The sequence below is a fragment of the Parambassis ranga genome, chromosome 18 (genome assembly GCF_900634625.1).
Source record: "Parambassis ranga chromosome 18, fParRan2.1, whole genome shotgun sequence".
Taxonomy (NCBI): domain Eukaryota; kingdom Metazoa; phylum Chordata; class Actinopteri; family Ambassidae; genus Parambassis; species Parambassis ranga.
Genome location: NC_041038.1, coordinates 12,111,694 through 12,183,782, shown reverse-complemented (window position 1 = coordinate 12,183,782; position 72,089 = coordinate 12,111,694). Strand labels below are relative to the sequence as shown.

The following is a 72,089-nucleotide window of genomic DNA, read 5'->3' as shown; positions in this document are numbered from 1 at the left end:
GTAGACAGGCGCGAGCCTCGGCAGTGATGACGTCATATCGAAAGTTAAAAAAAAAACTACAAAAACCATCAAATAATCAGAGGAAGTGAGTGCTGAGCGGGATGCTGCACATTGATCAGCGCGGATAATCAATACACCTTTAACATGTAATCAATACATCTGGTTTAAAATGGCGCAGGTGCACGAGCTGCCGTTACCCCCCCCCCTCTATGCTCCATCCAGATGTACAGATCAATGATGGATCAGTATCGATAAACAGTGATCAAAGATGAGTCTGATGATCTCACCGGATCCATCAACGAACGTGAGCGCAGCCAGCAGGAGGAGACACGCGCGCAGCAGGAGCTCCATGACTGTGGGAGTCATCTGAGGCTCGAGCATCTTTATACAGGCGGCCACTCCTCTCTCACACACACACACCGGGCGCGCGCACACAGTTTCCTGAGAATCTGGACCTGACGCAACACTTCCGGCGCGCTGCGTCACAGACGGAGGAGCAGCGTGTTCCGTAAAACCTGAGCAGACTCCACTTCCTGCAGCTTCACAGGCTTTAACCCCTACCTGTCACACACGCGCCCCTCCACCTGAGGACAGGAACAGGTGCAGCTCCTCCACAATAAAAGCCTCAGCTCCTCCACAATAAAAGCCTCAGCTCACACATGAAAGCAGCAGCATGGAGTGTGACATCATCATCAGACATTCTCTGTGCCTTCATGACCTGATATGATCCTTGGTAGTGATCAATTATTATCCTGTCATGCAGACTGAGGTGGTAACAAGCACTGCAGTCCTTCAGCTCTTTTATTTTGAAAAGCTCACCTGGAAACCAGATTTCACAACAAGCTGGCGTGCATCCAGACGTTTCCTGGCGCTGACAGAGTGAAGGAGTGCTGAGGCTCAGCCTGTGGCTGTGACCTCTGTGCACCGTCTCACTTCCCGTTGTTCAGGTCTCAGATGAGAACTGATATCAGGTCTGAGACGCCACAGACTCCTCAGAGCAGAAAGATCTGGATCATCAGTCACAAACAGGTCCTCATGTGGATGCAGGAGACGTCCAGACAGCAGTGCTTAAACACATGAAGGTGACTCTGCTGCTCTGTCCCCTTTGTCTCTGGAGGACACCGACAGTCGTTGAACACGATCAGTGCTGCAGTTTAAACTCTCAGACTCTGCAGGTCTCATTCATCAAACTGGTTCTTTCATTTTTCTTCCTCTCAGTCCAACAAACAACATGTTGGCTCTGTTCCCTGGAGGCTGTGGGTTCATCTTACTTAATTACTTCCTCAGAATCAGTGAAAGTGTCGTAACACTGAGGTTTGAGCCAAGTCAGGGGCAGGTGGAGCAGGGTCTGGAGACAAGTCGCTTCACTTCACATCGTCCCTGTTGGTATAATAACACAGGTCATGGAGGTGGTTCAGGTTCTGGTGGAAAGTGAAAACAGAAAAGAACTCAAACAGTCGCATCATTGTACTTTTCCCTTGTTTAATATAAATGTGTGGACATATTGTTTAAAGGCTGAAACACATTTGAAAACAACAGACAACAGCAACAATCAGAGTTCAGCATCAAGCTGTGTCTGAAAGGCTCAGCTCCTCAGAAAAGAACATTTCAAAATAAAACAGCATCAAAACAATTACAGCCCCAAAACACCTCAAGTCATCCAGGACCAGGGAGTCGAACCAACAACCTCATGATGAGGCGTGTTATGAACCCTGAGACACATGAGGACACAGCTGGATAATAAACACTTTGAAGCAGAGTCTTTGGTTCAGTGAAACATTTGGTCTCTTAAAGCTGCACAAACACAAAGTGAACAGACTCATTAAAGGCCGCCTGCTCTCTGTGTTTGTTTCAGTCACTGATCTGTCTGAACAGGCCCTGCTTTTATTCTGAAGGACTCCATGAAGACGTTCACGTCCAGAAATAAAACCAACATGAGAACACTATTAAACATAAATACTTAAAAAAAAAACAACATCAGTGGTTAAAAAAAGAGAATTACAGACAATAAGAAACAGCAGCTGCAGTAGCTGAGTTCATCCTGTAGGGGGCGCTCACAGAATGTCACATTTTTTGAGCTGTAGATAAACTAAACACACAGACATGAGTTTGGAGTTAAGGCTGTAGTTACTGATCTGATAAATACCATGAATTATGTCAGGATTAAATGTTTATTGACTGTGTGGCTGCATGTTGTGTTCACTGAAGATGCAGGTGTGGAATCAACATTTACACTTCTTCTCCTGGACGCTGACACTTTGCTGCATAAATGAAGAAAAGCTTCTAAAAACAGACATTTGAACATGTCGTCTCTTCTTCCTCCTTCATCTCTGAGGATTCAGGCTGTTTCTGGAAAAGATCAGAGAGGATCTGATGAGTGATGCTGACTCTCCCAAACCTGTTAAACACCCGTCTGACTGACTGTCAGGATTTCAGGTCTCACCAATAATGAGGTCATAATTCTAATGATCAAAGGTAAATCCATCACTGCACTGTGAACTGATCAGCTGTGACACACGGACATTAACTTCTACATCTATGGACTGAAGACACACTTCACACTCACCTTCTTTCTGTTGCTTTCCCTCTTCCAGCAGGAGACGGACTGCACACAAGGAAACAAGGCATCATTTATCCAACACGTTAATGCTTGTAAACAGGAAGTGTGAAGTATTTCTATACATTTAGAACAAAGACTTCAAACTAAACCTGTTACTTCAAGAACCTCAGGACTATCAGGAGACTCAGAGACAACGTTTCAAAGGAACATTTAGATCAGAGACGATCAATATGATCTGGAACCACCTTCATTACTGCTGATTTCATCTGATCCATGATCTGTCTATGATCGGTCTTAATCTGTTTTAAGGTTCTAAAGCTATGAACCACATGTTTACAACCAAAAAGACACACACAGACACACACAGACACACACAGACACACACCTCAGATATGACACTTACCCTGTCGCAGATCCTCCTCATGTTTCTTCTTTTGTTCATTAAGCTCTGCACAGAGAAAACACACAAAATCAATGTTTGTCACAGAGACACAAAGACGCTTCTGAAAGTTCTGAGTTGATCCAGTCTGACTGACTGGTTCTAAATCAGTGGTTCCCAAGCTGTTGTCTGTGTGGGCATCTTCTGTTCCAGAAATGTTCAGTGTATCTGCTGGTATCCAGCTACTGCTCTCTGTGCATGTATACAGTACCTCCTCATGTATACATGGTCCTCCCTCCATTGTTACTGTGTAACTATTAAACATGGTTGAAGTGCGGATGGATTCAAGGCAGCAACTTCCAAGCTGCACGAGTACGATTGCTGTTATTTTGCCTGACGACACAGGCACGAGTTCACAACAACTACTGTACAGTGAGTTCAGCTTAAACTGTATTTTTTCACAAGCTGGAGAGATTTTATTTTGAAAATCCACCGTATGCTCTGCTGTTCCACTGCCTGCCTTCTCGATCTGTACAGACCTGAAGCTGCTTGGAGCAGCAGTGAAACGTCTTCAGGAAAACTCTGCAAATGCAGTTGCCTTACTTCAGCCTTCTGAACGAGCAGTTTGATGCACCTCGGGCTCGACAGAGAACTAAAACAGAACCAGAGCACTAAAACAGAACCAGAGCGCTAAAACAGAACCAGAGCACTAAAACAGAACCAGAGCACTAAAACAGAACCAGCTCGGGCCATGACGCGTCTGTTGGGCCATCATATATTGACTAGAGTGGCAGTGATCAACAGAGGTTTCTGAGGTCATTCTTTACCCTGCAGAGGCTATGCCCAGTTTTTAAGTTTTTACACTCTGAACAAAAATGTTCACACAACCACACACAGACACACACAGACACACACAGACACACACAGACACACACCCCAGATATGACACTTACGTTGTTGCAGTTCCTCCTTATCTTTCTTCCCTGCAGAGAAAACACACAACATCAAACAGTGTTTGTCACAGAGACACAAAGATTGATCCAGTCTGACTGGTTCTAAATGTGTGTGTGACTGTAGCAGAGTGGAGAACACTCAGATGAAGGACTGGGTTTTACTTGAAGTTCTGGTCTTTGTCCTTCAATCATTGGACTGAAAGCACTGTGACACAAACATGTCCCTCTTTACAGCAGAGGACACTCACCCTGTTGCAGTGTCTCCTCATATTTCTTCTTCACTGCATCAAACATAAAAAACACACAACATCAATCAGTGTTTGTCACAGAGACACAAAGATGCTTCTGAAAGTTCTGAGTTGATCCAGTCTGACTGGTTCTAAATGTGTGTGTGTCTGTACACTCAGTGTGAGCCTGCAGTCGACCACACAAACATCCTGAACCTGTGAAACACTCTGACTCTGACTGTCAGGACTTCAGACCTGATCATTTACATTAGATCAGATCAATACATCAGTCCTGTGGTTCTGTTGGGCTCTATAATCCTTCTGTCCACAGTCTCTGACCTCAAACACATCACGATGGTTCCAGAATTCAGACCTGCTTCATGCAGGCTGACCTTCTCCATCATGACTTCCTGTCCTCAAATCAAACCTGCAGAATCATCATCAGCTGTGAAACCTCCTGGATCCCTGCAGTCTACATGGACTCTGTTACATGGACTCTGTTACATGGACTCTGTTACATGGACTCTGTTACATGGACTCTGTTACATGGACTCTGAACACAACACAAACTATGTTCACACAACATCATTTATACTCACTTGTCTTCTTGTACTTTATAATGATCACTGCAGCTACTGCTAGAAGCACAACCAGAACTCCAACAAGAACTATCCATGGAGTAGAGTCTCCTGTGTCAGAAACACATCACAGAACCACAGAGTGAGAGAGTGAACATCAATGTGTACAACACTTTGTTGACCTGCAGCTCAGACCCAGACCCAGTCCTCTTTGAAGCAGCCCACGGTCTGATCCAGTCCAGATTTCCACCATCAACACATGTCAGCAGAACATGTTCCCCTGTCAGCTGCTGTGTTCAGGGGCTCTTTAAACACATGTTGAGGCTCAGCTCTCAGGATGTTTGTGCAGTCTGATGTTTGAATCAGTTCCAGCAGCAGTCTGTGAACAGTCAGAGCTCCTTTGATTCTTCATGAATGTTGATGTGGATCACTGCTGCTGTGAAGGATGGAAGCAGCAGGCTGCTTATTACAGCTTCATATGGTATGAACTGCTCATTCAAATATGACACATGAACCAGAATGAGCCTCTACAACAGCTTCTACTCTGATCTGCATCATTCTCAGGAGTCTGTGTCGTTCTTCATTCTGCAGATGAAGCTAAAGCCTTTCTGTGTTTTCAGAGGTCAGAGACCTGAAAGCTTTCTGTTCACATCAGACCTGTAGAGGAGACTTAGAGGAGGAAGCAGCACGAGTTTGAACAGTTTGACTGAAGTTCAACATGTGTGTGAAGTTTTTCAGGGGGAGGAATCAGAGTTCTACATGGATACAGGACAGCTGTTTAACACGAGGATGGAAGGAGTCAAATCATTCAGTTTGTTTGTTCCAGCTGTTTTTACAGCATTCAGTATTTATTAGTGTGTGTTAAAGATGATTTTTAATCTGTCCTGTGATTGATAGTTTTTCTGTCCTTACATATATTATATATTTAAAATAAATCGTCATTAATTGTGAATAAATTCTTGAGTGTAGCTGCAGTGAATCCTCAGGTTTCATCTTAATGCAGCGTTCAAAGGATCAATAACGTCATCAAATACAATCAGATGAATCACTGAAGTCAGCTGTTCAGATATTTGGCTGCAGTGCAGCTGGATTTACTGACAGTGATTTTCCTGAAGGCAGATGAAGGATGAGAGGAGCTGTGAAGCTCTTCAACACATACATTCCTCTGTAAACAGTGTGAAGCAGGACTTCCTGCAGGGCGGCCATTTTAGATCCAACACATGCAGCCAGGATCAGCTGATGAACAGCTGAGTGTTTGTAGACTGTCCTGTGGTTCATGGACCTGAACCAGTGCTACAGACTCACTGACTGTCTGTCTGCACGTGTGATGTGAATGAAGTTATTAAACTCTGTCTCATGGCTCAAAGTGTCACTGATGAGTTTCCTCAAAGCTGAAAGGTTCAAAGTTCATCTCAGTTTTAACGTCGACGGTTGGAACAAGGTTTGTTTTCACAGCTCAGTGTCTGTTTATCTGACGATCATTAAAGTCTGACACATGTCAGAGGTGCTGATGTTTCAATGTTGGAACTAATCAGTGATCAATAATCCATCTATGATCCTCACTGCAGGCTCATGTTGAAGATACAAACCTGACAAACACCTGTAAAGTCCTCAGATATCAACTAACAGCTGACTCAGTGATCAATAATGATTTGATGTTCTGAATGAGCTGCTCTGGTTCTTCATGTGTGTCCTGTCCATGATCAGACAGAGCTGTGGTTCTGACAGAACAGCAGCAGAGTGGAGAACCCTCAGATGAAGGACTGGTTTTTCCTTGAGGTTCTGGTCTTTGTGCTTCAATCCCTGGACTGACAGCACAGAGTGCAAACAGCAGGGACCCAGGGCTCTGTCCCTGTTTGGATCACTGAGTGCTCTGAAGACTGAGCTCAGAGCTAACAGCTAACTGCTACGAGCACAGCAGGAGGGCTGTGGAGACAGAGGTGAAGGTGTGTGTTCACATTTCTCCTGCTAGTCTGATGTTGTGTCGTCACACTCTGGCCCCGTTCACACTGGAGAAAGTCAGTCCAGCCAGAGTAGGATTGAATCCAGAAGATGGATACGTTCAGACCTACTTTCAAATCTGGCTATGACACACACGTGTCCGCACTCAATACAGCTTAACCCAGCTTGTTTGTTGTCCTCTAAACCACTAGGTGGCGCCTCGTAATATACAGAGTCCATTCAGGCCGCGGTAGGACCACATGTGTGCATGGGTTGAGCGTTTTGTTTTTGTCCCTTGTGGCTCGTTCTTTTTTTTTTTTAGGGTCAAAAAGCAGTTTATTCCTTTGTAGCCCTGGGGAAAATAAACTCGGGGCAAAGCTGTCGTAGTTCGGCAGTGGTTCACATTCTGCTTTTGTACGCGACCCGGACACTGTCCCCGTGAACCCATCACGTCACTAGCTATGTTTGCGTTCAGACCTGAGCCACATTTGAGCCAATCCGGCTAGATCCACCTCCAAGAGGTGGATTGAGATCTATCCAGATATATCCAGATATGGCCGAATCCAGCTCTAACCATCATGATCAATACAAATGATTTAAGAATTACCTGAAGGAACATTCACACGTGTCTCAGTGGATCTCTGATGGTTGATCTCCTTCTGTGTTGCTACACACTGATAGTCACCAGACTTCGTCACCGTGGTTTCAAGGATGACATCATAGCTCCCTCCTCTCTCTGTGACCTGTGGCTCAGCAGCCAGGATGTTTCCAGAACTGTCCCGAAAGACGACTTCAGGTTTTGGAGACGCACTATAAACCTCACACTGCAGCAGCAGTCCATCTTTAGTTTCTTTAACTGCTATGACTGGCTTTGGAGCTGCACCTGTGAACATAAACAGAACAATATTAGAAACATATCAGAGGAATGTTTTTCTCTTCTGTATTTATAGGAGCTTTAAAGTGTGTTTAGACCCATGAAAAGGAAACAGTTACCGTCACATCAGCCATGTTGAAGTTGAAGCTGTTTAAAGTGCAGCAGGATTTCTGAGTGAATAATCTCACAGAGACTCACAGAGAACAGTTACAGCAACACAAACCTTTGTGCAGCACACACTGATGTTCACATTAACATGATGTGTTGTGTGAGCCGACAGTTTAAATCCTGAACATCAATCATTACAGATCAGCCTCTACATGTGTGAGCTCTCACTGTGATGTCAGGGCTTCATTGTGTCAGTCAGAAACATTCTGTATCACTGTCTGAATCAAACAGTGATCAATGACTGCAGCTCATTATTAACACTGTGTGATCTGAGCTCTGCTCAACATCTGTAGAGTTTCCTTTGTTTCCTGAGATCAGGGAGGTCAAACAGACCTGAGGCTGCTCACAGTGAAGAGCTGAGCTTCAGTCTGTTCAGGGAGGAGCTGACGGCCTCATTTCAAATGTTTCATTCAGCTGAGGAACCTTTTTTTCTGCTGGAGCTCCTTAAAGGGACCAAACATCAGACCTTCATGTCTCCTGCTGAGCTCTTTGTGTTTAGACAGAAGCTGCTGTCAGCTGATCCTGTTTCTGCCCTCTGTCTGATAACATGGAGCCAGACCTGACTCACTGGGTCCAGCAGTTTATTTGAGCTCTATGATCGGCTGTGTTCAGGTGTTTGGTTTGTTTATGGGCGGAGCTGAAATCCCAGGTGAGCTGCACAGTGTGTGTTCACAGTGATTTCTTGAGGAAGGCTGTCATTAATGAACTCTGTGGGTTTCTGTTGGATCGCTGCTGCAGCAACATGTGAGAGAAGATGAAACACAGACACAGCTGAGATCCAGTGTGTGGATCTATTCAGCCACCAGAGGGAGCCGAGTTAAACCCTCACACCTTCATCAGTCAGCTGTAATGTTGTGTTATTCTCTGGTGTCGCTGTCAGAGCCGACTGTTTGGACAGCAGAGTGAAACTCAGCCTTCAGCCTGACTCTGCCTTGTTTACATTGTTTCCTGTTAAATAAATGAATCAATATAAAAAGCCTTCAAACCTGAACAAACTCAGTGTTTTTATCAGTGAATCATGAGGGAAACTCTCTGTTAAAGGGCTCAGAGACTCTCAGCTGTGTCTCTTCCTACAAATCTTGAGCACAAAAAAAACAAAAAAAAATAAATTAATAAATTACCTTTTTGAACTGTCACATGTGTCTTAGTATAAATCTGATGGTGGATTTCCTGCTGTGTGGACACACAGAGGTAGTCATCTGTCTCAGTCACTGTAGCTTCCAGGATGGTGTCGTAGCTTCCCTTCTTGTCTGTTGAGCTTGAGACCTGTGGTTCTTCAGCAGGCAGGATGTTTCCAGAACTGTCTTTCCAGACGACTTCAGGTTTTGGAAACGCACCTCGAACTACACACTGCAGTAAAGTCCCATCATCTGTTTTATCGACTGTTACAATTGGAACTGGAGACGCACCTGTGAACACAAACAGTCATCAGAGTGTGTTCAGACTGAACAATGCTGAGCTGAATAACTAAAATGTTAAATTATGTGAAATGTATTCTCTGAGATATCAGTTTAATCAGTGATATGACACACAGGTGTTTCATTGTGTGTACACACATGTTGTAGTGTCAGAGCTTCAAACAAAGATGCACAGATTTACAAACAAATCAATTAAAATAATGTGCATTTTGTGTAAATATATTTTTGGTAATTAGGAACACTAAGTGGTGACCAAACAAACACTGGCTCAGATCACTGTTGGGTTTTAGCTGATAAACTGCAGATACATGATAAGTTCTTAATAAACTGGAGATAGGAGATGTGTGAGTGTTGTTAAATAAGGAAATATGAATTAAAACATTCAAATATTTACTCAGATCAAACCATGTTGCTGTATCTCGGTCATTAATTTCATCTTAAACGCAAATATACGTGATGACGTCAGCAGCATCAGCACTCACCTGGGATGTTTTCCTCTGATCTGTCTTTTAAGACTGTGTCTGAAAGGAAAACAGAGTTCATGTTAGAGCCGCCAGTGACATCATCAAGGTGTCAGTGTGACATCATCAAGGTGTCAGTGTGACCTCATCATGTGTCAGATTAAACTGTGGAAATAAAGTCGAGTGTTTGTTAAACATAATATTTATAATCCAAAATAAAGAAGCCGCAGTGTCAGACTGAACACAAACATCACAGAGCAGACTGCTTCATGGAGGTCCTGGATGGGGGGCGTCACATGACAGGAAACACACCTGAGCTTCATTCTACCTGTGCTGCTGCTCCTGAAGAGCTGCCTGGACTGAGGGGCGGGGTCTCTGATCAGATATGATCAATACTTCCATGTATATCACAGGATCAATAGTGAATGATTGAACAATAATGTCTTCAGAATGGAACAGAACATTTATTGTTATGTAGAAGAACACCTGAGATTATACCTGCAGGTCAGCAGGTGAAGGACCAGCATGCACCTGGGCAGGTCAGCTGCAGGTGCATGCTGGAGCTGCAGAAAACCTTCGTATGTAAACAGACAGCTTGTGCCTTCTTTATAATATTATTCCAGCATGTATGATTCAGATTCTGTTCAGATTAATTCTATGTTTTGTTCATTTTAATCTGTTTAGAATTAGAGGATTTTCTGAGCAGCAGCTGCTGATTATAAAAACATTCTTTAAAATAATAACTTGTAGTTTTTGCACCTCTCTCTTATTCAAACTAATCATGTGTTAATTAGTGAACATCAGAGGCGCTGTAAGTGGATTCTGTTCTCTGCAGTTCCTCTAATGTCCACTAGGGGCTCCAAACGTGAGTCAGTCCTCAGACCTCCATGTGTAATTAGACCTACAGGACCAATCAGAAGCTGTGTGGTGAAGCTGCTCTGCAGCCTGTCGGTGTTCCTCTGACCATGTGACTGGTTCTGAGTCCAGTCTGGGACACTTGAACCAGTCAGGTCTGTAAAGAAGCAGGCGTCACTCACCAACAATCAGCTCAACGTGAGCTCGTCTTTCAGGCTGTTCATGAGGAAAAATACAGGCGTATGTTCCACTGTCTGCTGGCTTTGATTTTCTGATCACTATGGAGGCGTTGCCGCCCTTCAGCTGCTCTGGAAAATGAAAGACGCGACCTCTGAACTGCTCGTGTTGACCTGAGAGGCCCTTGCCATAATATCTGCCATCATCATAGATGAACACCTCCACCCGGCCGTCTTTCTTCCAGTCAAAGAGCCTGCTGCTGATGTCTGCGGCACCAAGGGAGCAGGGTAAGATGGCGTCCTCGTCTTCTCTCACGATCAGCTTGGTCTCTGCAAGACAAAAGAGTCAGAGAGCATCACTCACATGTGTCACAGTCACAGCTTCATGATGACATGGACGGGCTCTCCAGATCAGCCAGGTCTGCATCAAGGTCTCTGCTGGTGGACCCACGTCTGGTTCAGACCAATCAGCATCCTGGAGGTCCAAGATGGCGACTCCTACATTAGGAATGGACCTGTGAGCTCTGTGACTGATGGGCTGAGGGTGTAACTGTGAGCTGACTGAACTGAAACATCACATGTGTTTGGTTTCATAGAAGTGACTCCTTCTGCCTACAAGCTTCATCCCAGCTGATAAAACACCACCTGTCAGTGTCAAAGCTCACAGATCAGCTCCTCACAGCCACATCTCTGCAGCAGCTGATGATGAACTCTGAACATGATGAGCTGTGTGACAGGAGGCTTCACTGCAGGCTCCTCACCTCAGCTCTCCTCAGTCACTGTGATCATTGTTACACACATTTACAGCCCGTCAGCTGTTTGACGGCAGGATGCTCTGTCTCAGCTCGCTCTGCTGCCCCCTAGTGTCCAAACAAACACTGATCTCAGACTGATGAGAGCAACCACACAAACAGGTGCTGCTGCAGGAGGAAGTGTGTGTGTGTGTGAGTGTGTGTGTGTGTGTGTGTGTGTGTTTATTGTTGCGCGGAACTGGAAACACTGATCAACAAAAGAGAAGAGTCAGCCTGAGCTTCAACTGAGGCTCAGCCTGTGGCTGTGACCTCTGTGCACCGTCTCACTTCCTGTTGTTCAGGTCTCAGATGAGAACTGATATCAGGTCTGAGACGCCACAGACTCCTCAGAGCAGAAAGATCTGGATCATCAGTCACAAACAGGTCCTCATGTGGATCCAGGAGACGTCCAAACAGCGGTGCTTAAACACATGAAGGTGACTCTGCTGCTCTGTCCCCTTTGTCTCTGGAGGACACCGACAGTCGTTGAACACGATCAGTGCTGCAGTTTAAACTCTCAGACTCTGCAGGTCTCATTCATCAAACTGGTTCTTTCATTTTTCTTCCTCTCAGTCCAACAAACAACATGTTGGCTCTGTTCCCTGGAGGCTGTGGGTTCATCTTACTTAATCACTTCCTCAATCAGTGAAAGTGTCGTAACACTGAAGTTTGAGCCAAGTCAGGGGCAGGTGGAGCAGGGTCTGGAGACACACCTACTTCCTGTTTTAAATGAAAAACTGTCAGAGGGCTCAAAGGTGAGCAGAACTCAAGCTGAGGTCAGGTCATCATGAGCATCAGTGGGACTCCTCGTCCTGTCGTGGATTTTCATCTACTCCACAAAAACAGATGATGATGTCAGAGCGACACTGACGGCCATAAGGCTGATGGATAAACATGTGAAGGCCTCTAAATGTCCACAGAGGGCGCCACTTCACTTCACATTGTCCTGCCTGTTGGTAGAACAGGTCATGGAGGTAGTTCAGGTTTTTGGACAGTTTTTGTAATGCAGAAGTGAAAACAGAGAATAACAGAGAACTCAAACAGCATCACTTTACTTTTACCTTGTTTAATAAGAACTTTTGGACATTAATGATTAAAGGCTGAAAAAACACATGTTAAAAGAACAGACAGCAACAATCAGAGTTCAGCATCAAGCTGTGCCCCCCCACTCCACACACAATAAATCCACTCTTCACTGATAAGAGTGCCGTCAGAACTAAAGATACTAAAGACTCCTAATTGTGGACTATCGTCATTAATATGTCCTTTTTCTCCTGTTTGAGAGAAAAATCAATGAAGTTGACAAAAAAAACTGAAAATGTTTCTTTCATGTAAAACTAGCTGATTTAATCCATGAATCATGTTAGAACGTGTTGAATGTTTAATTTGCATAATAAAGTCATATTATCACAGATTATACATGTTCATTTACAGCAGAGCAGCTTCAGCTGAAGGTTCATGTCCATTACTGACTCATTTACAGCAAAGATATATGTATACAATGAACTGCAGCTACAGCCTGGCTGATGAAACGTTCCCCTGGATGACACGCTGAACCTTCATCATGTGATTAACCTGCAGGAAAGGAAACAGAATGACACGAGTGAACCATTGATCTGAAAGCTGCTGTTTTCAAAGGTAAATCCTGTGTGTTAATGTGGGTCTGGATTCTGAACCTGTCGGGTTTAGAACGGTCCTTTTATTTATGTGTGAACATCTTTCACCTGTAGGTGGCAGTATACCAGCACAGTAACCTCTCAGCTTGTGCTCCTCTTGTGTCCCTCACTCAGGCTGACACTCTGTGCTCTGCCCCTGCAGCATCCTGACAGTGAAGCTGCAGCCTGAACCTCACAGCCTCTGATCCAGACCCCATCTGAACAGCAGCACTGCATTAAAACACAGGATGACATCACTGTATCCACACACACAGAGCTTCCACTGGAAACACACAGACCAGGACACACAGCGTCCTCTCTGAGCTCCTTCAACATGGACTGAATAATGATGCATCCAAAGTCTCTGTCTTAGTGCTGCTGGACCTTAGTGCTGCATTTGATACAGTTGATCACAACATACTGCTCGACAGGCTGGAGCAGTGGGTGGGATTTACTGGCGCTGTGTTAAACAGGTTCAAATCTTACTTAGATGATAGGGACTACTTTGTGTCAATTGGTAACTATGAGTCTGACCGAACTAAGATCACATGCGGGGTTCCTCAAGGGTCCATTCTTGGACCACTTCTGTTCAACATCTACATGCTGCCCCTAGCTCAGATCATAGAACAGCACAACATCTCCTACCACACCTATGCAGACGACACACAGCTTTATATATCAGTGTCATCACATGACTACAGTCCCTTACACTCACTAAGTAAGTGTACTCAACAAATCAATGAGTGGATGAGCCAGAACTTTCTCCAGCTCAATGCTGACAAAACAGAGATGATTGTTTTTGGCCCCAAAAATGAAAGAGCTAAGATCAGTGCTTACCTTGACTCCATGTCACTGAAGGTCACAAACCAAGCCAGAAATCTCGGTGTAATACTCGACTCAGACCTGAACTTTAACACCCATGTAAAAGCCATTACTAAGTCTGCCTATTACCACCTGAAAAACATTGCTAGGATCAATTCTGTCCAAACAAGACACAGAAAAACTTATTCATGCATTTATTTTCAGTAGGCTAGATTATTGTAATGCAAGCTGCAGCTGGTCCAAAATGCTGCTGCTAGAGTTCTGAGTAACACCAGGAAACTGGACCACATCACACCGGTCCTCAGATCACTGCACTGGCTTCCTGTGTCAAAGGATCCAGTTCAAAACTTTACTCCTGGTCCACAAAGCACTGAATGGTCTTGGACCAAAATACATCCTGGACTTATTGGTTCCCTATGAACTAGGGGTGGGGGATATGGCAAAAATTTTATATCACGATTCTTTAATGATAAAATCACAATCTCGATTTTATCACGATTTGTTTTTACATCGACACTAATTTGCATGTTTCTGTGTAAATGACTTCAGGTAGCTACTCTGTCACCTCTCAAAAACTATCAGTAGATTTTAAAGGCACACACACACACAGGCTTAGAAGACGCATCGCTGCTGCCGGCAGAAACAGCACCGAACATAAAGGTGGAGTTGGTTTTAGGGACCAGTTCCTCCATTCTCTTTTGGTTTTCAGCCGTAGCTTCCTAACAGGGAGGCTGTCATTGGTTGGTCGTGTTCACATTAAGCGCACTGAGAGTTGGATGAGTGAAAAAACTCATGCGTCTGCACGAACATAGAACTGCAATTAATAGAACGTGCTCTATGGACGATAAAACGATCTGTCCGTTCTGGTAGATCGCCGATACGTTCAAATCCTTCACGATCATTTATCGTCAAATCGCACACCCCTACTATGAACCATCCAGACCCCTGAGAACATCAGGGACAGGCCTGCTGTGTGGACCAAGCAGCAACCTTCGGGGCTCAAAGTTGAAGCCCATGCTGAAGTGTCAAAACTTGTAATTCACGCCGCAACCACTAGGGGCTGGCTCCAAAAGCGAGTCATTTCCCATAGACTCCCATGTTAAAATGTCCGACTTCACAGCAGAAAAGAACATGTTTACAGCCTGGTACAAAAAACCACTCTGGTCTCAGATGATAGGTTCTCTTCTAGTGTCAATTGTACGGGGGATGAATTTTTCTACAACTCACTCGTTTCAATTGTATTCGGACTTAAAATTACGCATATTTATGGGCGTTGTCCCTTGAGTGACAGACAGTTGACGTATCACAGTGTGAGTTTCCTGCTCCCACGATCGCCCGCCCCCCTAAACCCCGCTCGTGCTCCCCCTTTTTGTCCATATTTGGAGTTTGGCGGACGTGACGCTGCCAACATGGCGGCGGTCATCAACGTCCTGGAACCTCCCACCGAGCCTCAGAAGGGCTCTTCAGAAACAAACGGGTGACGTCACGGAAGCTCTGTCCATAGTTTTTACTGTCAATGGTGTGGACCCAGGGTCAGGACCAAACAGAGTGAAGCAGGATTCAGTTATTCTGCCCCTCACCTGTGGAACAGCCTTCCTGAACACCTGAAGTCTGCTCAGACAGTCACTTTATTTAAGTCAGGCCTGAAAACACTTGTTTACTGCTGCATTCTCCTAATTTCTCTAACTGCACTCTTCTCATTTAATTGTCCTGATTTTATTTTATGTTTTTATTCTTTTTATGATTGTAATTTCCTTCCTAATTTAATGTTTTAAAATGTTTTTATTCTGTGATTTCATCTTATGTAAATCACTCTGAATTGCCCTGTGTGTGAATGGTGCTGAATAAATAAACCTTGCCTTGCCTTGAAAACTGTCCTGTGGACCGACCAATCAGAGTCTGCCTCTGTGTCCTCACAGGCTAAAGAGGAGAGGGACCATCCTGCTGGGTATCAGCAGCACACTTCAACCTGTGATCCAGATCCAGACCCTGATCCTGTGACAGAAGTTTTAAAGCACCATGCTGCCGTCCAGATGACGTCTGTCCAGATGATTCCAGCAACACACACCACACTCTGCAGTAACACACTGTGTGTGTGTGTTCACCTGTCTTTGATGGACATCATGATGTCACGGTGACCTCTGACCTTGGATATAAAATGTCCTCCTGTCAGGTCTTTGTGTGATGTTTGGTCACGATCAGCTTGTTGTGATAAACCTGAGCTGTGAGGTCACTGAGCTCTGACCATAAAACATGGAGGAGAGCTGCAGAGCTTTGTGTAACTGTCCTGGTGATGAATTCACATCAGTGTTTGAGGCCTCGCACATGAATGGAGACACACACAGGAGTGCTGTGTACATTAAATACTGACACACTACATTATCTCAACTTACCTCAAGCATTGTGTTTGTAATGACAGGCGATACAAACACCAACACTGACTCCAACGATTCCAACAATGATTCCAACAACTCCAACAACCATCATCACTTTGGCAGATGAGCCATCTGAAACACAAAGAGTCTGAGTCACTGTCAGGATGTAGCAGAACATTTATTATAACCTCCATTAATACATTTCAGTGTCCATGTGTGAACTGTGAGTGAAGAACCCTGAAACAGGTCATCCTCCTTTCTTACTGTGACCTTTATTGTGTCGTCTGCCCTCCTGTATGTATGTGTGTGTCGTCTGTCTCACTGCTGCTGTGTGTCTGAGCTGACCATCACTTCTTATAATAAACACGTCTTTGAGTTTGTCATTTTGTATTACTGCTACAGAAGCAACCACACAGAAAGTCCTGAGATGTGAACCCTGAAATAATTAAATGCTTGTGTTTTCATTAGCTGTTCAAGTTTTAATGCTTTTTAATGATATTGTCCACATTCTGATTTTAATTCTCAGCTGAAGGGACAATGGAGACAATCAGCTTGTAGAGCCTGTTTCCTGTTAATGAACACTGTTCCTCTAAATAAACCTGGACAGCCTCAGTCACATTTTAATGAAAGAAATCCAACAGAAACACTGATAGAAAGTCTCTTTGTAGAAACCTTGACCAGGTTATAAAGAAGTTGTTGTGAGCAATTCTATGAAAGAACCATTTTTTAAAACCCTAATTAAACTCTGAAACTGTGTCACTATACAGAGAGCACTGAGGGTTCATCCTCAGGAGAGGTTTTAATGAAAGCTGCCTGAAGGTGACGTGTTTGACAGGAAGAAGATCGTACCAACATGAACCTGCTTCCAACAAAGTCTGTGGATGTTTGAGTCATTACTATTACTACTGAGCACAAACTGAGAGACATCTGGTCCCAGTTTAGTGCAGAGGAAGCAGAACTCTCCCAAACAACTGAACAGCAGCACACATGAGACAAGAGGATCTGGGTTTTGTGGAAAGGTTCAAAGTTCATCTCAGTTTTAACGTCGACGGTTGGAACAAGGTTTGTTTTCACAGCTCAGTGTCTGTTTATCTGACGATCATTAAAGTCTGACACATGTCAGAGGTGCTGATGTTTCAATGTTGGAACTAATCAGTGATCAATAATCCATCTATGATCCTCACTGCAGGCTCATGTTGAAGATACAAACCTGACAAACACCTGTAAAGTCCTCAGATATCAACTAACAGCTGACTCAGTGATCAATAATGATTTGATGTTCTGAATGAGCTGCTCTGGTTCTTCATGTGTGTCCTGTCCATGATCAGACAGAGCTGTGGTTCTGACAGAACATCAGCAGAGTGGAGAACCCTCAGATGAAGGACTGGTTTTTCCTTGAGGTTCTGGTCTTTGTGCTTCAATCCCTGGACTGACAGCACAGAGTGCAAACAGCAGGGACCCAGGGCTCTGTCCCTGTTTGGATCACTGAGTGCTCTGAAGACTGAGCTCAGAGCTAACAGCTAACTGCTGCTAACTGCTAACGAGCACAGCAGGAGGGCTGTGGAGACAGAGGTGAAGGTGTGTGTTCACATTTCTCCTGCTAGTCTGATGTTGTGTCGGCACTCTGACAGTCTGAGAGGGCGACTGTGATCATGACACGGATGGTTTTTAAAAACCATCGGATGGTTTTTAAAAACCATCCGTGTCATGATCAATACAAATGACTTAAGAAGCCTCTACATGTGTGAGCTCTCACTGTGATGTCAGGGCTTCATTGTGTCAGTCAGAAACATTCTGTATCACTGTCTGAATCAAACAGTGATCAATGACTGCAGCTCATTATTAACACTGTGTGATCTGAGCTCTGCTCAACATCTGTAGAGTTTCCTTTGTTTCCTGAGATCAGGGAGGTCAAACAGACCTGAGGCTGCTCACAGTGAAGAGCTGAGCTTCAGTCTGTTCAGGGAGGAGCTGACGGCCTCATTTCAAATGTTTCATTCAGCTGAGGAACCTTTTTTTCTGCTGGAGCTCCTTAAAGGGACCAAACATCAGACCTTCATGTTTCCTGCTGAGCCCTTTGTGTTTAGACAGAAGCTGCTGTTTCACTGTGCAGGAGGCAGCAGGTTACAGCTCCATCATTTCTGTGTCTCACTGACAGCAGAAATCAATGTGTGGACCTGTTGAACTGTGAAGCAGCAGCTCTGAACAGGAGACTTTATGCTTTGGTTTCATGTTTTCAGCTCTGTCCTCTGGTTTGGGTTTAAACAGCCTCTTGGAAATTATAAGTTTAATATTTGGGGAAGCTAATAACAAATAAAAACATCATTACCTTCATGAACATTTACATGTGTCTCAGTGTAAACCTGATGGTGGATCTTCTGCTGTGTGGACACACAGCGATAACGGCCAGACTTGGTCACAGTGGTTTGGAGGACGACACTGTAGCTCCCGTTTTTCTCTGAAACTTGGGGTTTTTCAGCAGGAAGGATGTTTCCAGAACTGTTCCTCCACTCCAGCACAGGTTCAGGAGACGCACTGTTAACCTCACACAGTAGCAGCATCCCATCACTCGTTTCATTAGCTGTTATGATGGGCCGTGGAGACGCACCTAAACATAGAAACAGTTATTAGGAACACAGCACTGGATTGTTTCATCTCTTCACTACCTATGAATATTATTTTGTGCTCAGACTAAACAATGTTCAGCAAGTTACTGTTTACACCTGAAAACTCTGACAGTTAAACACATGCAGTCAATAATTAAAAACAACAAAGCAACCAGGAATTAAACTACAAAACGTGAAAATAACCAAAATATCAAATCATAACAAATTTGTTTCATTTATTTTTTCTTCAAGTTCTGTAGAGATATTCAGATCCGTCTTTAAGACTTTGTCAGCTTGACGCAGTCAGTTTGTGGAGAACTGCATGTTTTTAGTGTGACAGGAAATAAAATCAATATGAAGGTAAAATAATGTAAACTGTAAATCACCAAAACAAACAACACAACACTTGGAGCAACAGTATTTTACAGCCGACTCATGAAAATCACTCAGATTAGTTTCTGTTTGGTTTTAGCTGATAAGCTGCAGTTAATGAACAGGAGTCACTGATTTGTAAACAATATTATATATATATTGAATATTTACTCAGATCAAACCATGTTGCTGTATCTCGGTCATTAATTTGATTTCTAACACAAATACACCTGATGACGTCAGCAGCATCAGCACTCACCTGAGTTGTTTTTTTCTGATCTGTCTTTCATTCAGAGACGAACGGCGGCTCGTTTTAAAGAACGGAACTCAGACTATTGAACTCTGGATGTTTTATCTTAAGCGGAAATAAAATAACCGGAAATAAACGTGAATTATTTAACTCGTTACGGTTCTTTGCTGCTACTCAAACTTTCAAAATATCCACATTTTAGTCCATTTAAAGTTTGGACCAGAGAGTTAACCAATCAGGTTCGGTATCTGTGACATCAGGAAACGCCGCCGGATGAAACGGACCAATCAGCATCTTCCTCCGACGTAAACTGATAAAGTTAACGGGGTTTTAACTCTCTCAGCCAATCAGAGGAGAGCATCTCTACAGGGAGCTTTACGTGTGTTTGATTGACGGCTGTTTTATCCAATAAGAAGAGTAGAACCGGGAAACCCCTCAGAGTTTGTATCCGGTAAAATTACCTGTCTGCCCATATATGGAAGTTAATGCAGTTGGCCTGTCTGTCAGAGTGGAACACAAACACAACAGAGAAACTGATTTATCTGCCAAAACTGACCTGATTCAACGAGAATAAATGACTCAGTCTTTATATAAATATTAACAACTGCTGTTTATAACCAAGTTTAACATGTAGGGACTTTAATGAGTTAAAAACAGAATTCATTCATGCTCATATTTTAAATTAGGGAGTTATTTTATAGAGCTCTGTGTTCATCATATAGACAGACTCTGCTCTGCTCTCTCTCTAATATCTCACACTCACTTCTCTCTATCAACATGAAACCTGGCACACTCATCACAGACAGTTTGAAGATGAAGTCCTGTGAGTTTCAGCCTGATATCTCTTTTAATGACTGATTTATTACTTATTATAAACATGAAATAAAAGTTCAAACACAAAAAAACTTGAATATTTTCCTGTTAAACTCTCCAACATGTCAGCTGAGTTCAGACTAGAAGTCAGATTATCAGAGCACATGAGAGCTCAGAGAGTTTCCTTCACAGTGATGTGAGCAGCATGAACACGTCTGCATCACGTTAAGACTGTGTCTGAAAGGAAAACAGAGTTCATGTTAGAGCCGCCAGTGTGACATCATCAAGGTGTCAGTGTGACATCATCAAGGTGTCAGTGTGACATCATCATGTGTCAGATTAAACTGTGGAAATAAAGTCGAGTGTTTGTTAAACATAATATTTATAATCCAAAATAAAGAAGCCGCAGTGTCAGACTGAACACAAACATCACAGAGCAGACTGCTTCATGGAGGTCCTGGATGGGGGGCGTCACATGACAGGAAACACACCTGAGCTTCATTCTACCTGTGCTGCTGCTCCTGAAGAGCTGCCTGGACTGAGGGGCGGGGTCTCTGATCAGATATGATCAATACTTCCATGTATATCACAGGATCAATAGTGAATGATTGAACAATAATGTCTTCAGAATAGAACAGAACATTTATTGTTATGGAGAAGAACACCTGAGATTATACCTGCAGGTCAGCAGGTGAAGGACCAGCATGCACCTGGGCAGGTCAGCTGCAGGTGCATGCTGGAGCTGCAGAAAACCTTCGTATGTAAACAGACAGCTTGTGCCTTCTTTATAATATTATTCCAGCATGTATGATTCAGATTCTGTTCAGATTAATTCTATGTTTTGTTCATTTTAATCTGTTTAGAATTAGAGGATTTTCTGAGCAGCAGCTGCTGATTATAAAAACATTCTTTAAAATAATAACTTGTAGTTTTTGCACCTCTCTCTCTTATTCAAACTAATCATGTGTTAATTAGTGAACATCAGAGGCGCTGTAAGTGGATTCTGTTCTCTGCAGTTCCTCTAATGTCCACTAGGGGCTCCAAACGTGAGTCAGTCCTCAGACCTCCATGTGTAATTAGACCTACAGGACCAATCAGAAGCTGTGTGGTGAAGCTGCTCTGCAGCCTGTCGGTGTTCCTCTGACCATGTGACTGGTTCTGAGTCCAGTCTGGGACACTTGAACCAGTCAGGTCTGTAAAGAAGCAGGCGTCACTCACCAACAATCAGCTCAACGTGAGCTCGTCTTTCAGGCTGTTCATGAGGAAAAATACAGGCGTATGTTCCACTGTCTGCTGGCTTTGATTTTCTGATCACTATGGAGGCGTTGCCGCCCTTCAGCTGCTCTGGAAAATGAAAGACGCGACCTCTGAACTGCTCGTGTTGACCTGAGAGGCCCTTGCCATAATATCTGCCATCATCATAGATGAACACCTCCACCCGGCCGTCTTTCTTCCAGTCAAAGACCCTGCTGCTGATGTCTGCGGCACCAAGGGAGCAGGGTAAGATGGCGTCCTCGTCTTCTCTCACGATCAGCTTGGTCTCTGCAAGACAAAAGAGTCAGAGAGCATCACTCACATGTGTCACAGTCACAGCTTCATGATGACATGGACGGGCTCTCCAGATCAGCCAGGTCTGCATCAAGGTCTCTGCTGGTGGACCCACGTCTGGTTCAGACCAATCAGCATCCTGGAGGTCCAAGATGGCGACTCCTACATTAGGAATGGACCTGTGAGCTCTGTGACTGATGGGCTGAGGGTGTAACTGTGAGCTGACTGAACTGAAACATCAAATGTGTTTGGTTTCATAGAAGTGACTCCTTCTGCCTACAAGCTTCATCCCAGCTGATAAAACACCACCTGTCAGTGTCAAAGCTCACAGATCAGCTCCTCACAGCCACATCTCTGCAGCAGCTGATGATGAACTCTGAACATGATGAGCTGTGTGACAGCAAAACCCTGAACCCTGCCAACACCGACAACATCTGGACGGAGGATCAATCAGAGCTGCACACCTCATCTATTAGAAGTCTTTGACTGACTCTTCTAAACATGTGCTGATGAGTCAGTCTGAAGGTACTTATTTTAAATTCACACTGAGTTCTGAGAAGGATACAAATAAAACATATAACAGTCCACACAGGCTGAGACAGATCTAAGTGGGAGGAGGAAAGTCAGAGAGCGTGCGGCCAATCAGCCAATACGAAAATAGAATGTCGTGTTGCCGGGTGAGGTCAGAGTTTCAGCTGTAAGCACGCGCCCCATGAACGCGCATGTTGGGGTGTGTGCAGGGAGTTTGTCTTCTATTGTTCATTTACTGTTTTTGTCACAATTGCTTAAAAAATAAGGAGTTATTATTGAACCTGTCCCTGAAATATAGTTATTGAGTTGACCTGGTTTAACAACCTGTTAACATCCACCAGGATGCATGAAATCTACTTAATTCAATATTTTCTGCAGTTTATATAGTCATTAGATCTGTTATATAAAATCACTAGAATACAATTATATAGTATATAATCATGGAATTCTTTTTAACCCTCATGCACTGTTCGCAAACACTACCCTTATGTGTTGTTCGGGGACAAAAACGTCCCCTAACTTTAACGGTTTTAAAAATATATTAGATAAATATTTTTTTGAAATTTTTTTGCATAGACCTTTTAATTAACTTCAGTTCTAATCAACAGTAGTGAAAAAATCATTTTCCCCCAGGATTTTAACCCTTTAATCACCAATTTTATAAGGGGTGGTGCTGAAGATTGAAAAAAAAAAAACACAAAATGGCTCATTTTTAATAGAAAAGGTGAATGTGGACTGGATTCTTTTGAACCTTTATTACAGTCTTGGTCAAACATCAGTAAAAAATAGACTTACATTATAAACACACTTTCTATGGGACAAAATGGGAGAAAAAATGAAAATCCAGTGCTGTGCAAAAACTAATAATGCAATAAAGTCTGATGTTTTGGGGGGAAATGATTTTTTCACTACTGTTGATTAGAACTGAAGTTAATTAAAAGGTCTATAAAAAAAATTAAAAAAATATTTATCTAATATATTTTTAAAACCGTTAAAGTTAGAGGACGTTTTTGTCCCGAACAACACATCAGGGGGTAAAATTTGCCCACAGTGTACCGTTGACCTATGAAACATTTTAAAATCATATTAACAAAATTTATGTAAAATTAAGCTTGTTGAGGAAAAATGATTCAATTTGCTCACATATTGACAAAGTTATGGCCAAAATCAACAGAAACATTTCTCTCAGAGGACAAAAATGTCCCGAACAGTCCATGAGGGTTAAGCTAGTTTATGCCGATGGGACACCCGGAAAGAGAGAGAGAGAGAGAGAGAGAGCGAGGCCTGACAGTGATGACGTCTTGTCGAAAGTTAATCATCAAATAATCGGAGAGATGCTGTCAGGAAGCGACTGCTGCATTAACATGATCATCACCGCTGCCAATCAATACACATGTGATCATTAGATCTGATTTAAAATGGCGCAGCACGAGCTGCCGTTATCCTCCTCCCTTTGCTCCAGAGCTGATCAGTGATCACGTAAACATCAAACATCAATAAATATAAAGATCATTGATCCTCACCTGATCCATCAACGAACACGAGCACAGCAAACAGACAGAGACACGCACGGAGAAGGAGCGCCATGACTGAGGGAGTCTGAGGACCGCTTGGTGCAGGAAGGCTGTATATACCCCCCCCCCGCGCGCGCGCACACAAACACACACACACACACACACACACACACGCACAACTACACTTTCAGAGATCTGAATCTGCTGCAGCACACACACTCACAAAAAGAGAAGCATCCTGTTCCAGTAAAAGCCGAGCAGAGTTCACTTCCTGCTCTTCACAGCATCTTTCACTCTGTCACAGATGATGATCACCCCGTAGTGTAATGAGGCGTGTTTAGATGCAGACAGGTAGAAAGTCCCCAAACGCCCTTCTTCCTGGTTAAAGGAGGTTATTACCATGAAATTCATACAGCAGTGGCCTTGTACAAGTTTACGGGACAGGGTTGACCCAGCTATTCTGGGTCCCAATCTGCACCACTGCACACAACTCAACACCCCCAAGAACGAGTGCATCATGCGGCCGGACACCTGGCTGGGCTTCTGCTTTTACACCAGCTCCACTCTGCAGAACACCCTGCACACACTCTCCTGGCTCTTTTCTCTCCTCTGTACCCTCTACTCCCAGTACAACAACAGTCAGAGCAAGAATTAAGTCGAATAAAATAGAATATAGTATAATAAAAAATAAAAGATGAGAGGAATTATGATGGAGGAGTTATTGATACACTGGATATTGCACATATTGCACGTGTGTCGTATCAGGCGGACTGTACTCCTCCCTCCTTTTGTTGATGTTACCCCCCCCCCCCCCCAGCAGACAACAGCATAAAACAGCAGTTTCCTGCAGATGTTGAAGGCTCCCAGTCTTCGCAGGAAGTACAGACAGCTCTGGCCCTTCTTTTACAGGTGATCTGTAAAATGTATCTGTGATACTGGCCGGAGGCCCTGTCTTTTGTATATGTGTGTTTTGGAGTCCTCTTCTGCCCTGCAGACCACAGCTCCTGCTGGTACCAGGAAAAGAGAAGACGTGGGATGATCGGGGAGGCGGCGGCTGCTGGTCCGCGGACCACAAGGAGTGCGAGGGCCCGTCATCGCTGCTTGCAGCTTTAATAAACGCTTGCATTTCATTAGGGCTCTCGCACGTTTCGTGCTCTGGCCCTAAAAAAATTAACTGAACATAGACATGAGAAATGTTCTCCTGTTGACTGCTCTGCCACGAGAAAGAACAAGAAATGCATATATAGGAAATGTAAGTTGAATGTTTAAGTCTTGTTGTGTTAGTTTAAAAATATTTAATATTGTTTTTTTGCTTTATCTTTAAAGGTTATCAACCTATAATTCCTTCAAACCTACTTCTAAATAAAGGAAAAGAAGTGAATTTTGAGTTGTCCCTTGCACCCTTGAGTGTCGGCCTAGCAGTTCGTCAAGTTTGGGCAAAGCTGAGAAGTTAAACCAGACATAACTTGACAGTAATGTAACGCCTCCATCATTCCTTCCTCGGGCAAACGTGTCAATATGAGCTCTATTCAGCAGGCCTTGTATTAACATGGTTATCTGACGTTTCCCCAGCTTGTAACAGTCAATCAAAATGCATTTGTATCATGTTAAACTTTACATCAGTGATAAAGTGCACATCATTGTCATTGTCAGAGCATAACTTAGCATTTCCACATGCTGATTATACTGCAGCTTACTGATTCTTTGCATGCTGCTCATTAGCACTTCACAGTCTCACACATACTCACAGGCTCAGCTACACTTTCAGAGATCTGAAACTGCTGCAGCACAAAAATAGAGAAGCACCCTGTCTTGGCAAAACCCGAGCAGAGTTCACTTCCAGCACATCTTCACAGCATCTTTCACACTCTGCTGTCGCAGATGATCATCACCGTTTTTGGTCAACAAGCTCAACATGTCAAAACGTCTGGTGACCAGGGGAGAAAAAAGTAAAGAGGAGGAGTAAATGCAGACACAAAGGCTGACGTGAACTAAAAGTGAGCTTTTAATAATGAAAGCCAGAAGTTAGGATGAAATATGTGGAAGATACAGCCACAAATACATCCATTTCCTGTGCATTGGCGAAGGGTCAATTATGTGGTGGCGCCACAGCCAGACCGTATGACGAAGTGCTGCTTTTTGATAACTTTTGGTCTCTGACCCCTTAAGGGCGAGCGCGCCAATTTGCAGAGGCTTTTTTTCTTGTCACGAGGTGATACATCAGTGTACCGATTTTAAAGTCTGTAGCAGTTGTGGTGAATATTTTTTACACTTTAGGGGGCGCTGCAGAGCCATACAGCCATGCCCGCCAATGGCGACAGTGTTAAGTTGCGATTTTCGTCAGGGGACAATTTTGTGCCAGATTTGGTGGGTTTTTGAGCACGTTCAGAGGGTCAAAATTGCAAAACCGTGGGAGGAACAACAATCGAGTATAATTAGGGCCCGAGGACGAAACGTGCGAGAGCCCTATTGAAATACAAGCGTTTATTATTATTATCGGTCATTCTTAGTCCGGAGACGGTATCGCGAATATGACCCCCTGGACGTGCTCAAAAACTCACCAAATTTGGCAAAAAATTGTCCCTCGACGAAAATTGCGACTTGACACTGTCGCCATTGGCGGGCCTAGAGGAATTGCTTGATACAGCTAAAAATTGGTGCGCTCGCCCTTAAGGGGTCAGAGACCAAAAGTTATCAAAAACGCAGCACTTTGTCATACGCTCTGGCTGTGGCGCTGCTACGAATTTGACCCTTCGCCAGCGCACAGGAAATGGATGTGTTTGTGGCTGTATCTCCCACATACTTCATCCAATGTGGATGAAAAAAATCAGGCATGCTGAGCCTGTCATTCTGAACAGATTGATATGCTAATGACCAGAAACTCTCATAGTGCCACCTACTGGCAGTATGAATTGTCTTCAGGTGGATTTCCTTGTTCCACACCTCGTATTTGAACAAACTCCTCCTAGGGAAATACTCTGACGGACCTGAGATTTTGTCACCTGGTTCTGAAGACATGGCTGAGCAAAAGTTATCAAAAACGCAGCTCGATGTTACACTGTGTGGGCGGGGCATCGCCACAAAGGTGACCCTTCGCCGCCATAGAGGAAGCTGCTGTGTTTCTTGATTTGTTCATCCTACCTGCCTCTTACTCTATCATGACATCAGCCCCTGTACACCTTTTCATATCACCTCATCGTCATATGTGGGCGTGGCCACATGGCTCAGCAGCGCCCCCTAGATTAAGATCTGAGTCCCCGCTTGACCTATACACATGAAAATCGGTACACATATGTATCACTTCTAGAAGAGAAAAAAAAAGTCTCTTGGAGGTATCCTCTAAAACTCATAGGAAGTCCGCCATTTTGAAAAAAACTGCGCCATTTTGCATTTTTCACTCCCTGCACTTTTACGAACTCCTCCTGGGGGATTTGTCCAATCCACCTGAAAGTTGGTCTGCTTACTCTTAAGGCATTAGGGACCGAAAGTTATAAAAAATGCAGCACTTCATCACACGGTCTGGCTGTGGTGCCACCACGAATTTCACCCTTCGCCAACGCACAGGAAATACATGTTTTTGCTGCTGTATCTTCCACATACTTCATCCTACGTGGATGAAACCTTACAGTCATGCTTGACATCGGACGCTGCACAGATTGACATGCTGATATGCTACAGTCACTGCGCCACATACTGGCCGGAGGACCTGTCTTTTGTATATGTGTGTTTTTCTGTACTCTTCTGCCCTGCAGACCACAGCTCGTGCCGGTACAGCTGGGAGAGAGGTCGTGGGTCGATCGGGGAGGTGGCGGCTGCTGGTCCCGCAAGGAGTGCGAGGGCCCGTCATCGCTGCTTGCAGCTTTAATAAACGCTTGCATTTCATTAGGACTCTCGCACGTTTCGTGCTCTGGCCCTAAAAAAATTAACTGAACATAGACGTGAGAAATGTTCTCCTGTTGACTGCTCTGCCACGAGAAAGAACAAGAAATGCACATATAGGAAATGTAAGTTGAATGTTTAAGTCTTGTTGTGTGGTGTTAGTTTAAAAATATTTAATATTGTTTTTTTGCTTTATCTTTAAAGGTTATCAACCTATAATTCCTTCAAACCTACTTCTAAATAAAGGAAAAGAAGAGAGTTTTGAGTTGTCCCTTGCACCCTTGAGTGTCGGCCTAGCAGTTCGTCAAGTTTGGGCAAAGCTGAGAAGTTAAACCAGACATAACTTGACAGTAATGTAACGCCTCCATCATTCCTTCCCTGGCAAACGTGTCAATATGAGCTCTATTCAGCAGGTGTTGTATTAACATGGTTATCTGACGTTTCCCCAGCTTGTAACAGTCAATCAAAATGCATTTGTATCATGTTAAACGTTACATCAGTGATAAAGTGCACATCATTGTCATTGTCAGAGCATAACTTAGCATTTCCACATGCTGATTATACTGCAGCTTACTGATTCTTTGCATGCTGCTCATTAGCACTTCACAGTCTCACACATACTCAGAGGCTCAGCTACACTTTCAGAGATCTGAAACTGCTGCAGCACAAAAATAGAGAAGCACCCTGTCTTGGCAAAACCCGAGCAGAGTTCACTTCCAGCACATCTTCACAGCATCTTTCACACTCTGCTGTCGTAGATGATCATCACCGTTTTTGGTCAACAAGCTCAACATGTCAAAACGTCTGGTGACCAGGGGAGAAAAAAGTAAAGAGGAGGAGTAAATGCAGACACAAAGGCTGACGTGAACTAAAAGTGAGCTTTTAATAATGAAAGCCAGAAGGTCAAAAACGAAAAATCCTAGAGCGCAAAGTACAAACCAGAGTAAAAAGCAACTAACTAATCCAACAAGAACAAACTAGTAAAAAACAAACAAAATGGAGATTCAAAGTAGAAGAATCCACAGCATGGATAAACGGACGGACTAACAAGAACAAAGGAGCACAGGACTTAAATACAGAAGTGTAACAAGACACAGGTGAGACACATCAGGGCGGGGCCAGCAATCCTAAAGGCGGGAAACACAAGGAAGTAAAACACACAGGAACACAAGGGGACACATGGACTTTCAAAATAAAACGGGAAACACAAGACACAACTGCAAACACACAGATCACAGACTCAGGGCAGGACTGAAAACTAAACAGAAAACAAATCAAGAAACACAGACTCCTAACAGTTTTGCTATTGCAGAACCAGGGCCGGCCCTTAGGCAAGATTTCAGGTGGCGCCTCGTTGTATCACAGTAAATTCCACTGCTAGTGTACATATACTCATAAGACACTTAATAGCTTTGTCTTGGACATTCTTTGATTTGAACACAGCAATTGCACATTCAAAATACAAAAAGAAATACAACAAAATGAACTGAACAGATGCAATATAGACATGAGAAATGTTCTCCTGCTGACTGCTCTGCCACGAGAAAGAACAAGAAATGCAGCGTGTCACAGGATGTTGTCCTGTCTGCTGTCGGGCAACACTAACTAAGGCTGCTGCTGCAAGGTTTTAACATGTCAACATGGAACAGCTGAGAGCATTCATTCAAAATTAAGAAAAGTAATTAAAATGTAATCAAATGTTACATTACTTTCATAAAGTAATTGAAATAGTTACACTACTATTACATTTTAACAGGGTAAGTAAGTAAGTCACTTCTCATTCATCAGTCCAACAAACAACATGTTGGCTCTGTTCCCTGGAGGCTGTGGGTTCATCTTACTTAATCACTTCCTCACAATCAGTTGCAACACTGAAGTTTGAGCCAAGTCGGGGCAGGTAGAGCAGGGTCTGGAGACACACCTACTTTCTGTTTTCAATGGAAAACTGTCTGAGGGTAAAAGGTGAGCAGAAGTCATCATGAGCATCACTTCACTTCACATTGTCCCGCCTGTTGGTATAATGAAGCCAAACGACACACTGCTGTCCTACAGGAGCACATTCAGCCGTAGACTGAGACTACGAGGAGCAGCACAGAACGCCACAGGAGGTCCTTCCTGCCAGAGGCCATCAGACTGTATAACTCCTCCCCTTTCTGTAGGGAGAAGCGCTAGATGATCATGTCAGGCATCACTGTCATTCCCTCCACTGGTCTATGTTTATGTTTACTTAGCACCTTACATCTCCATATTTGTATCCATGTATCATATATTGTGCTCATACTGCGTACTGTACTCTTATTGGATTATAGTGACACTTATACTCTTATACTCTGTACTTAACTGCATTTAATGTAACTTGATACCTCTGGCACAAGAATTTCCTTCGGGATTAATAAAGTTTTATCTTATCTTGAACCTATTACACTCTGCAGTGCTGAAGACACTCAGTCATGGAAAGAACCAATGAGACATCCAGCCAAGAGTAACTGGAGATAAATGTTCACACACAAGTACAGAAAGGAACAAAGAAAAGGAAGACAAAGACACACACACACAAAGACACACACTCTCACACAGCTTCTTTGCTGTTTCCAGTGCTGTATCGATTCTGTGTCTCTGCTGGAGTTTCAGGAGAATCCTGCGTCTGTATATGACCACCTGAGGAGCAGAAAACAAATGTGTGTGTTACATAAAGCCACTCTGATGATATCCACTGCTTCTGTTCTAAGTGGTGGGATCAGTTCATGTTTGTAATATTTATAATAATAACATTATACATGGAGCTGACTGGGCAGTGACCATTAGCTGACAAAGGAGGACAGACTGAGAAGTTCCCTAAAGAACTAAGTCTCCAGTCTCCAGCGTGGCCACAATCTTTACTCCACACACATGGTTTTTCCTCCACAGAACTAGTAAAATCTTCCTCTGTCAACAGAACCTGAAACACCAACAGACTCAGACTACTGCTGGCTACCTAACCTAACTCCTGCGGTGTTAACTGAGTGAGAGTTCCCTCAAGGCATTTTATTTTGAAAGTCTACAGAACCTCTGGTGTTCTGGTGCCTGACTTCCTGTCTGCTCCATCTGGTTGGTGATAATTGATGTGTCTGGAGCACGACACAGCGTCAAAAGAGAACCGGAGCGGATCTTTAGTGGAGCAGAGCGGGCTGTGGTTTCTGGGATGCTTCAGAAATGTGCTGCTACACGTCAAACATTTCTGATCCTGACATGCTGCACATGTGAACAGGACGACATGAAGTTCAGGTTCTCTCACACACAGCTTACCTTCTATCTGTGGCTCCTGTCTCATCTCCTCCGGTTCACCTGCACAGAAGAAACACAAATGTACACATTACATTAAGTCGAGGTTTGTTTACACAAGTACACATAACTGACTGATGATCATTTCTGGTCTTCATCTGTTTTTAGTTGATCAGCTGATCTACACCTTGTTCTTTTATTAAACAAACTAAACAGTCCGATGTTATTGATCTTATTTGCACAGAGCACCTCCTGCTGTGAGCTGCATGGATGGATGAAACAGACCCGTTAGAGTCCAGACCATGTTCACTGTGAGCAGACACAGCTGTGAGACTAAAGAGGTTTTCTGAAGTCACAGTGACCCTTGATGTCCAGCTGAATGTTAAATACAGAATCTGAATAAATGCACTCAGATGTTAAGACATCAGGATGTTCAACCTGAAAACATGCTGCCACCATCCAGAACCTCTGCCAACACAGAGTAACTACAAATCTCTTTTATATGATCATTAACACTTTGACATGTACAAGCTTGAAGCCATTCACTAGCTGCATATCAAACATATCAACTTGTCTTTACACACAAACATTTCTTTCAGCCTGCAGCCTCCAGGATAACTGCAGTCTAATGTGTGTGTTCATGTAACTGATGTGAGAATATAACAGTTACTAAACTGTCACTAAAGGAACCTAAACACATGCTGATGTCAACACATTACAAAGAGGTTGTTGTTTGCATGTTTTACACTTACGGTTCCAGCAGAGTTTGATGGACAACTACAAGGAGAGCTCCCACAATAATTCCACCGATCCATGAGGGAGAGATACTGACCCCTGAGCCGGACTCAAACACCTTGTCTGAAACACATCACAGAAACAACAGAGGAAGCACAGTGTAGCAGCTATTTTAGTATTTTACCAGCCTTCAGCCACATGGTTGGGTGCAGGGGATGTTGTTTTCCTACGTGCTGTTATTTCCAAAATGAATGGTTTGATGCATCATAATCTTTGGGTGAGGTTCCTGTTTATTGTTAACAAACTTATTTGATCATAATTACAAACGAACAAAACAGGTCAGCGGTAAAAACTGTACGACCTCCCCGCTCCCATACCCGTCTGATCTGCTCACCTTAATCACCTGTGTTCATTTAAGCCTTACCCACCAACCCTAAGCTGCCATCTAGCCACAAACAAAGGCAATTACATGTTAACTTCATGGCTCCAACACACAGAGTGCAAACAGCAGGGACCCAGGGCTCTGTCCCTGTTTGGATCACTGAGTGCTCTGAAGACTGAGCTCAGAGCTAACAGCTAACTGCTACGAGCACAGCAGGAGGGCTGTGGAGACAGAGGTGAAGGTGTGTGTTCACATTTCTCCTGCTAGTCTGATGTTGTGTCGTCACTCTGACACTCTGAGAGGGCGACTGTGACACAGATGGTTTTTAAAAACTGATAAAGTCATGATCAATACGAATGATTTAAGAATTACCTGAAGGAACATGTATCTTAGTGGATCTCTGATGGTTGATCTCCTTCTGTGTTGCTACACACTGATAGTCACCAGACTTCGTCACCATGGTTTCAAGGATGACATCATAGCTCCCTCCTCTCTCTGTGACCTGTGGCTCAGCAGCCAGGATGTTTCCAGAACTGTCCCGAAAGACGACTTCAGGTTTTGGAGAAGCTCCTCGAACTGAGCACTGCAGCAGCAGTCCATCTTTAGTTGTAGTAACTCTTATAGTGGGTTCTGAAGCTGCACCTGTGAACATAAACAGAACAATATTAGAAACATATCAGAGGAATGTTTTTCTCTTCTGTATTTATAGGAGCTTTAAAGTGTGTTTAGACCCATGAAAAGGAAACTGTTACTGTCACATCAGCCATGTTGAAGTTGAAGCTGTTTAAAGTGCAGCAGGATTTCTGAGTGAATAATCTCACAGAGACTCACAGAGAACAGTTACAGCAACACAAACCTTTGTGCAGCACACACTGATGTTCACATGAACATCAGAATCAGAATCAGAAATTATTTTATTTATCCCCGTGGGGAAATTCTTGTTTGTTACAGACACATAGAAGAAAGGATAATTGAAATAAAATAGAAATATATAATAAATATCTAAATACCTAGACAGCATTTAAATCCCTGAGTTGTTATCTAGAGAACATACTACTGTATAAACCTTTACACAGTAAAGAGCCTGACATGAATGTACAGTGTCTGAGTGACTGTTACAGTTCAGAGTTCAGCAGTTTGATTGAGACGGGCAGGAATGACTTCCTGTGTCTCTCAGTGGTGCATCATGGGAGTCAGAGTCTGTTGCTGAACGAGCTCCTGTAGCTGGTCAGCACAGTGTGGAGTGGGTGAGAGGGACAGTCCAGTATGGTCTTTATTTTGGACAACATCCTCCTCTGACACACCTCTGTCAGAGAGTCCAGGTCCTCTCCCACAACATGGCCGCCTTCCTGATGGTTCTGTTGAGTCTGTTTCTGTCCCTCACCCTCAGACTGCTGCCCCAGCAGACAGCAGCCTACATGAAGGCTCCCCAGACAGAGCCATCAGAGGACATCCTGAGCATCGTCCTGCAGATGTTGAAGGACCTCAGCTGCCTCAGAGAGTAGAGGCCACTCTGGCCCTTCCTGTAAACAGTGTCCACGTTCTTACTCCAGTCCAGGTTGTGGTCCAAGTACATTCCCAGGTACTTGTACACCTCCACCACCTCCACACTGACCCCCCCACTGGAGCCTTTGTCCTCCTCAGATCCACCACTAGTTCCTTTGTCTCTGTCACACTGAGCAGTAGGTGGTCGCTCCAGGTGACAAAGTTATCCACCACGGACCTGTACTCCCTCTCATCACCACCAGTGATACATCCAACCACTGCAGAGTCATCAGAGAATTTCTGGAGGTGGCAGGTCTCTGTGCAGTAGTCTGTGGTGTAGAGAGTGAAGAGGAAGGGAGAGAGGACGGTCCCCTGTGGAGCCCCGGTGCTGCTGATCAGTCTGTCAGACATACAGCTCTGTAGGCTACATACTCTGGTCTGCCAGTCAGATAGTCCACCATCCAGGACACCAGTGGGGCATCCACCATGATGTGTTGTGTGAGCCGACAGTTTAAATCCTGAACATCAATCATTACAGATCAGCCTCTACATGTGTGGGCTCTCACTGTGATGTCAGGGCTTCATTGTGTCAGTCAGAAACATTCTGTATCACTGTCTGAATCAAACAGTGATCAATGACTGCAGCTCATTATTAACACTGTGTGATCTGAGCTCTGCTCAACATCTGTAGAGTTTCCTTTGTTTCCTGAGATCAGGGAGGTCAAACAGACCTGAGGCTGCTCACAGTGAAGAGCTGAGCTTCAGTCTGTTCAGTGAAGAGCTGAGCTTCAGTCTGTTCAGTGAAGAAGAGCTGAGCTTCAGTCTGTTCAGTGAGGAGCTGACGGCCTCATTTCAAATGTTTCATTCAGCTGAGGAACCTTTTTTTCTGCTGGAGCTCCTTAAAGGGACCAAACATGGTTTCATGTTGTTCATGTTTCCTGCTGAGCTCTTTGTGTTTAGACAGAAGCTGCTGTTTCACTGTGCAGGAGGCAGCAGGTTACAGCTCCATCATTTCTGTGTCTCACTGACAGCAGAAATCAATGTGTGGACCTGTTGAACTGTGAAGCAGCAGCTCTGAACAGGAGACTTTATGCTTTGGTTTCATGTTTTTATGGCAGAAAAAATGGTTCTAGGTTGAACAGCTGATGTTCTTTTTTCAGCTCTGTCCTCTGGTTTGGGTTTAAACAGCCTCTTAGAAATTATAACAGTTTAATATTTGGGGAAGCTAATAACAAATAAAAACATCATTACCTTTATGAAGATTTACTTGTGTCTCAGTGTAAACCTGATGGTGGATCTCCTGCTGTGTGGACACACAGCGATAACGGCCAGACTTGGTCACAGTGGTTTGGAGGACGACACTGTAGCTCCGGTCTTTCTCTGAAACTTGGGGTTTTTCAGCAGGAAGGATGTTTCCAGAACTGTTCCTCCACTCCAGCACAGGTTCAGGAGACGCACTGTTAACCTCACACAGTAGCAGCATCCCATCACTCGTTTCATTAGCTGTTATGAAGGGCCGCGGAGACGCACCTAAACATAGAAACAGTTATTAGGAACACAGCACTGGATTGTTTCATCTCTTCACTACCTATGAATATTATTTTGTGCTCAGACTAAACAATGTTCAGCAAGTTACTGTTTACACCTGAAAACTGAGTTAAACACCTGCAGTCAATAATTAAAAACAACAAAGCAACCAGGAATTAAACTACAAAACATGAAAATAACCAAAATATCAAATCATAACAAATTTTTATCATTTATTTTTTTCTTCAAGTTCTGTAGAGATATTCAGATCCGTCTTTAAGACTTTGTCAGCTTGATGCAGTCAGTTTGTGGAGAACTGCATGTTTTTAGTGTGACAGGAAATAAAATCAATAGGAAGGTAAAATAATGTAAACTGTAAATCACCAAAACAAACAACACAACACTTGGAGCAACAGTATTTTACAGCCGACTCATGAAAATCACTCATTAGTTTCTGTTTGGTTTTAGCTGATAAGCTGCAGTTAATGAACAGGAGTCACTGATTTGTAAAGAATATTATATATATATATTGAATATTTACTCAGATCAAACCATGTTGCTGTATCTCGGTCATTAATTTGATTTCTAACACAAATACACTTGATGTCAGCAGCATCAGCACTCACCTGGGATGTTTTCCCCTGATCTGTCTTTTAAGCCTTTATCTGAAAGGAAAACAGAGTTCATGTTAGAGCCGTCAGTGACATCATCAAGGTGTCAGTGTGACATCATCAAGGTGTCAGTGTGACATCATCAAGGTGTCAGTGTGACATCATCAAGGTGTCAGTGTGACATCATCAAGGTGTCAGTGTGACATCATCATGTGTCAGATTAAACTGTGGAAATAAAGTCGAGTGTTTGTTAAACATAATATTTATAATCCAAAATAAAGAAGCCGCAGTGTCAGACTGAACACAAACATCACAGAGCAGACTGCTTCATGGAGGTCCTGGATGGGGGGCGTCACATGACAGGAAACACACCTGAGCTTCATTCTACCTGTGCTGCTGCTCCTGAAGAGCTGCCTGGACTGAGGGGCGGGGTCTCTGATCAGATATGATCAATACTTTTGATGTTGGATGATCAGAAACAGCTGGTTGAGCAGCAGCATTGTGTCGTCAACAATGGACCAAACTCTTAAAACACAGGTGAAGAGCTGTTGTACGACTAACTGTGGATTCAACAGGAAATCCAAGGTGGTGTTTCACAGACGGAAACAGCTGGAAGCTTTTCAGAGCTTCAGGTGTGATGTCAGTGACATCATCACCCTCCTGGGATTTAAACAGTTTGTTCTTAAAAATCACTTTTCCATGTACTAACTGAATAATCCGAGCGGTTAGTGACGTGGTCTTCATCACTTTTTCTGTGTGGATAAAAACAAATACTCACCAACAACAAGCTGAACGGTGTATCTTTGTCCTGGATGAAGACGTGGAAAAACACAGCTGTATTCTCCACTGTCGACTGTCTTTGTGTTTGTGATGGTTATGGAGGCGTTACCAGACGTCAGCTGATCAGGAAAAAATGACACTCGTCCTCTGAACTGTTCATCCTGACCTGAACGACCGTTGTTGTAATGAATGCCTGCATCATAAAAGAACACCTCCTTCTGACCATCTTTCTTCCACTCAAAGAGTTTATAGGTAAGGTCCTCCTTGGTGCTGGGAGAACAGGGTAAGATGGCGTCACTCCCTTCTTGGACAACGACTCTGACAGCTGGAAGACACAATATATTTGACTCATTCAGATTAAATCCACAGAAAAACTGATAACACATTATCATGTGAGCTCAGCGAGTCTCAAACATCAGTTTCCAAGAAGTCAGATTTCTGTATGAATAATGTCAGTGAAACACATTTAAAGCTGCAGAACCTCTAATAGAAATGAGTGTGTTCATTCAAAGCACACAGACTGACAGTCACACTGCACTTATTTAACACAACGTGGATATTTATGAGATGAAAGAACATGTGAACTTAAACACTTGAACTTCAGACATGTTTACACACTGTCAGCAGAAAATGAGTGGTTCACCTCTGCTTCAATCTGTTTTTTTCTTTGCTCTGTGTCAAAGCCTTGAGCAGAAAGTACTAAACTATGAATAATATGTTCACAGGAAATATGTTGAAGACGTGTCGCTGCTCATCCAAGCAGCTTCATCAGGTCTAACGGTTTGGTGTCAAGATCAGGAATGAAAAATGGCGCCGTTATCTTAATTTGCCATTTCTCCTTTCTAATATTGAAATGAAAATCGGGTGACGAGTCAATTTCCATTTTTTCTGACCTAAACAATGGAAATCGAATGGCCGCAAAATACACGGACTCAATCAGAGCTGCACACCTCATCTATTAGAAGTCTTTGACTGACTCTTCTAAACATGTGCTGATGAGTCAGTCTGAAGGTACTTCAGTGATGAGACTTAATGAAAAAACATCAACGAGACACAAAATAAAAAACATGAACTGACTGAAATGAGAATTAGGATCGAGCAGGCAAAGACGCACAGATCATGGAATAAGTGCTGTGCCTGTTGTCAGCATGGTTTCTGTTCTTGCCTGAATGCTTTGATTATTCTCAGTTCATGTTTGAGGCTGATCGATAAACTGATGAGAAGTCTGCATGGACTGAGCAGCAGAGGGCGCTCTTTACCAAAGTACCAGGTCTGATGGGCTGAAGCCAGGAAGCCTGTTTCACGGACTGACAGTGAGCACATTTTAAATTCACACTGAGTTCTGAGAAGGATACAAATAAAACATATAACAGTCCACACAGGCTGAGACAGATCTAAGTGGGAGGAGGAAAGTCAGAGAGCGTGCGGCCAATCAGCCAATACGAAAATAGAATGTCTTGTTGCCGGGTGAGGTCAGAGTTTCAGCTGTAAGCACGCGCCTCATGAACGCGCATGTTGGGGTGTGTGCAGGGAGTTTGTCTTCTATTGTTCATTTACTGTTTTTGTCACAATTGCTTAAAAAATAAGGAGTTATTATTGAACCTGTCCCTGAAATATAGTTATTGAGTTGACCTGGTTTAACAACCTGTTAACATCCACCAGGATGCATGAAATCTACTTAATTCAATATTTTCTGCAGTTTATATAGTCATTAGATCTGTTGTATAAAACCACTAAAATACAATTATATAGTATATAATCATGGAATTCTTTTTAAGCTAGTTTATGTCGATGAGACACCAGGAAAGAGAGAGAGAGAGAGAGAGAGAGAGAGCGAGGCCTGACAGTGATGACGTCTTGTCGAAAGTTAATCATCAAATAATCGGAGAGATGCTGTCAGGAAGCGACTGCTGCATTAACATGATCATCACCGCTGCCAATCAATACACATGTGATCATTAGATCTGATTTAAAGTGGCGCAGCACGAGCTGCCGTTATCCTCCTCTCTTTGCTCCAGAGCTGATCAGTGATCACGTAAACATCGAACATCAATAAATATAAAGATCATTGATTCTCACCTGATCCATCAACGAACACGAGGACAGCAAACAGACAGAGACACGCACGTACAAGAGCCATGACTGAGGGAGTCTGAGGACCGCTTGGAGCAGGAATGCTCTATATAGCAGTTCGTCAAGTTTGGGCAAAGCTGAGAAGTTAAACCAGACATAACTTGACAGTAATGTAACGCCCCCCATCATTCCTTCCTCGGGCAAACGTGTCAATATGAGCTCTATTCAGCAGGCCTTGTATTAACATGGTTATCTGACATTTCCCCAGCTTGTAACAGTCAGTCAAAATGCATTTGTACCATGTTAAACTTTACATCAGTGATAAAGTGCACATCATTGTCATTGTCAGGGCATAACTTAGCATTCCCACATGCTGATTATACTGCAGCTTACTGATTCTTTGCATGCTGCTCATTAGCACTTCACAGTCTCACACACACTCACAGGCTCAGCTACACTTTCAGAGATCTGAAACTGCTGCAGCACAAAAACAGAGAAGCACCCTGTTGTGGTAAAACCCGAGAGTTCACTTCCGGCACATCTTCACAGCATTTTTCACACTCTGCTGTCGCAGATGATCACAAATACATCCATTTCCTGTGCGTTGGCGAAGGGTCAATTATGTGGTGGCGCCACAGCCAGACCGTATGACGAAGTGCTGCGTTTTTGATAACTTTTGGTCCCTGACCCCTTAAGGGCGAGCGCACCAATTTGCAGCATATCAAGCAAGGCCCCTAGGAGGAGTTTGCAAAAGTGTGGGGTGTGCAAATTGGAACATGGCGTGGATTTTCAAAATGGTGGACTTCCTGTATGTTCTGGAATTTTCGCCCAAGAGGCTTTTTTTCTTGTCACGAGGTGATACATCAGTGTACCAATTTGAAAGTTTGTAGCAGTTTTGGTGAATATTTTTTACACTTTAGGGGGCGCTGCAGATGGCGACAGTGTTAAGTTGCGATTTTCGTCGGGGGAAATTTTGTGCCAAATTTGGTGGGTTTTTGAGCACGTTCAGGGGGTCAAAATCGCGAAACCGTGGGCGGAACAACAATCAAGTATAATTAGGGCCCGAGCACGAAACATGCGAGAGCCCCATTGAAATAGAAGCGTTTATTATTATTATCGGTTATTCTTAGTCCAGACACGGTATCGCGAATTTGACCCCCTGGACGTGCTCAAAAACTCACCAAATTTGGCACAAAATTGTCCCCCGACGAAAATCGCGACTTGACACTGTCGCCATTGGCGGGCCTAGAGGAATTGCTTGATACGGCTAAAAATTGGTGCGTTCACCCTTAAGGGGTCAAGGACCAAAAGTTATCAAAAACGCAGCACTTATCATCTTATCATACCGTCTGGCTGTGGCACCACCACGAAGTTGACCCTTCACCGAACCCAAAGCACAGGAAATAGATGTTTTTGTGGCTGTATCTCCCTCATACTTCATCCTATGTGGATGAAACTTTACAGTCATGCTGAACATTTGACTCTGCACAGATTGATATGCGCATATGCTAAAGTCACTGCGCCACCTGCTGGAGGCCCTGTCTTTTGTATATGTGTGTTTTGGTGTACTCTTCTGCCCTGCAGACCACAGCTCCTGCTGGTACCAGGAAAAGAGAAGACATGGGACGATAGGGGAGGCGGCAGCTGCTGGTCCCGCGGACCACAAGGAGTGCGAGGGCCCGTCATCGCTGCTTGCAGTTTTAATTATCGGTTATTCTTAGTCCGGACCCATTTTGACCCCCTGAACGTGCTCAAAAACTCGCCAAAACTCACCAAACTCACAAAACTGTCCCCCGGCGAAAAGCGCGACTTGACACTGTCGCCATTGCCAGGCGTGGCCGCATGGCTCTGCAGCGCCCCCTAAAGTGTGAAAATATTCACCGCAAGTGCTACAGACCTGAAACTCGGTACACTGATGTATCGCCTCGTGACAAGAAAAAAAGCCTCTTGGACAAAAATTCGATGATGTACAGGAAGTAATCCAACAAGAACAAACTAGTAAAAAAACAAACAAAATGGAGATCCAAAGTAGAAGAATCCACAGCATGGATAAACGGACGGACTAACAAGAACAAAGGAGCACAGGACTTAAATACAGAAGTGTAACAAGACACAGGTGAGACACATCAGGGCGGGGCCAGCAATCCTAAAGGCGGGAAACACAAAGAAGTAAAACACACAGGAACACAAGGGGACACATGGACTTTCAAAATAAAACGGGAAACACAAGACACAACTGCAAACACACAGATCACAGACTCAGGGCAGGACTGAAAACTAAACAGAAAACAAATCAAGAAACACAGACTCCTAACAGTTTTGCTATTGCAGAACCAGGGCCGGCCCTTAGGCAAGATTTCAGGTGGCGCCTCGTTGTATCACAGTAAATTCCACTGCTAGTGTACATATACTCATAAGACACTTAATAGCTTTGTCTTGGACATTCTTTGATTTGAACACAGCAATTGCACATTCAAAAAACAAATACAACAAAATGAACTGAACAGATGCAATATAGACATGAGAAATGTTCTCCTGCTGACTGCTCTGCCACGAGAAAGAACAAGAAATGCAGCGTGTCACAGGATGTTGTCCTGTCTGCTGTCGGGCAACACTAACTAAGGCTGCTGCTGCAAGGTTTTAACATGTCAACATGGAACAGCTGAGAGCATTCATTCAAAATTAAGAAAAGTAATTAAAATGTAATCAAATGTTACATTACTTTCATAAAGTAATTGAAATAGTTACACTACTATTACATTTTAACAGGGTAAGTAAGTAAGTCACTTCTCATTCATCAGACTGGTTCTTTCATTTTTCTTCCTCTCAGTCCAACAAACAACATGTTGGCTCTGTTCCCTGGAGGCTGTGGGTTCATCTTACTTAATCACTTCCTCAGAATCAGTGAAAGTGTCGTAACACTGAAGTTTGAACCAAGTCGGGGCAGGTAGAGAAGGGTTTGGAGACACACCTACTTTCTGTTTTCAATGGAAAACTGTCAGAGGGCTGAACTGGACTTTTTATGATTAAAAATTATTATTAACATTCACATCCTGAAGATGAATATTGACATTAATAGAAACATTTTATAAAATATTCTAAATCAAACAAACTTTAATCAAACAAATGAACTATCTGTAATTTGTGCTATAAATTTATAAAAAAATGAAAATCCATCAATAACTGTAAAATTCAAGAAGAACCATGAATGCTGAACCCGTCTCTGAACTGAAACTCCTCACATTAAATAAACTGTTTTCATGGACACTGGTGACCTGCTCTCTGAAGATAGAAATGTAGCGCCACCTGCTGATAAACATTGTTGAGGGAAAACTTAGAAATGAACTGTTTTTATATGAGGATGGTATGAGGGTATTTTACATCATTATGAACAGCAGAGGGCGCCAAATGGTGGAGAATAGAAGTTGTGTCTTTGATCTGAACAGTTTAATTTCCCACAGCTGTATCGGCAGCAGCAGCTTTCAGGCTCCTCTGCTGTTCTTCAGTGATTCAGAGGCTCTGAATGGTCCTTTGAGCTGCACACATGAGGCCTGTGGCTGCTCGGCAGGCCGGCTGAATTGTGGTCATATATGTTCTGCTGCTGTGTCGCGAGGCCCTGAGTGTGTTACATAACACCCTCCGGAGCTCCTGGTGGGCCGGGGACACTCGCTGCATTGTCAGCAGCTCCGTCTCCCAGAGTCCGAAGCGTATCTGCTGGAGAGCCGCAGCCGAGCCAAAGAAAACAGACGGAGCTGCACATGTGCAGACGTCCTCCGCTCACTGCTGTAAACCTCAGATCCTGCTTCACACTGCTGGGTCCACTGAGGCCTGAGTCCCACCAGTGAGTGAGTCCAGATGAGGAGCTCCTGCTTTTACACATGAGTGTGAAAATGATTTGCAGCCGCAGCACTAATGACAGAAAAACGTGCGATATCAAACGTCATGCACATTTTTTATGAGCTGGACGGGGGGAACACTGAGTCCAAAGGACGGCTGTGAGCTATGAAGCTACATTAGCAGTGCTAACAGTGTGCTAACACAGCTGCCCACCTCATAGAACCTCACAATACTAAACCATGACCTAAAAACACGGCAGTTCACCCTGCAGCCTCCCCAACCGACGGCGTACCCCGCCAAGCAAGCGTGACCAGCACGTTCAGGTTCGGGTCATCAGTGGGGGGGACGCTGTTGATTGAATGCAGGAGTATAAACCAGGCTTTACCCCCCCCCCCCCCCCCCCCTTGCCTGTATTTGGAGTTTAGGCAGACATGGCGACAGACGCGGAACCTCCCACACAGACTCGACGTCACTGAGGCTTCGTCCACAGGTGGATTCTATCGGTGGTGCTTCAGAGATCCACGAAGACAACAAGAGTTCAAATCTCCACGTCAGGCTGCTCGCTCCTGAATGCATCAGGTCACATGATAACAGCCTCTTCTACCAACCTCAGCATCACACACACACACACACACACACACCTCCATGCTGCAATAATAATATGTTTAATTAGTTCACAGAGTTTCACCATAAAAACTCAGTCCTGTTGATAAACTCTGTCAGACGGCGACCAGCTGAACCCTCTCAGATTAAACGCCTCCTCTCTGCAGCCGGCGAGCGTTTGGCTTTCATTTCCTTCATGATCCAGACTCTGCTCTCATTAGGGTGTCACCCCGACGCCCTTCTTAACAACGTTTACTTTGGACTGCACATCCAGAACATTATAGCGGGGTATGGAGGGGGGGCGGCTTCTTTATGGCAAATATTTTGAAACCCAAAGCTTTTATTTTGAAGAGAGAGTTCAGTCCAAGGAGCACGAGGCACGTGGTCCACACAGGTGAGCAGGTTTTCATACACGTGGCCCGTAGAGTCACTGCAGGGACATGTGCTGGACTGTATTTATACATGACATGATGACACATCCATCCTCCTCTTCCTCCTCTTTCCACAGGTCTGTACATTTATCAAACTCATGTGGTGGCTGGATTCCAGCACATGGGTCCACCTAAAGTCCCAGCTGATCCAAATACAGGTAAAGAACAAGAGCAGGTGGATGGAGTGGACCTTGATACTGTCCTGCGGTGATGAATGGAGATCCTGCTTCTTTGCTCGGATCATCTTCCTGTTGTTCGGAAGACAGAGGAGGTCGAGTTGCGAAAGACGGAAAGTTGGACATTTTTATGTAACCATGTTTAGGCCTGAGCATACTGAAATACCAGGTCTTTACAGGAATGGCGCCCTCTGTCTTGTTACCATAGTAACCGAGGAAAGGATGTTGCTCCCACAGACAGATCGGTGTGCAGCTTGTAGATCTGTAATCCTGTCTTCCTGTTTCTCTTGTTAAAGGATGACACAGACTGCTGCCCCCTGCTGGTACGGGGAGGTATTTCCTCACTCTGAGTGTGCGTAGGTGCTGCTTGGCTGTTGGATTTGTGTTCACGTGTCACTTCTTGGCTCTAACACCGGCAGCTTTTAATCCAAACACTTGATGAAGCGAAGCTGCTCCCAGAGAACATCCATCAGGCCGGTGATAAAATCCCTGAACTGTGAAATCGATCAGATGCAGCGGGGCTGAACGACGATGTCCGTCTGGTGCTGCAGGAAAGACGCTCATGAAGAAGAGCAGAGAAGCTACCACATGCACACTCACGTGCACACACCAGACAGCCGATCTGCTGACCCTTTAGCTCGGTCACATCGGTTTATTTGGCCCTTTAGTCCGGTCAGGTAGAACAACATCAGGGTGGTCATGTGAGCTCCAACCCCCACAGAGAGCCAACAAAGGAGTGTGTGAGTGTGAGTGTGTGTGTGTTAGAGAGTGTGTGTGTGTCATGGGAAAGGCCAGAGATACAGGTGGATTTGGGATCAGGGTTCACCACACAGCATCAGTTCTGATCCCAGGTTCAGGTTCACGAGCAGCTCGCTGTCCGCTCCGCAGCTCAGAACAGGATCTGATCAGGCTCAGATATCGTCTCTGTGTCCCTGTTATGGTTCATGAAGGACTTTGGACCCAAACACAGACTAACAAAGACTATCCAACAAAACTGAGCTTTGGTTCACACTGGGCTGAGAAAAGTCCCAAAAATCTAAAAAAGCACCTGAAATAAGGGGAGAAGACGAGTGGAAACATTTAGGACAATCACAAAGCAGGAAAACACAAAAGCCGCTCAGTGTGTGTGTGTCAGTGTGTCAGTGTGTGTGTCAGTGTGTGTCGGTGTCATAACTCAGGTCCACCTCAGTGAGTTCAAACACTCGAAGCTAAATCCAAACCCAGGCTGGTTGAATCTGGCAGGTTTCAGCACAGAGCTGCTCAGACTGATACCAGAGTGTTAGAGAAATATTTGGGTTTAATGAGTCACACTCTGCTGTGTCTGTGCAGACGTTTGTTCTGCAGCTGCATTAAGTGGCAGCTCATTACACAGTCATGAATGATAAAGAGTTTGTGTGTCTGGCGCCCTCCTGTGGTCACACTTAAACAGTGTAGTGTGGGATATTTGGGCCGGGACTCGTCACCATGGATGATGAGGAGAAATGTTTTATCTACACCAACCGAGCAGCTTTAACGCTGAAAATAAAACAGACATTTGCATCGGGTGGAGAAACACTTTGATTAAACACCAACAGCTTTTGGGTGAGAGAGTGGAACAGGGGTAAGGCCAGCCTGCACCCCCCCACCTCCCTCTGTGTGCTCCTGCTGTGTTAACAGCAGAATGAGTGCTCTGCTCTGGTTAAAGTGGGACCAGGAGGAGGAGGAAACCGTCTCATGACGTCCATGTGAGGACGTGTTTCGTCCCGAGGACGCAGACAGCAGCATTGATTCACTGCTCCTGTACGTTTGCTGCTCCTTTGGATGGAGAGCAGATTAGCAGCTAATGGCTAACTGTCAGACACAGATGGTGGGGGAGCGTTCAGGAGAGACAGAGGTTTCACTCAGAGACTGAATACTGGACTTTGTCAGGGGGACACCAACACCACACAGCCAGCGGGGACATGCCACTGAGTGTGGACAGAAACAGACATCACAGATTCAGAGTCAGCTCAGCTCCACATGATATATTTCACCCTCATAACTCTACGTACCAGTGGAGGCTCACAGTCCGGAGCTGGTTTGAGGTTGTACCCTCCACACAGGCACCTCCTGGCAGCCCTCTGTCTCCCACTCTGCTCAGCCCCTCCTCCACAGCCAAACCCCCCACCCTCAGCTCCGCCCCTCCAGTCCAGCAGCAGTCCTCCTGATCCTCATCACTGAACATGTATTCACAGCCAGCATGTTCCAGTCCTGAAGCCGAGGATACAACTTTAAAGACTCAGAAATAAAGTCAACAAAAACACGCTAAAAAAAGGCCAAAATATCTGGATCGCCCCCTGGTGGTTGGGACACAAACCAACTACACCAACTACTGAAAAGACTCTCGGACATGGAGGCAGCTGGCTGTATGGACTGAACAGTGATGCTGCTGCTTCACCTCTCAACCTCTGCTCCCAGGAAGCCGTCTTTTCAAACATGGCAGCGCCTCTAAGCGAGGTATTTAGTCGCCGTTATGGCGATGGTCTGAGCTGTTAACCAGGACTTATCGCTGCTCTGCCACACCGTGGTTTAAAGTCACTGATAATCACAGTGCAGGTGTTGTTGTTCCCTCCACCGCCACCTCCACCTGACACCACATACTGATGCTCATCAACAGCACGACCTCTTCCTTTCAGCATAGTTACTGTAGCCACTAGGGGGCGCTGACAGAGCCAAGTGCTATGTTAGCTTATTTGGTGAGGTTTGTGTCATGTGACCAACAGTCTCGATCACATGAACCGAAGACAAAAAGAAAATTCATTTTACACACTGATAACATCAAACCCCCGTATTGATCCGACTGGTTTGATAAGAATTTAAACCTTTCTGCTACAAACCAACACTGGACCATAAAGGTCAGTTTGACACACTACTGTGTCTGTGTGTGTGTGTGTGGCCTTGAGTTCACAGGTTAGCAGGAGGATGTGAAGGTCAGTGAGTTCTGCTGCAGGTCAGCAGTCGTCCATGTTTCCCTCTGACAGCAGTCAGATGTTTGAGTGAATGTTTCTGACCCGGTGCGGTCATGGACTGTCCACAAATGGTCACTCTGAAGTCCTCAGATGGCTCCTTACATGTTTTAAGTGTTAATCAGATTTTAATCAATGTGTAAAAGGTTTGTAACAGAATGTTAAACCTTCAGCTGACTTTAGCCTCATGCTAACTGCAGTTCACTTAATGGCCACAGGTGTCACTGTAAACACTTACATTCATACCGGAAGGCTAAAACTGAACATTTGGGCCGACGTCATCTCATCATGGAGCCAATGAGGCTGCCGCCAAAGTCCAGGCTGGGAGGCGGGGCTGGTGGAGCTGGTGGAGCCTCCACCCGGGAGTCTGGTAACATCACACATTAAAAACAGCAGCTTAGAAATACAAAAAACATTTTTCATAACTTGGAAGTTTATTTCTGTTTGTGTTACAAACCTGTCCGTTCAGTGCTGTAAATCTTCCTCGGCTCCTCCTCCTCCTCTCACCGTGGTGATTTCCAGGATCCAGGCAGCTCCAGGCTTGTTTGACGATGATGATGATGATGATTTTCACTGCGAGCTTGTAAAACATTTTTCTCAGTGATACGAAACATTTCATGACTGCAGAGCCTCATAAATTCTTTCAGCTCGCTCGACATGCGACCATGTGACCCTGCACTGAGGGAGCTTCCTCTTAAACACACACACCATAAATAAATGGTTAGAACATCTTTGGATGAACCCTCTCAGTAACCACAGCAACACATTGTTTTAACGTCTCATTCTGACACAAAAAAATGTCTATAGAACGTTTTTTTGTTTTTTTATTTTTCTAAAAGTAAAACCCTAAACCCTGTTGAAAACAGACCTCCATGTTAACACATCCTTTACTGCAGAATAAACATGTTTACAGCCTGGTACAAACAGTTTTGGTCTCTATGCATAAGTTTGCTTTTTGTGACTGTAAGGGGTTAATTGTTTTATACCTGATAGTAGGTAGACCTAGGCAGAATTATGAGCATGACCACTTTGAGTGACGGAGGTATCGACTCCCAGCAACTCTCCCGCTGTGAACTGCCCGCCTGCCTCAGCTCCACTTATGCTCAAATCTTGGCCTGTAGTTGGATTAAAGGTAGACTGTGAGGGTGCCAACATGGCGGCCGTCTGGGCATCCTGCAGAGATGAGACTTCAGAGAACATGTCCTTTAAACTCTGGACCACTGTATCTTCTAAAACCCTCTAAACAGACTAGTGAGTTAGATTTGTTGTCACGTGTGCGCGCGCACGCACGCACACACACACACACCTCTGTGTGCCAGTGAACAGCAGGAATGTACGTCTGTATTTGTTCTCGTCTGAAGGCCTGTTTGTCTGTTGGATGTCCAGGCTGACCTGGAGACAGACAGGACACCATGATGTCCACAGTTAGTGAGTCATGACCAAACTCAACACGCTCCTGTGGAGCTTTGTGTGGACGTGACTTCAGACAGATTCAGATTCTTGATTAAAAGATGCACAGTCTGAACATGTCAGAACTTCACAGCTTTGTGTGTTTGTTGGACATTTTAACATGGAGGTCTATGAGGACCGAGTCACTGTTGGACCCAGCCCTAGAGGCTGCAGGAGGAACTGCAGTTGTTGATACTAACGTCATTAGTATCAACCTCGTCTGTGGGTTGTGTATTGATGATTATCAATGATCTTTATCAGTGATTCTGAGCTTTTATCAACATCCACACTCAGAGGAGCTGCAGGTGAAGAAGAATCCTGCACACAGTTGGACCAGGGGGGACATGTGCAGCAGCTTCGATCCTGCTTTGGTCCTCTGACTCTCCACCTGCCTTTAATCTCCATTAACCATCATCAGCATTCCTCACATGCTCCATTAGCCTCTGACAGTTAGCATTCTGCTCAGATTCCTCTGACGGGTGGATTCCTCAGCGACAGCTCCTGTCACCAGAGGAACAGGAGACGTCCACTGATGTCCCCCTCACCGAGGACGCTGTCTTCATGTCAGAGTCAGTGAGAGCAGGACAAAAAGACTCCCACTACCTCACACTCCTCTTCATCATTTTCCTGCCATCACAGATTCTTTCCATCTCACTGAGGTTCTGTCTCCTGATCGTCCTCGTCTCCTCCTGTCTTCTCCCCCGTTTTCTTTCCCTTATTTTTCCACCTTGTCGCCTGTCCATCACACTGATGTAGAGGTGATGATGTACAGGAAGAGGTCTGCGGCGAGGCTGAGCGGGGCTGGACAGTGGGCTCCTTTATCCCACTGTAATACACAAAGAGAGTCCGGAGGGACCGGCGGGGCCCCTCCACCACACTGGGAAGGATATGAGAGCTGAAGCTGCAGGAAGAAGGTCGAGGGCCCCTCTTTAATACAGCTGCACACACACACACAGACACACACACACAGACACACACACACACAGATGTACTCGTGTTCTCCTCGTGCAGGTTTAAAGCCGTCTCTTAATCCTTTTTCTCAGACTTTTAAACCTAAAATGAATGTCTTTCATTGCCTTTTAGTTTGAGATTAACCTTTAACCCTTAAGTCTAATCCTAAACTTAACCCTTTCACCTCCATCATGAACCTCAGAGTGCTCCCCTTTGATATGTTGACCGGTGATCCTCCATCATGTTCTTCTGTGATCCCTAAAACAACACATAGCAGCTCGACTACACTTAAGACCAACACACGCTGCTCGGCCATGTTCTTCACAACATGAGCAACATGCAGGTCGATAACCCCTTCTCTGCTGTTGTTTTGGCCACCGTGCCGTCAGATTCCACCTCGACTGGAAGACAGAAAAACTTTGAATCTTTCCATCCACAGCTACGGTGTAGGAGAAAGGTGTAGATCTTTATTGTTATTTGTTTTAAAACAATCATTAACCCTGTGATGACAGGCTGTCGTCCTTCCTGGCAGTAAAGAGGCCTCACAGAAAGTCCTCAAACTCTTTATGTAACTTGGTGGAGGAGCTGGAGGGTCAGACTGAAGAATGAGGGTGTGTTCCTATAGAAGGAGCCTAAGAATGGCCTCTTTCATATGGCTCCTCATTCATCAGGACGGAGGGAGAGGGCACCCGGCGTCACTGTTTTGGGCACGTGAAGCTCCCAGTTTGAAGTTTCTCCCACATGACAGAGATTAGGAGACCGCACGGCCTTGTGTTTCTGACCGTCTCCTTCCTCCTCGCTTGCACACATGTTTGTCTTGTTAATGATGAGGAAGAGGAGGAGAGGAAGGAGAGCGAGCGCAGGAAGACAGACACATGCCGGTCTGTTCCCCACAGACCATCACACACGTGAGGCACGAAGAGAAGGTGAAGCCTGAACTGAGGAGCAGCTACAAACAGACCCCAGCATCACCACAGGTTCCAGCTAGTACCCGGTACATCGGTGCTCAGGCAGACAGACAGCTGCTGCTGCTCGCACCACAAACCTGCACGTTCCACATTCTTACTGTAGAGTTCTCAGCTTAATGTGGGACTTTCACAGCTTCAATATGAGCTGCAGACAAATCAGAGGATCAGACTTCAGTGTGAGGAAGAGGAGGCTCTGTGCAGAGCTGCTGGTCCTGGGCAGGGACCGCTGCTGGAGTCTCTGTCTGCAGTGTCCACAAACAGGACAGCTGTGGTCCACACATGGACAGAGGAGAGCTGGATCCAGACTCCATGAGAAACAGGAAGAGACAGACGCAGCACAGACTGAGAGCCACAGACACAGAGTCTGTCACTGTGCGGACACAGACAGCTTAGACTCTGGAGCTCTTTGTCTTTTTTTCTCTGATCACAGATTTCAAACATGTTTTCTGCTCCATGGTCAGATTGATGATGAACGATGAACATGAATACTGTATAAATTCCTTCTGTCAGTAAGACCCCGCCTCACTGACTCGCTGCCTTCACAGATTTAAAGGGGTTTGTTGTACTTTATCGACCTAAAAAAGTTAAGAGCTGTGAGATGGTCTGATGGCTGCTGTAGACAAGATCTAACAGAGATGCAGATAGAAAGGAGAAGCTAACACACCTGACAGCAGCAGGATCATCAGACCTGCAGCAGGTGGAAGTGACAGAGGAGGAAGGATAACTAACCCTGCGATGAACAACACAGGACAGAGGCAGCACATCAGTGATGGGACACAGACAATCCTCACACACACACACACACACACACACACACACACACACACACACACACACACACACAGGGCAGCAGATGGTGCAGCAGGTTTACTGAGATCACAGTTTAAATATCAAAACTGCAGCCACTCTGAGATCAGCTGATCCAAGAAGCAGCCATGTTAAGAATGAGAAGCATGCAGAGGATGAAAAGAGAATCTGGGCTTTACAATGGAGCGATGCAGCGGAGTGGGAGGTCCCGTCGTGTCTGTGTGATTAACCTCCCGCTTCACTTGCTTGGAACAAAAGAGCTCTCTGCTTGTACTTGTGACCAGCATCTTAACCAAAGATCAAACCTACAGCAGGAAAAACAGCCGTCTGGAATCAAAAGAGCCGAAAGAGACGAGGTCCAAACACACGGAGCTGAAGCTGAAAACATCACATTCTAAATACGTTTGTAATCTATGGAATATCCACGTCCTGTTCCTATGGATGCCCCCCCCCCCCCCCCACACACACACACACTCCTGCAGCACAAAGCTGGAACCTCTGAGAGCTGCAGTTCCTCCCGTGTCCACTAGAGGCTGCCTCCAAACGTGAGTCAATCCCCACAGACCTCGTTAAAATGTCCAACTTCACAGCAGAACTAAGCACGCTGGAAGTTTCTTTGTGTTTGTTCCATTTTTACCTGCAGCAGCACAAACATGTCTCCATGACTACAGACACTCCCCTCTTCAGCTGCATCTCACTATGAACTATAAATTCACTTTTAAACATGTGTTGAGTCTCAGCCATCAGACCTCTGAGGGCGAAGTAAAGAAACCTTGTGGAGCCCCGCGACCTGCTGCAGTCTGTACGTGAATTATTACTGTTACAGCTCAGCAACAAAGTGCCATTCACACACACACACACACACACACACACTCCAGCTTCCGTCTGAACTCTCAGTTCAGTGGATCAGATGTGAGGCCGGCAGAGTTTCACGGCTGTTTTCTCTCCACACTTGGCCGCGGGATCGCGTGTCCATCCGGCAGAAAAAACATCCTCCTGCTCGCCGCTCGTCGACCACGCCATACGTTCCTGTTCACAGTTCATTCTCTGCTCCTGGCTGCTTTATTACCCTCACAGGACGCCGAGCACAGAGAGCACTGAAGGTGTTATTAACTGCTTCTTCTGTCATAAACAAAGTTCGTCCTTCGGAGCTGACGGCAGCTAATCATGGTTTCTTTTATTCAAGAATAACTTGTGTGCGTCTTCACTCTCTGCAGGGCTTCACAGAGGTCAAAGGTCGGGGTCAGCGTCAGTTCAACATCTGGTGTTGGACAGAAGAGACTCTGCGCCGCTGAGGCTTCAGTCCAATCATCCACAGAGCAGCTGCACAGAGCTGAAACATTCAAAGACTTTAAAGTGATTTTAGGCACGTTTATTTACTGAGTAACAATTTATAATTTATGTGCAGAAGTCCATATTCCAAAGGTTACACTCCTATAAGATTCGTTTTTCAACCCACACTGAGATCTTCAGATTTATTTAGAATGAAAATTCAATGCCAAATGAATTATTACCCAACAGAACCCTCCACCTCGGCTCCACCTGTGGGTTAGTGGTTACCAGGATTCACTGTTGGTAGACGGCTGGAGATCGGCGGAGATCAAAATTCCCACAGATCCACCTTCCAGGCTTCAAACTGTACATTTGTGTAGAACCACACGTGGTTCAGATGGACCAGCATCCTGTGCTGTCAGCTATGCATTTCAGGTGTGACGATGGAGAGAGGCGACGGCCGGTTCCCTTTAGACACCGACCCACAGTCTCACCCTAACTCTGTATGAAGAGGTGAAAGTTGGCTCTGGTGAACTCCTGATGGATGGTCTCCAACAGGACGTCGTCCTCCGCGCCTCCGTCCGCGCCTCCCTCTCTCCTTCCTCCTGCGGCTGACACTCGAGCTGGCGGAGGCCGCTGGAGTTCGGGGGTGTAGGTGAAACTGAAGGACGTGCGGTAGATCAGGCCGTCCAGCCTGACGAGAGACAGAGGGACGGTGATGAGGCGCCGCAGGCAGCGCCAGCCGTCGCTGAAGACGGAGACGTCAGGGACGACGCAGAGCAGAGACTTAGGAGACCTGAGAGGAGCAAACAGACGTTAAAATATAAAAGTTACATCATCAAGAGTTTTATGATTCTCCATCAGGAGAGTGGCGTTAACAGAGGAGACCCCGGGCCTCCCGCCTCCTCCGTCACCAGGAGGACGCCTGCTGTCCTCCTCTGGGACAGACCACCACACTCTGTAGATGCTGAGCTGATTCAGCTTCATGTGTTACAGGATAAAACATGAACATGTCTGGATGTGATGGACAGAAATAACAACAACACTCAAAAACACAAAGACAAACAGTGAAATCTGATAATTACAGGATTACGTGTCAGACTAAACAGAACCGTGGCTGAACAGCGGACATTGTGAAAGGCCTTTCATTCAGCTCTGCATGGCGGCGTGGGGTCCGGTTCCTAATTGGCTGCAGCTTCTTGTACAAACAGCTCATTGTGGACGGCCGAGTTATTCAAACACGGCTCTCCTGGATGGGAGGGATATTTGCAGAAGCCCGTGGCGAGCCGGTGACCCTGACTTATGGTGCCTCAGCACTTCAGGTGTGGCATGTGAGGTGGACTCTGACGTCAGAGGGGCCGCTTGGCTTCGGGACGTGTCATGTGAGCTTCTGTGAGGGGACGCATGAAGGTCAGGTTCCTGCGGCGCTCTTCTGTAAACTACAGACGCCGAGACAAGAGCGAGAGGCGGTTGTTCCTGCTGCTGATGTCTGACTACAACATAAGAACTCTTTACACCTCGCTCAGCTCCCACCAGTCCCAGCAAAGAGTTCAGAGAACGGACGGTCAAGAAGACAGAAAAAAGAAAAAGTGAAGCTTGTCCTAAAATCAGAACAAAACCTAAACAGCAGGACTAGCTGTTTTTGTTATAATTAAAGTAAAGTTTAAAGCAAAATGATTTATAATATGAAACAGGAAGCACCAGGCGCTCCCAGACCCGGTCAGCAGTACCAACGTGGACATTGTGGACAGCTGCAGGTACCTGGGTGCAAGCAGGACTGGTCCACAAACACAGAGGCAACATACAAGAAGGGACAGGGTCGCCTGTATGTCCTGAGGAGACTCAGGTCCTTCAACATGCTGCAGATGTTTCACCGCTCGGTGGTCTCCAGCGTCATCACCCCCTGCTGTCCTACAGGAGCACATCCAGCGGTAGACTGAGGCTCCGAGGAGCAGCACCGAACGCCACAAGAGCTCCTTCCTGCCAGAGGCCATCAGACTGTATAACTCCTGGTGTTTGACTCAAATTCCTCCACGGCTAAATAGCTGCTTTTGAAATGTGGGTCAGATGAAATATAATCTGGCTTAAAGCTGCTCGCTCATATTTAAACTTTTATGAGCTGTCGGCTTCACAGTCTCACAGTTTGTCCCGTGTGCTGCTGGCCTCCTCCACCTGCTCATAAATATCACGATCAGACTGAAAACAGAAGTAATCAGATTACATGACTGAGAGCGGATTGTAGTACAAGCAGTTACCAAACCAATGTTTTAGAACATGGAGCCAGATGTGAACATTATGTTGAACTGTGACAGGAGGCAGAGCAGCATGCTGACGAAGTCATTAAGACCTCAGCAGGTAAAGCTGGAAGCTCGTTATTGACCTGTTTATGTGTCGGGGCTCCATTTAATGTTCCTTCAAAAAGAAGCTGTGATCAAAGATACAAACATGTGGAGCCGGAGCCTCCGAAACACCATCTGCTGGACGTTAAAGCTGCAGATATAATATTCATAGCAGCAGAGGAGGAAGACCTCAGTGTGAGGAAGAGGAGTCTCTGTGCAGAGCTGCTGGTCCCGGGCGGGGACAGCTGCTGGAGTCTCTGTCTGCAGCGTCCACAAACATTAGACAGGAAGCTTTGGTCCAGAGGACAGAGGAGAGCTGGATCCAGACTCCATGAGAAACAGGAAGAGACAGACACAGCACAGACTGAGAGCCACAGACACAGACTCTGTCACTGTGTGGACACAGACAGCTTAGACTCTGTCTGTTATCAGAGGTGAACCTGACTGTGATGGAGCAGCAACCAGCCCAGGCAGTTCTGCAGTTTGGTCCTCCTCATCTACCTCCACCTCCTCCTCCTCCTCCTCCTCCACCAACACCTCCTCCTCCTTCTCCTCCTCCTCCACCAACACCTCCTCCTCCTCTTCCTCCACCACCTCCTCCTCCTTCTCCTCCTCCTCCTCCTCCACCACCTCCTCCTCCTCCTTCTCCTCTTCCTCCTCCACCTCCTCCTCTTCCTCCACCACCTCCTCCTCCTTCTCCTCCTCCTCCTCCTCCTCCTCCACCTCCTCCTCTTCCTCCACCACCACCACCTCCTCCTCCTCCTCCTCCACCTCTTCCTCCACCACCTCCTCCTCCTTCTCCTCCTCCTCCTCCTCCTCCTCTTCCTCCACCACCACCACCTCCTCCTCCTCCTCCTCCACCTCCTCCTCTTCCTCCACCACCTCCTCCTCCTTCTCCTCCTCCTCCTCCTCCTCCTCCACCACCTCCTCCTCCTCCTTCTCCTCTTCCTCCTCTTCCTCCTCCACCTCCTCCTCTTCCTCCACCACCTCCTCCTCCTTCTCCTCCTCCTCTTCCTCCACCACCTCCTCCTCCTTCTCCTCCACCTCCTCCTCCTCCTCCTCCTCTTCCTCCACCTCCTCCTTCTCCTTCTCCTCTTCCTCCTTCTCCTCCTCCTCCTCTTCCTCCACCTCCTCCTCCTCCTCCTCCTCCTCCTCCCTGTCTCTCTGAACTCACTTGAACATGGTCTCTGCCTCACTGTTTCCAAACCAGACTTTTAGATGAGGGCTGAAGTTTTCTCCGTGGACCTCCAGCATGGCGACGTGTCCTCCACCATTCACCTGCATCAACACACACACACAGTAGTAAACCCAAACAACGTGTTGGTGCGAGTATCTACAGGTTGTGTTGTAATGAAAGTCAGAAGTCGCTCACACACACTCACCTCTAACCCGGTGATAACAGGAAAAGGGGTGACGGGAGTCTGGATGCAGCCCAGACCCTGGTTAAACCTGAACTCCACTGCTTCCACTCCAATGATGGTCCAGCAGGATCCGTCATTCAGCACCACCCTGCTGGGGTCTCTGACACTGGACGGAGCCTGGAGGACAGGGCGGAGGAGGGAGAAGGTGTGACCGGTGGAGGCAGAGGGAACGAGGTGCAGGTGGGAGCCTGAAGCAGGGCCTGACCTGGTACTGGATGATGCTGTCGTTGGACAGACACATGAAGACCTGCGGGTCGTCTCTGAACTGGAAGGCACATTTGTGGAGCTGAGAAACCGGTTCATCCACATCCAGGATGGCTTGCTGCTTGTTGACCTTCCGAATCACCTGATGGGGTCAAAAATAAGGTACTCATAAAACAAAGTGAAAGAAAATGGACCCACAGAAACTCAGCACAGTCAAACAGGAGACACAAAGCTGAACACATCGCTCCCAGGCCTGATTATTGTCCTGCTGCATGAGACACGAGATGAAAGTGTGAAAATAAACCTCGCTGACATGACAGCTGCTGACGAAGTAAACACAAGTAGACAAACCGCACATCCAGCAGGTGGTCTGTGGACCGCTGGAGGTCCAAACCAAAGCACAAGCTCACAGAATATCAAACACCTGCTGATCCAGCTCATCTGTCTGATCCACCTTCACCTTCAGTCCTCAACCACAACCGACAGGCGGCTCATCACACCGACGACTCAGCAGGAAACACTTTCCACCTTCAAACAAACCATGCAGCAACAAGCCTCCGCTGCAATAACACAGCGAGGTGCGGTGTGTGTGTGTGTGTGTGTGTGTGTGTCCACCTTCAGGCCGGTGGCTGTTATGACAGCAGGAGGAACCGTTAAGGGTCTGCTCAGCAAAACGTGAAGGATTCTGCTCAGAGGTTTGTCTAACTGGAACTGAAACTGCATCAGCAGGTTACACAACATACACACACACCTGAACACACACACACAGGACCAGAGCAGCAGCAGCCGCACCTGAAACAGGACGCACGGCTGAACGTTCACAGGAGGAGGACGGCAAATAAAACATGTGACTCAAACGCCACTCAGAGGAAGAAGAACAGATCTCTACATGAGTAACACAATATTTACAACAATGTTGTTCTGTGTGTGTGTGTGTGTGTGTGTGTTACCATGGGTGGCAGAGCCACTCCTGACTCCGTACACACGAACTGGACCACACAGCCGTAACAGATGAAACCTTCACTCAGCACAAAGCTGCCATGGTCAGCACGCTGGTCCTCCACTGCACACACACACACACACACACAGATATGTAACATCACATTTTACACTACAACACACACAGTTATTAGTTTCATATGGTGAATGTTCATATTTGTACAGATGAGCAAAGACGATGTGTGTCTGTCTGTGTGTGTGTGTGTGTGTGTGTGTGACAGTACAGGGTGCTGATAGATGACTGAGGTTTGGGTTCTAGGTTTAGCTGGGAGGTCTGTGTGTTAAATAAATAACCGGACAGATTAGACGAGCTCCTCCAGAAGTGTGCGAGGAAAATCTGCTGAGTCACCGCTCACACACTGACTGTATTTATGCAGGGTGGCCGGCCGGGAGGGGGCGGAGTTTAATATCAATGACGTTTACTGAACTCCTCATCCCTCCTGACACCTCAACCCACGGTCAGCACACAAACATCAGCAGGCTGACATACTGCAGGTTCTGTGTACTTCCTGTTTTATTTTGTAATGTCATGTTAGTTTCCTGCTTCCTGTCCAGGTCAAGCTGTATATATACAGGTTTTCCATTGTTCAGAGCCAGACCGGGCTTGTACTTGTTGGGACTTGTTGGATTGATTGACCCTGTTTTGAAGGACCTCTGTGCAGATTTCTGGGGTGGGATTAAAGATGATGGACTTCAGTCTGAACTGAGGAGGCTCGAAGTACCGAACAGACCTTAGAGTATCTGAACTCTGGCTCTGGAGCCATGGCTGCCCAGAGTCCACGTCCCCCCGTGGGCCCTCAGCGTTTACTTAAACGTAGGTTAGGTTTAAATAAACACATTTTTACAAGACAGCTCTCTCCCATCCCTCTCTGCTGGTTTACTGGTTACCATGGTGACGAGTCCATCAACCGACACACTTACATGCTCTGAATGCACAGAACTACAGGAGGGCTGCATGTGTACACTGGCTCTGCCTTTCACAATAAAAGCTCTTCTTCATGATCATTTCATCTTTATGGAAACATTTTTGATTTAAAGTCAAATAGTCAAATCCCAGACTGACCACATTATGACCTTTTCAGTATACAAAGCATATGTCTGTGTGTGTGAATGAGAAGCTTTGAATGTACTGTACACACACACACACACACACACACAGGTTTACCCATGGTGATGGTGAAGGCCGTCCACTGTCTGGCGCTGGCTATGAAAGCTCCTCTGTCCACGGAGAGGTAACGAGTGCTGACCGTCTGAGAGCGCAGGCGATTGAACAAAGCCACTCTGGAGCAGGACGAGATACACACTGACACACACACACACACACACAGACACAGACAGACACACACACACACACACACACACACACAGACAGACACACACACACACAGACAGACACACACACACAGAGACACACACACACACACACACACAGACACACACACACAGACAGACACACACAGACAGACACACACACACACACACACACACAGACACACACACACAGACACACACACAGACACACACACACACACAGACAGACACACACAGAGACAGACACACACACACTGACACACACAGACGCACACAGACGCACACACAGACAGACACACACACAGACACACACAGACACACACACACACAGACACACACACACAGACACACACACAGACACAGACACAGACACAGACACACACACACACACACAGACACACACACACACACAGACACAGACACACACACACAGACACACACACAGACACAGACACACACAGACACACACAGGGAAACACTTTAGGAACACACATTAAAAACATGCTGCACACAGAGCAGGGACTCAGACTTCAGGACTGGGAACGTTTTACTGCATCATCAGTCACCTCTGACAGACATTAGAACTTCTATCTTTGTGAGGACCCTCATGAAGCATAAGCTTAAGTCCATTTCCAAAAAGTCCTCACACCTAGAGCCAAATCACAGCTTCCATGTGTGCAGAGATGATGTGTGTGACAACGGCATATGCACCAGATGCTAATGAGCTAACAGACAGAATATAACCTGTCAGTGTTCACAGTCACACACACTGCTTGTTTCTCCCAAAGTCTCACATCTGTCCACAATAAGAACAAAGATCTGCACAGCTGATATGAACACATCATGGCTAAATACAAGTCCAGCCTAACACAGGGAAGATACACAACCCTATGCCTCACCACACACACACACACACACACACAGGGTTGAGCTGACAGGCAAAATGGTAAAGGGTCAGTCACCCCACAGTAACCTGAGTGACCTGACGTCATCTGATCTGCTCTCACAGCTGTCAGGATGATGCCTCTCTTTTAGTGTGTGTGTGTGTGTGACCCATCAACTAGACACCCAGTTGGAAGTCATGGCACACAGCGGCCAGTTGTCGATCAACCCAACACACCGTCCTGACAGATTTTATCAAACTAACTCCATATTATATGTAATTACAGTTTGCTTATAAAATGAGGAAGTATCATAACATCAAAGTAACTCACAAGCTACAATTAATCTAAAATGAACTAGAGTATAAATCAAGGAGCTCACGGTCGGCGTTCTTCATGGACTGCCTCTTCTGAGACGGTTTGGAGATGACTTTGATCATCCTGCTCTGGAAGGATCCCACTTCCTGTCTGTTTCCCAGGAAGAGGCGCAGCAGCAGGCAGAAGTGTTTCCTCTTGTCCTGGTCAGAGATGAACAGGGACTTGGCACAGGCGAACATCTGCTGTGGAGACACACAGATGGAAGCACAGAGTCAGTGTGTGTGTGTGTGTCTGAGCTAACCCTCTATTTAAACTCAGAGACAGTAACGCATCCTCAGATGTAACAGACATGAAGCCTCGTTGTATCTGAGAGGCATCGTGGAGGACACAGAGCTGCAGGGTGTCTGTGAGGCTGAGGGACACACACTGTGTTTGCTGCTCAGACCTGACTGTTTGTGGAGTCAACAGTGGTCTGTAATAAAGGGGAGGTCGGTCTGGTCTGGGTAAACACTCTGAGTCATCTGAGTTTCCCAGCATTCATAGCTGCTTATTGCTACCCACACTGTGTATAGATCAAATGATGGAGCCCGTGCTTTTTGGGTCAGGTCCCTCTTACCCCCCTCATGCACCCTGGTCGGTGGACCATGGCTTCGACTTAGAGGTGCTGACTCTCATCTCAGCTGCTTCAAGCTGCAGCCCGCTCCTGTAGGCCACGGCTTAACAAGCCAACAAGACCACATCGTCCCCAAAACACAGGCACATGATCCTGAAGCCACCAAACTGGACTCCTTCCACCCTTTTGCCTACTCTGAGAACAGAATCAGTGACAGCGGGCAGTCCTGATGGGGTCCATGGTCCACGGGGGTGGGGTGCAGTGCAGGCAGACCATGGCTCCCTTCACAGTGAGTCAGTGGCCGATCAGCGCGGCCTCCGACAAAGAGCTGAAGTGTAGGATGTGTTTGACTTCCTGTTTGTGTCACCACACACACCTCCATCTCCTAGAGACCCTGGAGGCCGCAGCGGACAGTAACATTTAAGAGTTTACTCATCTGCAGTTTGTGGCGTCCTGTGTAAATCCACCTGTTAACAGCATGCAGTGAATTCTGGGATATGTTCTGTAGTGAAGGACCCTTCGCTACCAGAGGGAAGAATGACGTGTTTCTTCATGTACTCCCTCTTTAAATGTGTCCTTCAAAGGATGCAGCTGTTGGGCTGAGACACAGCTTTCACTGCTTCCTGTTAACTGCTGAAGAAAACAGACAGTTTCACCTGAACTACATGTGACGTTTAAAAATTAACGATGTCTGTTAGGAATCCGGAGATGATTCTGGGGCGAGGTTGAGTTCCAGGGAATGAGTCTCTGCCATTGACTGACAGGGAGAAGACAACATGTCAGCAGATCTCAGCTGTCTCACCCGGGAGTTGGGCTGCTCGTCGAACACCAGCTTGAACATGTCTGCCTGCGACTGAGTGGAGCTGTCCAGGCACATGTAACCACACAGCCGGTACGCCGAGTCTCCATGACCGGCCGCTGGAGGGAGACGACAGAGAGGAAAAAATTAACAAAGGAGGAGAGGGAAGCTTCACAAGCCCAGGCTGAAGGAGCACGTTTGTTTCTTCACCTTTTAAATGATCTTGCATGACTCTCCAGCCGTGGCCACTGATGTAGACACAGGGAGGAGGACAGAAGAACCTGCAGCAGGAGGAAGAGAATCATTTCACATGGGTACATTTTCATAAAAACTCCATCAAACTCCGTACTTCTGCATGTTTATTAGAGGCATCTTTGAACCTTTTCTCGTTGCCGTAGGACTTCTGGGCGACCTTGGCGTGCAGGATGACGACGGTCTGGTCGGCGTGGGGTTCTCTTCCTGGTTCTCTTGTTGTTCCCTGTAGCTGACAGGCCTGAAACCCCAGGTCCAGTCTCCTGATTGGACAAGAAGGCTGTCAGTCACACCAATCACTTGCAGTAATACCACTACACATTTAAATCTGGCTTGAACTCAGCGCTAACAGCAGCATGCTAACACACTCATAATGACATGCTAGCAGGCTAACATTTGCTTAACAGCTGTGTAATCAATATTTTAGTTGTTGCCATGGAAACATTTGCCAAGAAGCACCAATGATGCTAAAATCCAAACACTAAAGCTGCAGTTCCCACAGTGACCACTAGAGGCTTCAAATACAAGTCAACACTCACAGACCTCCATGTTAAAATGATTTTACAGCAGAAATGAACATGTTCAGAGTGTTTCTGTGTCCGTGAGGACTGTGCAGGGTGACAGGTGGGCGCCTTCATACAGGACTGCCCACCTCTCCTCTACTGGTGCTCCACCTCTTTGCCTATATTTAAAGAGGCTCCACACAAAAACTGTGCATCAGATCATGGATGATGTCAGCGAAGGTTCCTCCATTTTGTATAATTAGAATTCATCACAGCTACCTACAGCTGAAGCCTGCGTGTCATCCACCCTCACATCATAAAGATCTCACAGACATACGGCGTGTCGGTCTACAGAGATGGACGGGCCGAGAACACCTTCAGTCCCAGACACAAGAAAACAAACATGAGCCGTGCCGTGTGTTTGGTTTGTGAGCTGAACGAGCTGAACGTCGCCTTTCATTTCCAACACATCTGCCTGCCGTGTGTGAGCGCCGGACGTCTGCAGCCTCGTTTCTCCGGCATGCTCCTGTTTTCTGCAGCTTGGGTTTGATGCAGGTCGTTGGCGTGTGAGAGGAATTCTCGGCAAACAGCCGCATCATAAACGAGGAGCGGAAACTTCCTCCAACACGTCTTACTGTACATGGACTCTGTTTACTTCAGACTAAACATGCAGCTGTCACCTCCACACATCCATCTTCATGATCAGCAGCAGTGAAATATAAATAAAGCGTGCCGAGGATAGTTTCCAACATGAAGACCTGATGCTGCCCCCAAAGTACCATCAGCGTTTACAGAAGGAACTCTGATGGACCGAAAAAACAGTCAATGGACCTTTAAATGTACATTAAAACACACAGTAATTGTCTTTTTCTCTGTCATTAAATGTTGGATGTTTCCTGTTGTGACAGCAGGCTGACAAAACAAAGCTCCGCTCCCGCAGCTGTCGCCACAAACCGCTCAGGATCCATCATTTCTAATCACAATGACAGATTTTCTGCCTGGAATATTTGATGTAATTCACTCAGAAAGCACAACGACTTCACCAATATGAGCATCAGCCGGCTTTAATGATGGAAAAACCTCCTTCAGTTGGAGCATTTCATTATTTCAGGCTCTCCTTCAGCGTGATTGGATTTCAGACGCCCGGCTGAGCAGCAGGTAACGACAGAACGGCCCCGTGTAGCTCCGCTAACAATAGCTGCTGTCACATTAGCTGTGTTTTCTCTGTGCTGTAACGACGTAATGAGGAGCCAGACGCAGAGTTACGACCCCGGAGCCCAGAGTCTGGAATGCTACTTATAATGAAGGCTGTTGACACGAGAGGAGGAGGAGGAGGAGGAGGAGGAGGAGGAGGAAGGAAAGATGGAGCTGAGTTATGTGACAGAAAACTATAAGACTACAGGAAGACAACATGAATACATACATTGATGTTAAATATTACATGCAAGGTATCTCAGGTAATTAAAACCCCAGTAACACACATGATGAGCCACTATGGGCCATTTTATGTGGATCCTATACTTTACTGGGTGGGCTGGTGGGTCTTCATTGTGCCCACCAGCTTGACACCTCATCAGGTGTTTAGGCCTTTTATCATAAAGAGCCAACGTGGCCCACCCCAGGCTGATCGGACCTGGATGTGTGTCCAGTGTAGCTCACCAACTGTAGGGGCCCCAACAGGGTCTTCGTCTCTCAGCCATACCAAGGCCCTGTTCACACTGGAGAAAGTCAATCCAGCTAGAGTAGGATTGAGCCCAGACAGCCTTTAAGCTGGATGCGTTCAGACCTATTTTCAAATCTGGCTAGCACACACTTGTGTCCGCACTCAATCCGGCTTCATCCAGCATGTTTGCTGTCCTCCAAACCACTAGGTGGCGCCTCGTAATATACAGAGTCCGTTCAGGCCGCGGTAGGACCGCGTGTGCGCATGCGTCATGCGTTTTTTTGTCCCGTGTCGCGCCCCGTGAACCGGAAGTAGGTGGATCTAGCCGGATTGGAATCAAACTGGATACAGCCGGATTCGAGGTGTTCACACTCAGAAAAAAAACATCTGGATACATCTGGATGCGGCCCTAATCCGCTTTAGCCAGATTTATTTCCCCAGTGTGAACGGGGTACTAGTGACTTCACTTTTTACACCCTCTTCATGAGCTCTGACTGCCTTCCCTTGACCTCCCTCAGGAAACTTCCTGTGGCAACAAAACCTCTGCAACCCACTTCCACTGGCTGTGATCCCTGTCTTAGTCCAGGTCCACTCACAATTCCCTGTCAGCTCCAAGCGGGCCTGGATCTGGAGGCCGCCTCCTGGTTTCTGTCCTTCTCTGACAAACAATGGTGTATGTCAGGTCTTCCTTTTGAGTCTGAAGAGGCATGGCTGTAGTGACGTCCTCTTGTGCTCCAGCTCGGCTGCCACACAGCACTTCATCATGAGCTGCATCTTCCCTGTGTGTTAACAGATGTACCCCCGCCTCTTTCTTTACCTCTTTCGTTTATTCACTAGTGAAATGTGCTATAACATGTGTCATCTGGTGGCAGCTTATATTCTGTCTGTGAGCACAGACACTGACACAACCGACAAAAAACAGCGACTGCAGCAAACTAGTGAGGATGCTACAATCTGGTACAGAACCTCTTTGCACAGTATTTCTGTACACGGCCCGACAAACAAACAAACAAACAAACTAAAGATTATCTGGTCAGCAACCAGCCCAGTGCATTCTGGGTGTTGGAGTTTGGGATGCCACAGATTTTTGTCTGTTTCCTCTGCTCCTGTAGAACCAGGTTCAGACATGTTTTTATCTTTCAGTATATCAGGATCACTGTGCACGACCACACCACATAAAAATCTGCCGGTTGTCACTGGACCTAGTGTGAGTGTCAGAGGATGGAGAGCAGAGCGGCTCTTTAAAGCAGCAGGGTGTCGGCTTTAGGTAAAACCCAATAGGTCTGCTGATCAGAGACACATGCAGAGGGTAAGAGGGTCAGGACTGAATAAGCAGGGTTCATGTACTTCCCTGCTCATAAAATCCACCCACAGGAAAGTCCATCCCAGTGACCAGAACCCACGACCGCAGTCACATGAAGGTGGATAGATGAGACACATGGAGGACTCAAGTTACACAGGAGGGATCATAAATGGTGTCCTGATAGGGGACCTGGTCTCTTTCCAAATCCTGTCCTCCATGTACGGAGATGCTGAGCTGCATACTGACTGTTTTGTTCATATATGAGGGGATTCCACTGACCCTGGGCTCCTCTGTTCACTGTTCACACTTGAATGGCTCTGTGTGTGTGTCTGTGTGTGTGTGTGTGTGTGTGTGTGTGCGTGTGTGTGTGGTCAGTCACCAGGGTGCCAGCAGTAGTCTAAATTAGACCTTCTCCTCTTCAGGGGTCAAAGGTCAGTGTACAAGGGGCTCGGATCTTCTGGTATTTCACACCGGGAACACAGAGAGGGAGAAAGTGGGAGGAGGGGAGGAGGAAGAGGAGGAGGAGGAGGAGGAGGAGGAGGAGGAGGAGTTCACTTTCACCTCCAAAAACACAAAGTCTTGTAATGAGTTCAATAATTGTTTGGTTTGTGAGCGAGCTCGACTCAGCAGGTCTCAGCGCTGTGACGGGACCAGAGGGACTGAACAGGCCCCTCACCACCACACCACTTTGTTTTAAGCTCATGTTACAGTAATGAGATTACTTTAGTCAGTAACAGTTACAGGGCTTGATGCAGGCTTAACTGCAGCATGGACTCTGAGGTCACCGAATGAGGTTTAACCCCCTGCAGGAAGAGCTATGTGAAATGATCCTGGACAGCCTAAAAGCATTCCCAGGGAAGCAGGTCTGGAATCTCTCCCTTCACAGCCAACACCACTGACTCCCTCACACCAACAACCACTGCTCAGCTACAGCGCTGCAGGCTGTATGTGGTGACTTATAGTAGAACCTGAGCTGCTGAATCTGCTATTTCATTTTAAGGTCAATATCTGTCAATACCGATGTCTGAGGTTTAGAAGCTGCCCCTAGTGGACACTGGATGAACTGCATTTTTTGTACTTCATTTCTCAGATGTTTCTGCTCGCCAAAGCACAACCAAGCAGCACCTGAGAGCGACAGAAAGCCACATCAGAACATCCTCCTCCTCCTCCATCACGGACAGTCACCATGTTGTGTCTGCTGGTATTCAGGCTAATAAAGGAATAGAGCAAAACATATGCAGTGAGATGTCACCGCTGAGAAGGAGAGGTGACGCAGGTGAAGAACAGGTCGTCATGTTCAGAGTGTTTCAGTCACACTCTTCTCCTCTTTTCACATTAAATTCACTCTCAAGCACCAAGTATCCCATGAACAACATCACATCTCACATTATTTCTTTATCTGACGCTGACTCATTAATGTCAGCTAAGTTTAAATTGAACTCAGAGGAGTAAGAGTAATAAAAGTCTGCATGCCTTCAAACAGATACCAGAGCCGTCCACCCCAACTTGTAAACATGTGCATGTGTGCAGTCTAACCGACAGGGTCCAGTAACGGCCTTACATGCACTCCAACAGGACTGTGAGCCTAATTTAACCCCACCTCTCTGCTTCAGTCCGACACACTGACAGTAAAAAACAAACCAACTATGGACGAAGCATTTGTGATGTCGCCCGTTAAGTTTCTGACTGTTTTGAGGCTCCAACTGTCAACAGTCTGTCAAAACTCCAAATACAGACAAGTGGAGCTGAGGCAGGCGGTAGTGGAAGCAAACATCCACCTGTCACTCAAAGCGGCAACGTCCATTAATTATGAGTCATAATATAATCAACAGGTGACACTAGAAGGAAACTTAACACCCAGAGAGACCAGAAGGCTTCCAGTCAGGCTGTAAACATGTCTGTGAGGATCGACCGCCAGCCCCTAGAGGCTGCAGCATGAACTGCACTTTAACACTTCACATTGACTTCGTGTCTGGGCCCTACAGGTTGCTGCTTGGTGCCATGACACTTACAAATCTGATGTTTATCGTGCTTTTATTTTGAAAGTCAATATGGTAACTTGCAAAATTTAAGTGATTTTCGTCCCTTTGCCCTGGTTCACTTGCAGGATGCCTCGTGTGACACTGGAAGGTTCGTCACTGTAACATTATAATAACTCCTAAAAAGCTTCAACACTTTGTTTGGACCAAAGACAGAGATGCCCTGCCCCCTGCGCCCCGTGCGCCACGCTGCGCCCCGTGCGCCACGCACCACCTCACCTCTCCAAGCGTCTCCGCGCTGTTCAGGTTTCAGAGGATGGGGGTGGGGACTTGTCTTTGTGGCGGTGTAATGCCTCCACTCCATCCCTCCACCGCCTCATTCCAACACCGACTGAAACAAGGAAGGACGCGAGCCCTCTGCCCTCTGCGCAATTTCACGTCCACGCGCTCATTCCTCACGCCACGGTGAGGGGACAGTCTGGGATAAAGTACAGCAGCGCGTGACCTCACCTTCCCTAACCCGGGACAGCGCGCACGCCTGTCACGCCTGGTTTTTTTTTGCACACAGCTCCGTCCTACCTGCTCCATCCGCCGGTCCGCGGTGCGTCGTGTCCGGGCAGCAGCGTCCCCAGGTGAGTGAGCGATCTGAGCGGGTCTGGGGACGGAGGAAGGGGGTACAACAGAGCGGGGTCTGGCTGGGAGAACCCCGGCTGATGCAGCGATGCTTCTGGAAGAGATGAAGAGTCAGGCTGACTTCAGGTCATTGATTATAGTGAAAGAAAAGTGTGAGGCAGGTTTGAAGCACAAAAAGAAGCTCATGCATCATTTAAAGCAGAGACCTGGACCTGGATGAAGTAAGAACTGTAACTGATGGACTGTATTCAGGTCTGTGGAACATTTGGCCCTTTGATCCAGGTTATCTGCTGCTTGTCTTTGCTTTAAAATCAAACAGCAGCTGAACGTTGACACATGCTGCACAGCAGAGGAAAAGTCCGGTTATTTAAGAGAAAATCAGTGTCTGGCGTGTGTGTGTGTGTGTGTGTGTGTGTGTGTAAAGCTTTGGGTTCACACTGGCTGCCTGGAGGTGATGCTCGGTGCAGCCGGTGGCCTTCAGGCAGAGGAGCTGTTCCAATATTTTTCCCCTGTGGAGGCGAATGAAGTTTTATCTGATCTCTTATATCTGCTTCAGGTTTATTTGGTGTAATCAAAGTTTTTTTGTTGATGATGATAAATTAGCTGCAGGGTCTGCTGTGCTTCCTCTACTGTGGCTTAAAGCTTCTTAAAGTTTGGAGATACTTCACTTTGGAGCACTGTGGTGGACGTGGATTAGTTTGTGATGACAGAACACCAGCAGAAGCGACACAAGGTGGAGTGATGCGTCTCCATGGTTACAATCTGTCACACCTGAAAAGTTATGTGTGGGTGAACATGTGCAGTGAATGATGGGTGTTAGAGCGGTCAGTGTGCGGCTTCAGCTCTCTCTCTCTTTAAACTTTTCTCAGAAGTCGAAGAGTTTCTGCTGGATTTAACCGTTTGCAGCGTATATGACCCTCAGTCATACAGGAAGTAGCTGAGTGAGACAGGCGGCAGGGAGACAGTCAGTAAAACAGTCAGGCAGTCAGTGAAACTGCTAACAGTAGCAGAGTCAACATCTGGTTCCAATCTAAAGCCACTAACAAGAAGTGCTGTGTCTTCATCTCAGTATGGGCTCCAGCTGTCACTCAAGTCCTGAACCACCTACAGTACCGACCGCTGGCGGCGCAGAGACCACCTCCTCCGGGTCCCCCCTCCCTCCGTCCTGTCTGTCTCTGGACCGTGCAGCTAACATGTTTTCATCTCAGTGTGAATCCAGTCTGTCAATCACACGGAGGAGCACAGGAGCCTGTTGTCAGAGCGACTCAGGTGTCAGATTAAATCTCACTGAAGTCTCAGATTCCTTCAGGGAGCGCTCCCCTCCTGACTGGTCACGTGACCGGAGGTAAAACTGTACGTTTATGACATGAAGCCGGTCTGTGCACGGCAGCATTTAATGAAGTCCTTCCTCGGTTAAGTCGTCCAAACGTTCCAACAGGAGTTCAGCAGCGGGGTCAAATATCCGTCACCTGTCACCGGTTCTCAACCTCAGGGTCACAACCCCTGCAGGAGGTCGTGGGATGGTTATCAGGGGCCACAGCTCAGATGAGAGAGCGTGGAAATAAGACACCAGACAAGAATTTTGACTTTAATTTAAACTTGCTTGAAGCCATTAATACTTTTCTAGGATTTAAATCTGCTTCAATCACTGTGAGTCACAAAAATACCTAACATTAAAAAACAGACCGGAGTATCCGCCCACCTTTGCTGCCCTGCTCCCTGACCTCCACCTCCTCCATGACAGGCGTGGCCTCTGCTGATTCTAGGACGGGGCGGTCCTCAGGTCCATGGTCACGCTGCGTTCTCAACAGTCTGTGTTTAACTGTGAAACTTTTTGTGCTGTAAAAATGAGACAAACAGACAATCAGTGTCTTCACTCTGCTCCAACGTGTAATCCAGTTCAGGCAGATCCTGGTTCTGTGTTGCAGTTTGATGGTCTGTTGAAATCAGGTGTGTGTGTGTGTGTGTGTGTGTGTCCACGATCACCACCCTGAGCACGCAGACGCAATTCTAACAAACTCTAACTCACAAACTGACCCTGAGAACTGCAACACAAACACAACACAAAGCAACAGCAGAAGTCCGACCTGGAATCAGACGATCGTCCTGCAGCTTCTCGGTCCTCCTCCTCTCTCCGTGTCACTCCGTCCTCACTGTGTTCACGTAAAACACCCAACGATCAATCAGCCAAACCACAAACTGTAACACGTCCTCATCAGCCTGCAGTAAGAATGGGCTGGTGGAGGACACGTGTGTGTGTGTGTGTGTTTGCACTCCATCCTGGACATGTTATCTAACGTGGTGTGTGTGTGTGTACATTACTGTATCTCAGTGAGTGTGTGTGTGTGTGGATAAGGAGATAATCACCTGTTCCTGGGCTGCAGGTTTCTCACACACACCTTCTGTTTGAATACAAAGTCAGTGAGAGGAGAGTTTAGACGTCAGTGTCACACAAACATGGCAGCTGACTGAAACCTGACATCAAGTCATTCATGTAAAAAGGTGATTTCCCTTCAAAGCTGCTGTGACTGATAACCGTCTAACTCTGCAGAGAGGGAAACCAGGAGGATTCACTCATGTTTCAACATAAACAAACACATAAATATGGCGGTTAGACTGAACAGCTCCCCTGGTGGCCACAAGCTGCTATAACATGCAGCACTGAGAAGCATTTTACAGCTTTTATATTCTTTAAGTGAAAGCTGTGGTCATCAACCAGTTTGGCTGCTGATGATGTCATCTTTATACTGTTCACCCTGTAGGCCAATCACTGAGCCGTTCCGCTGTCTTCAGTCAGGGCTAAGCTAAAAGCTAACAAGGTTCACACAAACACAGTATTGATCATCATACTGAACTGTATGAACCTTTTAGAATACAACATATAGAAGGAGCCTTTTTTAAACCCAGCTGGACACCTGCTGTTTGTACATTCTGCTAAAACCATCACAAACACCTGGTGTCTGTGTTCTCCATCAGCCGCACATACCTCACACACAGTCACATGATAAACAACCTGTGCTTCCTGAAAATGCTGTGAAAGAGCTTTGTTTACTTTGAGGTGACGTGGGACAAAAAGACTGATTCAGTCTGAACAGTCAGATCTCCTGTTCCTCCAGAGCCTGAAGTGATTTATCTTAATCACCCGCTCGGGTTTCTTCTAACACGCGATGTTCTGCTTCACCTTCTCGTGCTGCGGTTGCTGTGGAGTGAGCGCTCCATCTGCTCACTGCCTATGGTTTGAGTGGACGTCAGGGAGCGAAGCAGGGGAAGTCAGGAAAATGCATTAACATGCTTTTCTCTCCAGGGGGCGTCACTAACAGGAAGTCCAGACCTGGCTCCAGGGACTCCTCTGAAAATGTTGTTCAAATATTTCCCAAAACTTAAAAACGACAGGATGCTGACAGTCAGTTGTGTATCCTTAGTGTAACTGTCAGTCAGTCGTTTTCAGTAGGTTTCAGTCACGTCTCCTGAACAGTCCTCGCTCATTCTTCTGTGATGAATCTCTCAGGCTCCTCCAGACCTGATGGTCTCCTGCATGGACCCTGGTCCAGTCAGATTGCAGTCAGGTCTTTGTTCAGGTCAGTCAGTAACCCTTTGCTCTCCTGGAGGTGCTTCCTCACTAGAAGAGATGTTTGTTTCATCTGTTGTCATGTTGGAGAGAAAACCAGGACCCAGACCCAGTCTGACTGCAGACTGCTTCAGGGTTCCTTTCAGATATCAAACATTTACAGGGTCACTCAGTTAAAGCACAGACTACGAAGTATCATTGATAACTTGATAATTTGTATAATGGATAAACACGGAGGAGTGATCATTTTGTCTCCAACTGTAGACGTTGTTTAGATTAACAGAATGTTTGTTCACCTTCAAATCCAGGAGCAGACATGTGAAAGTGTTCGTCCAATCAGATCTCACGCCTCAGCTCACACCCTGCTACTCAAACCAGGCTGTAAACATGTTGGATATTTTAACATAGGGGTCTATGGGGACTGACCTTTGGAGCCAGCCTCTAGTGGACAGAGGGGGAACTGCAGTTTCTTGCTTCAACACATGAACATACATGAACTAATTCGAACAGGATCTCCACCAGCTGTAACGATAGGATGCAGACTGTCCAGCTGATGTTTGCTGAGCTGATTTAAAGTCTGACTGTTTTACTCTCCTGAATGTTGGAGGAGCTCCAGATGTTTGTTTTTACTGCCCGGACTTGAAAAGGTCTGTAAAGAACGTGGCCCTGTTTCATCTAATCTCACTCTGCTGCCAACGTCAACAATGGCTGCAGCTCTGGACACTGCAGGGTCGGTTAGCATGTGGCACCAGACTGCTCCCAACCTGCTGGTATATTTTAAAGCACATTAACAATAATGAGGGCGTTCCTTTGTGTTACACAATATGTGCAGGTCACACTTTAAACACTTTTAATGTGTGAGTCAATGAGATGTTTAACAAGAAAATACTGGGCCTGAGCTGAATGTTTCTCTTTGTGGATAATTATAGAACATGTGTTGGTGTGTGACCTGCACTGATGTGTGTATGTGTGTGTGTGAGTGTGTGTCTGCAGTGCACACACTGCGCAGCGGCAGGATTGTAGTAAAGATTGTTGTTTGTTGAGTGGAGAGGAAAAGGAGAGCTGAGGGGGTTAAAGTCGCACTGAGGAGTCTTTGTTTCACACACAGACACACAATAATACTCTCACACACACACTTTCACCAACACACACACACAGTTAATTGAAGCAGTAAATTCCTCCTCTGTTATTGTCACTACTAACACTTAATGGTAAATCTCTGGTT

The 72,089-nt window shown here is 45.8% G+C and overlaps 2 protein-coding genes across 14 annotated transcripts in view; both read right to left on the bottom strand.

Moving 5' to 3' along the window:
- LOC114450613 (butyrophilin-like protein 1) overlaps positions 1-38,717 on the bottom strand; it is a 139,337-nt gene extending 100,620 nt beyond the window's left edge. For 2 of the 12 annotated variants that reach the window (XM_028428800.1, XM_028428801.1), the window contains exons 1-4: positions 23,877-24,067; positions 21,493-21,816; positions 18,563-18,841; positions 7,246-7,521 (exon numbers count right to left, since the gene is read on the bottom strand). In XM_028428800.1, coding sequence (XP_028284601.1) covers positions 7,246-7,521; positions 18,563-18,841; positions 21,493-21,816; positions 23,877-23,940 — 943 coding nt within the window. In that variant the 5' untranslated portion in view covers positions 23,941-24,067. Of the gene's footprint in view, positions 1-287; positions 445-2,046; positions 2,071-2,243; positions 2,350-2,566; positions 2,606-2,963; positions 3,009-4,140; positions 4,174-4,718; positions 4,809-7,245; positions 7,522-12,948; positions 12,957-18,562; positions 18,842-21,492; positions 21,817-23,876; positions 24,070-30,161; positions 30,405-30,424; positions 31,071-31,759; positions 31,866-32,496; positions 32,767-34,860; positions 35,140-35,762; positions 35,802-36,525; positions 36,853-38,606 lie in introns of those variants that run through there. The other 10 variants (XM_028428805.1, XM_028428809.1, XR_003672105.1 and 7 more) reach the window with 9 other exon arrangements.
- Positions 38,718-52,163: 13,446 nt separating this feature from the next.
- rbpjl (recombination signal binding protein for immunoglobulin kappa J region-like) lies at positions 52,164-69,520 on the bottom strand. Of its 2 annotated transcripts, none has more exons than XM_028428795.1 (13): positions 69,384-69,520; positions 68,999-69,135; positions 67,243-67,390; positions 61,344-61,478; positions 61,174-61,244; positions 60,967-61,082; positions 59,616-59,793; positions 58,207-58,344; positions 56,993-57,105; positions 56,044-56,184; positions 55,800-55,955; positions 55,592-55,695; positions 52,164-52,874 (listed from the first exon to the last, which is right to left on the bottom strand). In XM_028428795.1, exons 2-13 carry the CDS (start codon positions 69,033-69,035, stop codon positions 52,574-52,576), a joined length of 1,638 nt encoding a protein of 545 aa, XP_028284596.1. In that variant the 5' UTR covers positions 69,036-69,135; positions 69,384-69,520; the 3' UTR covers positions 52,164-52,573. The 2 variants fall into 2 exon arrangements, with proteins under 2 accessions (XP_028284596.1, XP_028284597.1); XM_028428796.1 differs by having other exon boundaries at positions 59,616-59,790.
- Between the last annotated feature and the right edge of the window lie 2,569 nt (positions 69,521-72,089).

Bases quoted from the DNA above. Each gene is read 5' to 3' on its own strand.
- rbpjl (XM_028428795.1), bottom strand. From the start codon at position 69,035: ATGGAGGAGGTGGAGGTCAGGGAGCAGGGCAGCAAAG. The intron at 57,106-58,206 runs GTAAACCTGTGT...GTGTGTGTGCAG, and splicing joins GGCCTTCACCATCACCATGG to TGGAGGACCAGCGTGCTGAC. The intron at 56,185-56,992 runs GTAACACACACA...TGACCCCATCAG, and splicing joins GAGTGGCTCTGCCACCCATG to GTGATTCGGAAGGTCAACAA.